The sequence below is a fragment of the Pollachius pollachius genome (assembly GCF_949987615.1).
Source record: "Pollachius pollachius genome assembly, chromosome: 16".
Taxonomy (NCBI): domain Eukaryota; kingdom Metazoa; phylum Chordata; class Actinopteri; order Gadiformes; family Gadidae; genus Pollachius; species Pollachius pollachius.
This window is the reverse complement of record NC_136949.1, coordinates 11731148-11802571: the sequence shown is the minus strand read 5'-3', so window position 1 is coordinate 11802571 and position 71424 is coordinate 11731148. Positions and strand designations below refer to the sequence as shown.

The window sequence follows — 71424 nt, the reverse complement described above, 5'->3', positions numbered from 1 at the left end:
TAATCCATTCTGAAGGCTACCCCACAATCAAACGATAGATGGTGCTCAACAACAGCATGACCAGAGACGGGCTGGTTATCTACTTCCAGGTATACTCCTCTCCAGGCTTCAGTTCCCTACAGACGAGAGAGATGAGTCAGCAAAATTGTATCCAGTTTAGGATAATACAATATTCAGGCAAAATTTAGCTGCTTCTAAAGCATTTACACTTTGATTTGTTACCTAGCTAGGCTTGTCAAATGCAGCCTAGCACCAAGATAGCATCCTAGTAACTGTTTATTTAGGATTGCCAGGCAGTTCAGTAAAGGTGTTATTGGGAGGTGGACTTTCCACTTTATTTTGAACAAAATCTTCAATCCCGAAGAAATGCTTTATGTTCTTTGACGATACAGTAATTTTGTACTACATGCTCAACTTCTGTCCCACACCTTCACCGCACTGCAATCCCTGCCTGCACGTGAGCCATCCCACAATCCCTTGACCAATTCGACATTACGGCTGCCAAAGACGATACCACGCGTTTGGTGGGGCCGGCCCGTCAGTCTTTCAGGGTGTGAGCATTCGCAGTGGCCTATAAATACAGAACCGAAACTTGTGGAATAGTTAATGTTTGGGCACTATTTCAGAAGACTACCTAGCCAGGGCAGTCCATATGCCCTAACTTGTCTTAGACAAGCCAAGATACAACTATGGGAGCTTCTCACACACTCGTTTTGAAAATACATCATCTAAATGTATCACCAAATGCCCAGTTTCGTATGGCACCTACACCGAGAGGACAAAAAACATGGCTGATTTACATCTTGACATAGACAATGTCAACTACTCAAAAACTGGCCAAATCCTTTAACATATTTTTTTACATTAAAATCATGCAATATGCCAATAATCTTAAACAGGTGAATGGGCATAGACCATCAGGAAAAGATTATCATTGGATCTAGTAACATAGATTCCTTGTTTAATTAGCAGGTTATTTTACTGCCTCAAAACAAAATTTAAATATAGGATTGGATTCTAAAGCAAGTCTTCATAAAGAGAAGATTTGGTAGTAAAGTTTCTACCACTGTTTCAGAGGCCAAGCGTGTGATAAACTAGATGGCTTTGCTGATTTGATTACCAATGTCAGGCATTTGCGAAAGTATTACTAATGAGTGAAGCAAGTATCTGGACAGGTGTCGTGGCAGATTTTAGGAGCTGCTAGCTCGATTGTATTTATATGCATTCCATTTATATATTTTGTTCCTTATTGATTGCAGGTAGAAATTGGTTTCCTGGCGTCAGATGATTTATTTCTAGCCTCAAGTGACTAAGAAGCCTCAAGTCCTCAAGCCTCACTAAGACTTTGGTTTCAGCAATGCATGCAGATATAAAGAGGATGACCCAAGCTTTCAGTAGGGATGCAATATTGGAGAGTTAAACGCCAGTAAATGCTATCAGATAAGAGCTATTTTTTCATGAATTGGCCACTACTAGCTCACTTTTGGCTTACCAGCTCAAATCATTTGAGTTTGCATTAAATATGCAAAGGGCATTCGGAGCACTAGTGGTGATGGACCTAGGTTTTCCTTACCTGCCGTACAGAGCACTTCTATTTCTGAAAGCTGTCAGCTTCTGGTCCTGTTGTTTATCCATGTACCATCCAATCACAAAGCCCATGGGCACCAATATGTTCACCCAATGCTCCCTTGCAAGTGATACAAAGTTCACCATGATGTCTGCAAATAAGGCAATGCAACGTCAATCAGAGTATGATGTCTTAAAAAAGCTACCTTAGCAGATATCATTATTGTAGACACATAGGGGTACTATAACGTTAACTTAATCTACCACTTACAAAGGAATCGATCCATACCAATACGTAAACCTTTATCAAGCACTGTTATATATCATTATTGGAAATAATAATACACTTGTTCCCTATGGCGAATGTCAACTGGAGCTACAATCCAATAGTATGAAGAAACTAGCATTAGCTGGCTAACTGCATAGCATAACAAAATGTCATTGAGATATTTTATTTATGCATTTAAAGATAATACTTATGTCCCCAATGACAACTTTCGTACATGTACAATAAATTATATCACAATGTAAGAGAGGCTTTTAGGAATATTGAAGAATATTACCTTGTGTTCTTGTTTTACCGATGCGCTGCCTTTGGCTTCACACTTCCAAGGGAAAGGACATTGGACCATACCAACTATGGCAACCCGGATTAGGTTATTCGACATGCCGACACATATTTGATGATTATTTGACGCTCTAAATACTTAATCATATCAACTTCTAAACAAGCTAAATGTATTAATTTAAAGATATATGGGGTAAACTTATAAACCGAGATGTATGTGCTCCGACAAAAGATTTGTATGCACCAACTCCCACCCTATTATTCTTGTTGAAGGTACGTTCCGTTGACCTCTCACACGTGATGACGCAGCGGCAAAGTGTATCCGCCTGATTGTAAAAAGTGTCTTCACAAATGCTAGTCAACATGTCGTAATATTGTTATTACGGTCTGGAGTTAGTATTTTCCTATATCGGGAAAAACTGTTCATTTGTACTATTTCACAACCAAAGGTAGGTTTTACCAACGTTGGGCAAACAAATGAATCTACCCCCGTTAGTTATAGCTGGCATGCTAACAACCGGCTATTGTGATTGTGAACACATGATGTAAATGTTTACATAGTTAAATAGTTTGTAGTTGGTACATTTATATTTTCACGGTTGATACATTTTCTTAACTCAACTATGCCTAACAAATGTGTATACTACTATGCTATTCCGTCGGCGTTATTGGCGTGTCTATCTGCCCAATGTGAACTCATCTCATTCAGAAGCTAGTAATTACAGATAGATCAGTTGCGCCATGATATTCTTGTTTTACATGTGTAACGTTACATTGAACACAGAATACGCACTATTGCATCTAAGGATTGTTGTTCTCGTTTGCTTACTTCTACCTTTTCCCTCGATAGCTGCCACTTGATAGCTGAGGAAGATGACATCCATTATCAAGTTGACAGCCGTGTCGGGGGTTCAGGAGGAGTCTGCCCTGTGCTACCTGCTTCAGGTGGATGAATTCCGCTTCCTCCTTGACTGCGGCTGGGATGAAAGTTTTTCTATGGAAATCATAGATGCAATGAAACGGTAACCACCAAGTCCGCAGGGTAGACCCCCAATCACTGCTATGTTATTGTTTGGTGTTGCAGTACTGCGTGAGTGTTTGTGACATCAGTGATTTTGTGGTCCATCAGACACGTCCACCAGGTCGACGCCGTGCTCCTCTCCCACCCTGATCCCCTGCATCTAGGTGCCTTGCCCTACGCTGTAGGGAAGCTGGGTTTAAACTGCACCATCTATGCCACGATACCTGTATACAAGATGGGCCAAATGTTCATGTATGATCTATTTCAGGTGAGGAGGAGTTATTGAGTAAAATGTGCTGCATTGCAAGCAGTCTCTCTCGCGTATGGTTTGGTTGCATTTGATCCAGTGTCTCCTTAAATGCTTACTTTTTTCTTACAGTCTCGGAACAACAGCGAAGACTTCAATCTCTTCACACTTGATGACGTGGACAGCGCCTTTGACAAAATCCAGCAGTTAAAATACTCCCAGATTGTAAATTTAAAAGGTCAGTGTATCACCGACGACGCAATCTGATTGGTCAACTTGACCTTTTAGAATGTGATCAAATGAGCATGACTGCACACCTTGCTGTGCTCAAATAAAAAATGCCTCATGCTAAGCGCCCTAGGCTTGAAAATGCATGTGAAACCCTTGCATGTGAAATCCTTAATGTAGTCAGCAAAATCTTGATCTCGAAAGCGTAAGCTAAAGTGGGCGGGATGACTGAACAGGGACTTGAAAGCCTCTCTTTTACTTGGTCCTTGCTAAGATCCATCCGACTTGCTGGAGTAATAAACTACAGTTTTTGTTCCATTGGAGTCTACAGACATGCTTTTTTACTTTGTATCGGTCAGAATACATGTTTCTAGGGTTACTTGTTTCTCAGTTTCCCTGAAGTTATACAATACAAAAACTTGATATTTTGAGAGCGAATTGCAGCACAATTTGACCACATTTTGATAATGTTATATTTTGTCGGTAACCATAGTGTAATCGCAATATTACACCCTCTTAATTACGTCACAGACTCTTATAAAATGTATTTTGAATTATAGTTCAAAATAACATTCTTTAATCGACTATACCTCGACAGGGAAAGGACACGGCCTGTCCATCACTCCCCTTCCAGCTGGACACATGATCGGTGGAACCATCTGGAAGATCGTCAAAGACGGAGAGGAGGAGATTGTCTATGCTGTGGACTTCAACCATAAGAGAGAGATGTAAACACCATCATGTCACAGCCAAGCATGCATTTGTGATGCGTTTCTTTCTTCTGTCAAACTGAACCCTTCCCTAACGACTGCTTCTTGTCATGGCCCTAGCCATCTGAACGGGTGTATACTGGAAAGCGTGAGCCGGCCCTCTCTCCTCATCACGGACTCCTTCAACGCCTTGTACGTGCAGCCGCGTCGCAAACAGAGAGACGAGCAGCTCCTCAGTGAGTCAACGCGCGCGGCCCTCCAGAAACACCCTGTTAAGATACAGTGCAATCAAATCAAATCTTGTCATGTGCACGACAGACCTTTCTGTAGACGTTCTTTAACTTACATAAAACATTACCCTTCTTTGTGCTCCTTAATGTGGGTAAAGTTAAGACGACATCATTCATTCTCATTCCACTGTTTAATTCGACGTCTCTCTCTGCGTGCATCCAGCCAATGTGTTGGACACCCTCCGACAGGACGGCAACGTCCTCATCGCCGCGGACACGGCCGGCCGCGTTCTGGAGCTGGCCCAGCTGCTGGACCAAATCTGGAGGACGAAGGACGCGGGGCTGGGCGTGTATTCCCTAGCCCTGCTCAACAACGTCAGCTACAACGTGGTGGAGTTCTCCAAGTCCCAGGTATCCCAGTTCACATCCCTAATTCACTGCACACTGCAATCAGATGTAAGGAAACAGTCTCTTGCAAAAAAGAGACTGTAAAAAATGGAAACACTATAATGTGCAAACTATTTTCTACAAGGTAGCACAACCGGAGGCCATAATGACCTCCGCAATACTGAATACCTGTTCCAAGTCCATTTTGTTGTGCCTACCCCCTCCCTCCCTGTGCACAGGTGGAGTGGATGAGTGACAAGCTCATGAGGTGCTTCGAGGACAAGCGGAACAACCCCTTCCAGTTCCGCCACCTGTCGCTGTGCCACAGCCTGGCGGACCTGGCCCGCGTCCCCAGCCCCAAGGTGGTGCTCTGCAGCCAGCCCGACCTGGAGTCGGGCTTCTCCCGGGAGCTCTTCATCCAGTGGTGCCGCGACGCCAAGAACTCGGTCATCCTGACCTACCGCACCACGCCCGGCACCCTGGCCCGCTACCTCATCGACAACCCTGAGGAGAGGATGCTGGACCTGGAGGTACAATATATATATTTATGGACTGTTTGCAAACTTTGCTGGCTCCGTTGTAGGATGAGTCAAATGATGTCTCACATCATCTCTTATTTAAATTACAGCTCTGAAACTCTTTTACATTGGATTTTGATTGGAAGAAAAATTTGGATTGATATTCTCAATATTGTGTAGATGTCCATATGGTCATTGTGGAAAAAAACATCCAAATTGAGCTGCCCATTTTTCATTGCTTTCTCATCCGATGTTATCACACAGGTCCGAAAACGAGTAAAACTTGAGGGCAAGGAACTGGAAGATTTCCTTGAAAAGGACAAGGTCAAGAAAGAGGCAGCCAAGAAGCTGGAGCAAGCAAAAGAGTGCGTATCCGCAAATAAACAATGCTTTTCTTATCCAAAGACCGGAGTTTATTCACACATCATGCACGCTGTCCCCATAGGCCTGAACAGGTGTTACCAAAACATGGCGAGGTGCCCTCACTATACCTCACTCATCAGACACCTCAGTTTTACCAACCCATCACAATGAACCACTCAGCGGTTCTATGACCCAGTGTTAACCCTTCCTGTCTGCGCGTTTGGTCCGTCCACGCAGGGTGGACGTGGACTCGAGCGACGAGAGCGACATGGAGGACGACCTGGACCAGCCGGCCGTGGTGAAGACCAAACACCACGACCTGATGATGAAGGGCGAGGGCAGCCGCAAGGGCAGCTTCTTCAAGCAGGCCAAGAAGTCCTACCCCATGTTCCCCACGCACGAGGAGAGGATCAAGTGGGACGAGTACGGCGAGGTCATCAGGTGAGCCGTGGCCATCGTCAAGACATACAGATCAGGGGCATGTATCTTGCTTTTGTCCTGCCAATGTGTATTGGAGTACGTTTCTCTTCCCCCCCCCCACCCCCTTTTGGTAAATGCAGCCGGCGTGAGAATGAAAAATGGTTAAGTGCCATAAGTGCCTTGCTTGCCTGCCAAACGAAATACAATCTGCAATATCAGGGCAGTGTTCTCCCTACATGCTGCAGCTGGATATTTATCTATAATTGTTTTCCCCTGTTGCCAAATACAATGTGATTTATTTAAAAACATAAATAGCATCGGCACCGCTACTGCACATCCCTCCATTGTTAGATAGTTATTAGAGAAACACTGTCAGCAAAATGATGTTCCGCTATCGAAATATTACAAACACTTGATGTTGGTGCAGGTGGCATTATCTCATGAATGGCTTTAGACTAAAGGAAGGCAGCCTAGAGAGAAAAACATGACTTTAAGTTACTTAACAATAGAAAGGACATATTTGATTGTGTAGAACAGAAGCAATAGTATTATGCAGCCCAGACAGGGTAGGCTACAAACTGCAGACTAAAAACTATTTGTGCCAACGTGAATGGCCGAAAAACATGGCTCATGCACATTGTGTGCTCACATGCTATTGGTTGTTAGGTTGTGTTGTATCGCAGTAAAACCTGCAGCGCCTAGCAAGCACACATCAGCACGCATGCGTCAGCTGCTGTGCACGCAAGCACCTCACACACAGCTCAGCACCCCTGGCATGTTTGAATGGATCATTCAGTGGTGTGTTCCTCCAGCTCCGTCCCTGTCCACACACATCTATCAACCCCCACCGACCACAGCCATCCCATGACACATTTCTGTTCTGCCCAAAAGGCCGGAGGACTTCCTGGTGCCTGAGCTGCAGGCCACGGAGGAGGAGAAGAGCAAGCTGGAGGCCGGCCTGTCCAACGGCGACGAGCCCATGGACCAGGACCTCTCCGTGGTGCCCACCAAGTGTACCTCCAGCATCGAGAACATCGAGATCAGGTCAGTGATGTTCGCGGCGGGGGAAGGCCACCTTAGTAAATCTGTCGCAGAATCATAAACCGCCCCCTCCCGCAACCCCCGGGCTGTTTGAAATTCACCAACATAATTCACGAGAAAGTTGGTTGGTTGATGGGAAGGTCAGGTTCTTTTTTCCCCGCCTTGCTTGGGTGATGTGCAGGGAAAGGAAATGAGCCTTCTGCAGTGAGGTACACCTGAGAGCACACATACTTCTCCTGCAGCTGCTGCCCACCAATAATCCTCTGCAGCTGCTTTTTGGCCAGCAGTCAAGTTTCTTTTTGTACAGCCCTCTTTTTGATCAGAAGCCTCCCTCCTTTTGCCAATTTAATGGAAAAAATGAACTCTGTGGAAAGGATCATATTTTATCTTATTGATTAGGAAAGTCTGAGTTGATTATGAGATTTAGATAAAAGTTAGATCCAAAGTTATGGACTAATAATGATGATGAATGTCCTATGCCTTGCAAAAACACTGACCTAGAAGCTTCAGTACCGATATGCAAACCAACCATACGTTTTTGAAATGCTAATTTGAGGTAATTTGCCATGAAAAAGATGCAGGTGCGTTCCTTTTAAGGAAATACAGTTTGGACTATCATCACCAAAGCAAATCATAGTTCTGGTCGGTTATGTAACAGTCAAGACACGGAGCTGCCAGCTCAACCACGGCCTGAGGTCAGATAAGGTGGATCCAGCTTGTTACGCAAGGAACGCTGGTGGGAACACCGCAATAAATAGCCGAAAATAAATGTTTTTTTTCCACGAGATAGCCACCTACATATTTGGACCACATCAACCCGAAACAATTCCCTCAGAGTGCCTCCTCCCACTGAATCCACCCTTCCCCCCTCCCCCCAATCAGGGCCAGGGTGACGTACATCGACTACGAGGGGCGCTCGGACGGCGACTCCATCAAGAAGATCATCAACCAGATGAAGCCCAGGCAGCTGGTGATCGTCCACGGGCCGCCGGACGCCAGCGCCGACCTGGCAGAGTCCTGCCGGGCCTCCAGCAAGGACATCAAGGTGTACACGCCCAAGCTGCAGGAGACCGTGGACGCCACCAGCGAGACGCACATCTACCAGGTCCGCGGCCACGCAGCCTCCCCCTGGCTCGGCGCCTGAGTGCATTACGTCCGGTTTTCGACGTGTCTACATTTTGTCTGTTTGGGTTGTTGTTTGTTTTTCTTTGTGAAACGAGTTGTAGTCGCGCAACACGGATTGAAAACCGTTGCTTTGCATTTTATTGGCTTGTGGGAGTCCCCTGTCGCCTGCTGATGGCTCCACCCCCCGTCCCCCCCCCCCGTCCTCTGTGCCCGTAGGTGCGGCTGAAGGACTCGCTGGTCAGCTCGCTGCAGTTTTGCAAGGCCAAGGACACGGAGCTGGCCTGGATCGACGGCGTGCTGGACATGCGCGTGGCGAAGGTGGACACGGGCGTGCTGCTGGAGGCCGTGAAGGGCGAGGAGGAGGCGGGCGAGACCATGCTGACGGAGGACGGCGCCGGCCAGGACCCCGCCATGGACGTGGGCGTGGCGGGGGAGGCCGTGGGCGAGGGAGAGGGCGAGGAGGGCGGCGTGGCCCTGGCGGCGGTGGCCAAGCGCGCCATGAAGAGCCTGTTCATGGAGGACGAGCGCGAGCCCTCCGACGAGAGCGACGTCATCCCCACGCTGGAGCCGCTGCCCACCCAGGAGGTGAGAGGATAAGGGAGGGCTGAGGGGTGAGGGGTGGTGTGGGAGGAAGAGCGGGAGAATGGGTTACAGAATCAGAAGTAGCTTGTTGCTACCACTGAAGCCGCATTCCTCACAAAGTGGGAGTAGTGTGGATTTACTTTGTGACTTTCTGGTCTTTCTCTGTCGATTCAAGTTGCAGAGAGGTTACTTAGTTTATTTGTGAAAGCCTGTGTCTTGAGCGGGACCTTCTAGCCAGCCTGTCCCCCGTCCCTCTGGGTAGATGAACAACGACAGGGTGTTGATCCCGGGACGGCTGACTTTGGGATTTGCAGCCAGAGGTGGCGCTGCGTCGGGAGAATGACACACAGCTAAATCTGAATGGACGGGAAGGGAGGACTCCGCCCCCTGGCCTTATTGGCGGACAAGGAGAGAGAGGGAGGGAGGGAGGGGTAGGGGGGGAGAGGGGTAGAAAAACGCCAGCTTCCGAGGTCAAAGTTGATATTTTTCTATTTTTTGGACACATGCATGAGTGCAGGGGAGGTTGGGTCCGACCTCTCCAAACACGCGCACGTTTGGAAAACATGGGTTTTCCACCCGAGGTCGCTCACGGGCCATGCCTCCCTCCTCCCAGGTCTCGGGCCACCAGTCGGTGTTCATCAACGAGCCGCGCCTCTCCGACTTCAAGCAGGTGCTGCTGAGGGAGGGAATCCAGGCCGAGTTCGTCGGCGGCGTGCTGGTGTGTAACAACATGGTGGCCGTCCGCAGGGTGAGTAGTGCTGGCCCCCACACTGTACACAAGGGGCGTGCGTGTGTGTGTGTGTGTGTGTGTGTGTGTGTGTGTGTGTGTGTGTGTGTGTGTGTGTGTGTGTGTGTGTGTGTGTGTGTGTGTGTGTGTGTGTGTGTGTGTGTGTGTGTGTGTGGGGGGGGAGTGATTGAGTAAGAGAGGTGTGTGTGTGTGTGAGAGAGAGAGAGAGAGAGAGAGAGAGAGAGTTTGTGTGTTTGTGCACACAGGCATGTGTGATCCGTCAACAAAGGAAGTGAGACAGCTGGAGCTGGGCTAGCCCCGCCAGGCGTTAAGTGCACTTTTTTCAGTTTCCTTTTTTTTTTTGGTATTTTCTTACATAACGTCCTTGCAGTGCTATTTCTACGTTATTTCCCATCTCGCTCCCTTTTCTTATCTTCATCGGAGCTCTTGCCTAGATCAATGCCCAGTACACCTTTTTTTTTATTTATTGTTAAGCGTATTCAAAAGCAGTAGAGGTAATCCTTTAAAGGGGAGAAAAGAGGAGGGAAAATATATCCGCAGTGACAAGGACACACATCCCCTTCAATTTGGTTTCTGCTGACTCAGCGGTCCACATTCAAAGAGAGGTGGACTCTAGAACAGGACTTTATTTCCGACATGCAAATATCAGTGTAGTAAGTAAGGCAGGGTGATATATTAACTGACAGTTCACTCTCTAGTCGTTGGCCCATCTGTCTGTAGAACTGACAGATTGCTAGTCTTCAAGAATAATAAAGGTATTTGTATTTATATATTTTTTTCCTTGTGCTTTTAGCTTGAGGAAAGTCTAAAGTTTGACCCTTCTACCTGGAAGGGTCAAACTGAATGAGGGATTCATTTAACACTTGGGCATTTTACCATAGATGAACTGATAAGGTTGGAAGATGCTAAATATGATATGCCCTTTATTGAACATATGTGGGCAACTCCAATAAATATTCATTTATTTTATTTTTTGAAAAAGAAGATCTAAATAATAAATAAAACAAGTCGCCCATTCATCATCTTCTATAATCCAGACAGCCAGGGCTCGGTCATGTGACCCGCTGACGTGTCATCGATGTGTCAAGTGTTGACGTGCCATCACTAGGGCCCTTTGACCTGCCCCCCTCACTGTCTATATTGCTCTCTCTCCTCTCTCTCGCCCTGTATCTCTGACCCCTCTCTTCGTCACCCCCCCAGACGGAGGCAGGGCGCATCGGCCTTGAAGGCTGCCTGTGTGATGACTACTTCAAGATCCGGGAGCTGCTGTATCAGCAGTACGCCGTGGTATAGAGGAGGAAGAGGAGGAGGAGGAGGAGGAGGAGGCGGGGGCATCACCATCAGCCAGACACATTCCCTCCTTGAGGATTTCCCCCCCCGTGCCCTGGAGGAGTGCAGTGTACCGTACACTCTGCCCCCCCCCTCACTCCCCTGCCCCGCCCCTCCCCCACGGGCGACTCCAGCTGTTTGGACTCATTTTTTTTTCCAAGGATGTTGTACAATAGGTGTCTATTTTGTTTGTTTCTAGTTGTTTTTTGTACAATTCTCGTTGGCTTGCCTCCCTCCTGACTTCCTCTTTGTATGCCCTCCCCAATCCCCTGTTTATACGGCCCGCGATCGCTGGATGGAAGCATGGAGAAAGAGAGCTGTTCTTTTTTCAATTCTATAATTAAAAAAAATCCATTTCTTTTTTTTTACAGATATAGCCTTGTGATGTGGTTTGTTGTTTTGGCTGTAGAGCGATTAATTTATTATTACTGCTTTAACAACCTGAAACTAGAGACTCTTCTTGGCTGCTGGTGTTGGCTCGGGACCAGCATTTGTCATCATGCATTACGTTTGATCGATGATTCCTCTGAGGAGTTATGTAAAGTTCAATCAACAAGGAATGTATTCACTTACGAATTGATTTATATTCTGAAGTTATTCTTTCGTGGTGCTCGCGGTGCGCTCTAACTAGGCCAACTAGTTAGTTAGTAGTACTAACACCAGGTGGAGACATTTCTCAACCCTATATCTGCGTCTCCAGCAGAATGCAACCAGCAAACAAAAAAAAAGGAAACCAACTCATTCCCTCCGAAGCGAGGGCCTGCGTTGAAATTTAGAGTGGAGATGATATTGTCCTGTAAGTGATGATGTGGCCTCAGCATCACACATGCAAAGTGCCGGATTAATGTTCAGCTTATGTATTAGGAGTGCTCGTTTTCTTATCTTCTGAATGCATGTTGCCAGTCAGTGCAGCCGCTGCCTGCCTGAAGCATCAAGGTGTATCTGCTCCATTAGGGGACACGCCGGTGATAACGGGCAGTCTTCTTGTGGGTGAACGATGGAGTGTTGCCATCTGACTCCACCCCTCCCTGACAGCCGTGAGAATCGGAGAAATAGTGGGGTGAAGTAATGCACCACTCGCACACATTGAGTGTGAGTAGGGCAGTGAGTCAGAGCAGCGTCGGAGTGTGTGTATGTAAATGAGGTTGTGTGGGTGGAGAAGCGGGCGATCATGGACACCGTTTGGGAGTTTAGTCTTGAGCACGGATGGCTTAACTGACGTGCACGCCTTCTTTTTCATGTTTTTTCCCATGCAATTGCACACTTCCAGAGTCATTACTATTTAAATACTTTACTTACTCCATGCAAAAGAGAAGAAATGATATGTTCATGTGAGCAACACACCAGCACTTCTGAATTATCGTTATTTGTATTTATGGATTTGTGTGTGTGTTGGAACTTCAGTAACCTGACAATGGTTGAGCCGCGGGGGGCAAGTTAACCTGGGGTTGAAGGGTACAGGGGGAGAGAACGAGCCTCTTGTGTTATGTGCCACACAGAGCATGCCAGCCGTGCCCAGTCCACGCTTTTTCATTTTGATAATTGACCGGGAACGCCAGGCAGCGTCCATCAGCTAATCCTCTTAGCTTTCATAATGCTGAGTCTGTCACAGAAGCCCCTGTTTTAATGTAACGAGCGGCTAAGCCCGGGAACATGGGACAGCGCTCGGGGGGCCCTATGCTGCCCAGACAGGCCTCGCCTATGCCCCCTGGAGGCTAGCGGGGGGACCCGCTGTCCGCTCAACAAGTGGCCCCGGCAAGCTGTCACATCATGTCAAACGTTGAAATCCCATGAACTTCAAGGGAACGAGGGTAGGGGGGGACGGGCCCCCCAGGACGGAGATGTGGTTTCTCACTGGGGCAAGGTCACCAGTGTAGCTGCAGATGCCTCACGGTACTGGGATCTGCTTCTCTGAGCACACCGTGGCCATGATGGGTGTCATAGCGCTTAGAGAGTCTGTGTAATCCGTTGGAAAAAGGACAATGGTTTCTAGGAAAGCGACATGTTTAATCACAGAACATAAGGTATGCCGTTTTTTTTAACTCTCACAAATTCACCAAGAGAATTGTGTTACCCATCACCCCCGGTTCCTATAAAATATACATAGTTTAATTGAATAGCATTGCCTTCAACACCCCAAACTTTGTAATTAAAAACACTGCAAAATGTTGATGCTTGCAGATTCACAGTAAGCACAGAGTCGATTTTCGTTGCGTTTGGGATTTTCCGATGGGAATAGTGATTTAGTAGTCAATTAAGATCAATGGGAATGTTCCTGCACCTCCGGAGAACAAACTTATCAGGGGGTTAGGTTTTTTTTCTCTGCATGCAAATAGCATCCATCCGCTCTTTTTTCACTTATTTCCCTGAATCCACCTGCACATGCCTTCTCCCACCCTCCCTCCCTCCCTCTCCCTCTCCCCCTCCCACACACACACTTGTACTAATTCCTGGTCTCTATAGGTAATCCCCTTGTGTGTCTCTCTGCAGTAATGGGCCTCTGTAAGGGAGCCCACATATACTTAACCCTTATAAGGTGTTTCTAAAAAAAAAAAAAACTGAAAACGGGTCTGTGGGACCCAGTTTTTCAGTTTTTAGCTTAATCAAAGTGATACAAATAATTTTTTTTTTGAACTAAGATTCATTGGCTTTGGCTCATTTTCTGTGAGGAATGTGAATCAGAAAACATTTTCAATGACCCCCCCCTGTATACCCCACCATCACATTTATATTACACATAGGGTGTTCGGGTCCAGTGGACCCGGAGCTAGTTTAAGTGTGGAAATCAAAGGTCCTGTGCACCATAATTTTCCCTTCCTCCTCTCTGTGTGTGTGTCTGTGTGTGTGTGTGTGTGTGTGTGTGTGTGTGTGTGTGTGTGTGTGTGTGTGTGTGTGAGAGAGGAGAGTAAAGCAGGTTCTCGTACCCTTGGTGCGAGAACCCACAGTGGGCGCCCACTGTTCCCGCACAAGGTTGCAACATTGTGTCAAAATTGGAGAACCCAACACTATCTTCACCCATATTCCCAAACATTTCACCCTCTGTCTTGCGGGAACCAAGTTTGGGGACCTGACACTATAAAAAGGCTCTGTCAGCGTCTTATCACGTTGCCATCTTATCACGACTGATCAAGATGGCAAAGCGATTCTCTGTTCAGACTGCCTTACAGATGTTTTTTGAAGAGACAGAGGGATTTGATGGTGATGCAGAGGAAATAGTGTCAGAAAGTGAGGACAACATTTCCGAAAATTCCGAGTCTGACACTGAGTTTGAAGAGGAGGATCAGAATCAGCCAGCTCCCAAACGTAGAAGAGCCTCAGGGCTAGCCCTTCAGCAGCCAGGACAAGCCTGCGAGCAGCCAGCCCCAGGACCCGCCCGCAAGCAGCCAGCCCCAGGACCAACTCGCAAGCAGCTAGCCCCAGGACCAGCCCGCCAGCAGCTAGCCCCAGGACCAGCCCGCCAGCAGCCAGCCCCAGGACCAGCTGATGCGCAGCAAGCCGCAGGACCAGCCGGTGAGCAGCCAGCCATAGAACCAGCCATTGAGCAGCCAGACATTGGACTAGGCTGTCAGCAGCTTGCAAATGACAACATATGGATGTCAAAAAATGGCAGAATTGAATGGTCTACCTGCTCAAGAAATGAACCCCCCCGCATGGCTGCCAATGTGATTCGGATGCTACCAGGACCTACACGCTTGGCAGTCACTCATGCACAAGACATCAAGTCTTCTTTTGACCTTTTCATGCCACCCCCTATCAAAAGAATCATCCTGGATTGCACCAATTTAGAAGGGAGCAAAGTTTTTGGAGAGAGGTGGAAGGTTATGGACGAAACCGGTTTGGATGCTTACTTTGGGGTTCTCATCCTTGCTGGTGTTTTCAGGTCCAATGGGGAGGCCACTGAATCCCTGTGGGATGAAGAAACTGGCAGAGAACTTTTCCGGTCGACGATGTCTCTGGAAACGTTCAAAATAATTTCCAGGACCATCCGTTTTGATGACCGTGATGATAGACCAGCTCAACGGCAAAGAGACAAGCTAGCTGCCATCAGGATGGTGTGGGACAAGTGGGTGGCCCGTCTCCCCCTGTTTTACAATCCTGGGCCAAATGTCACAGTTGATGAGCAGCTGATGCCATTTCGGGGCCGCTGCCCATTTCGGCAGTATATACCATCTAAGCCTGCCAAGTATGGAATTAAGATTTGGGCTGCCTGTGATGCTGCGTCATCTTATGCATGGAACTTGCAGGTCTACACAGGGAAACGCCATGGAGGAGCCCCTGAGAAAAATCAAGGCATGAGAGTGGTCCTCGATTTGGCTCAAGGACTTTCTGGACACAATATCACGTGCAACAATTTCTTCACATCACACGAGCTGGGACAGGAGCTGCTAAAGCGGAAGCTGACTATGTTGGGAACAGTGCGCAAAAACAGGACTGAGCTCCCTCCCCAGCTGCTGAAAAAAGAGGACAGGCCTGTCCAGTCATCGAAGTTTGCGTACACGGCTGACACGACCCTGGCATCGTATGTTCCAAAGAAAGGAAAAAATGTGGTGCTCATGAGTACACTGCACAGGGACGGGAGAATCTGTGGCCAGGAGCATCAAAAGCCCGAAATGATCATGGACTATAATGCCACAAAAGGAGGGGTGGACAACCTCCAGTGTTGTGCCTGAACGCGTTCACTGAACGATAGTTCATGAACTCGTTCATATTTTGGGCGAACGTGAACTGAACGTACTGTATTACTGCCTGATGAACGTTACTGTGAACTCGTTCATTCTGGTGTCAGTGAACGCTCACGTGGTTTAACTTTGTTCAATGGGGGGGTTATTTCTCCTGTTGCCATGGTAATCTCCGTGCGGTTCATTTGCAGTTGCGGTGTTGCCAGCTTACTGTTACATTAAACTATAATCAGAAAACGCGGTTATACGCTATAGACCATATCGTATCTGTCGTATAAAGGCTGGGATGAATTTCAAATTATAAATATGTACACTTTATGTTGAAAGCAGGGGCGTAGGAATGAGTCTAACATTGGGGGGGACACATATCGGAAACCTGACAGATCCGTTAATGGTTTGTACAGAAATATGTCATAAATGAACTACATTGAAAGAATTTTTTTTATTTTATTCTACTAAAAAGATACATTTATAGATGTAAAGGAAAACACATTTTGAATGGCAGTAATGAACTGATAAATATTAAATCAATTCTTTAATTGAACGCTCAATCATCAAGCGGTGACAAGACGCTGTGTTGCGCTTTCAAAATAAAATAAAATATTTTTCTCCCCCCGCTATAATTTTTAGGTGGGACAAATGCGCCTGTCTCCAATATTGGAGGGGACACGTCCCCTCCGTCCCCCCCGGTTCCTACGCCCTTGGTTGAAAGTATAGACCGGCGCGATTCCCATTGAAATGAATGGCACGGTGATTATTCTTCAAAACGAGAGCTGTTAAATTGTGGAAAATGAATTAAACTGTAATCAGACGACGCGGTTATATGCCATAGACCCTAGAGTACCTGTGTATAAGGCTGGGACGAATTTCGAATTATAAATATGTACAATCCATAACGTTAGCTCTCTGGCTCATAGCTCAGCGGACTAGAATACCTCATAGAATCATTGCTTGTTGGCCGGAAACGGAAATGGGGGGGGGGGGGGGGGGGGTGTTCACGTTTGGTTGTAGTCTTTTTGCTAGGGCTAGACCCCTAGCGAAAAGACTACAACCAAACGTGAACACCCCCCCCCCATCCGTTTCCGGTTAACGAGCAATGAGTCTTCCAACAGAAATCAATGGGATTTAAAAAATGCGCTAAATGTGCAATAAAACACGATAGAAACTGTATTAAGCTACGATACTTGATTCAACCACTCTATTTCATCCTACACAAACCACAAAGGGGGCTCAATGTTCAAAATACCGGAAAAAACGAATAGCTCACAGCAACATATTGAAAAAAAGAACTATGAACTAGTTCATTTTTTGGAACTGTGAACTTAGTTCAAAATTTTGAATCATGAACGTTTAACTGAAATAGATCATTTTCTAATTTGTGAACTGAACTTTGAACTAGTTCACGTAGAAAGTGACCTTTCCCAACACTGACAACCTCGATAAGCTGGTGACAGCTTACAGCTGCAAAAGGAAGACCCTACGATGGCCTCTGGTGATATTTTTTGATATGTTGGATATCTCCGCGTACAACGCCTTCGTCATTTGGAGAGCCCAAAGCCCAGAGTGGAATAGGGAAAAGCTGCAGAAGAGGCGTCTCTTTCTCGAGGAATTGGGGAAAACGTTGGTGAGACCTCACATTGCAAGGAGACGAAACCTTCCAAGAACTCCAGTCTCTGCAGCCATTGTGAGGAGGATTCAGGAGGAACATGATGGTGCCCCATCCTGCCAAATTACAGAACCACCATCTGCAGAGCCTGAGGTAAGTGCGTGATGAGGTTGTAGTATAATAATTCATGTTTCTGAGAAGAGGAGTGTTAGTAAATATCCTTACCTTTTCATTATTCTACATTGTGGCTGGCAGCACCAAAAAGAAACGCTGTGAAGCGTGTGGACCCATGATGGACAGAAAAACCCAATATACATGCAAGCAGTGCAAAAAATACATATGCAATGCACATACAGTGAGACTCTGCCCCTCATGTGTGGTATAGTCTGATATAAGTATAATTGCCATGTTCAAATGCCTTAATTTGTTGTTCAGACAGATGTTATTGAGTATGTTTATGTTTATGTTTCCCAGTTATGCCTGTTTATGATGCATTTCCTTATTTTGTTACACTTTAATAAAAAAATAAAGAAAAACGAGTGGCACCTCTATTCATAAATGTGATTTAACAAAGGGAAAGGGAACAAATTTAACATATGTGTTGTTTATATTTCTTGCAATTGGGTTGAAGCAACCATCTGGTGAGTATTTTAAAAAAAAAGTTTGATTATGTTGAATTAAAAGGCAATGGGTCCACCAGACCCAGCAGCACCTCCTGTGTAACAAAAATACGAACACCCTATGAGGGTTAAGATGTGCATAGAAGCGACCGTACGAAGCGGGAAAATCCTGAATTACACCATTATCGAAGTGATCCTCTTATGCAACCTGCTCTTCTCAACCGTCCTCAAAAGCGGGCCCATTCCGCACGAGCATAAATCCACACACACACACACACACACAGACACAAAAAGGCACTTTTACAGCCAGATAATCCACAGCTCACAATAGTACAGCTGCCATATTGCTTTGTCCCAACCAAACAATTGTGTTTTGTTTTGTTGCTGTGTTCAGGGCCACCACGACTCATAAGAAATTGGACTGGCTCCCTGACAACAGGGTTGCTGCCTGTGTTGTTGTGTGTGTGAGTTTCTGTGATTGTGTGTGTGGTGTGCTTATGTGTTTTTGTGTGTGCGTGCGTGCGTGTGTGAAGGGAGTCGTTGGCAGTCAGCAGAATGTGACTGGATGTTTGGTTACAGATCACAGGAGATCGTTGTTCCTTGGCCACTGAAACAAAAACCTATCCCGACATTCTCCAAAAAAACAAACAAGGAAACACGAGATACTTGATCTCATGATGTTGGAAGTGTGTTCTCAAGACTGGGGCAGGAACCCCATCAGGGATTAACACCAACACACGCACATGCACACACACACACACACACACACACACACACACACACACACACACACACACACACACACACACACACACACACACAGCCATCCTCTACCCCGCAGATACTATCACTGTGGTATCATCAACCTCCCCTACCTCCCGCACGCCTGTCCCCCAACCTCCTCCCATTGATGATGATTTTACCCTCAGTGACACATCCATCAGAGTTCTCCAACTGTGTTGTTTAGCCCTCCAGCAGTAAGTCAACAGCTACAGTGTGTGCCATGCAAGCCCTCCGCTAACGCCAGCCAGCAGGGGGGCTAACGCGGCGGGCGCTGTAGGCTAGTCGTCTGATAGGCCATCACCTAAGGATGAGTTGTGTTCTGATGACGATTGGCGCACCACAGCATCGCCCGCCGAAGTCTGTGTCAGCACCAAGGCCTGATGTTTAACTTTGTGAGGTTTGAGCCAGGGCCGGATCATTTTGATTGGGTCAAATGGTCAATGATGATGTTGTACATGGGTCAGGCGAACCCTCCACTGTTTGATAGGGGTAGAAAAGAAAGAAGATGAGAAGAAGAAGGAAAAGCAAAGAAAAAAGATAGACCATAGACTAGAGTTGTTTTGACTAACAAACCCATGTGAGGTTTTTCTTAATATACATTTTGACTCACTGCGAACACTGAGTCCCAATATAACTTGGCCTTACCTTGGTTTTGTGTGCATGCATTTCAAGCAGTCACTTTTCCTTGTGTGTGTTACCGAATCAAGGTGGTTCCAAGGTGACATAATCTAGCTAGCAGGTGCATTGAAATCCCCTGCGAGGGAATCCACACTGTAATACAGCAGCAATACATTTCACCAAAAGTACACTCAGCCCTCAGCCTTTGGGACGCTCCCGGCCAGGAAGTGTACTGTCCAGTCCAGTACAGTACAGTACTGCGGCTCGTAATGAAACCACACTGCAGTGATTTCATTGCCTGTGTGAGGCTCCCACAGAGTGAGCGAGCCACACACTTCTGTGGAACTTGCCCTCGTTTATCCCTTCTGTTTTCCCCCTGTAGAGATATACACTGTATATATATATATATATATATATATATATATATATATATATATATATATATAGATAGAGAGAGAGAGTGTTTATCTATAGTGGACCATATACTTAGACTTACTGTCTCCACGGTTCTGATGCTATCGGGCTGGATGAATGGGTGTGTGCCTTTGTTGTTGCAGCCTCTAGGCTCTGCTAAGAAGGATAGAGATTGCTGTGTTTTTTTCGGTGATTCTCGCCGGGTTTCTTGTCTGCTGGGTGGGCAGGAGAATAATAGGGCTGTTTATGGACTCGCACATAGAAGTGATAGCCTTACACTTTATTTCTTTCTATCTTTCTTTCTTTCTTTATGGACTCAGTACAAATATGTCAAAAGCAGGGACAGACTTTCCTTTCTGTCTTTTTTTCTTTCTAGGGTATACAAGGTCTTTGTATCTTGACGAGGCCCAGTGGACCAACTAAGGGATGATGGAAATCATACCCCTGCACAGTGACAGAATATCTGCTGGATTTTATCATTGGAATTGCACCTGAGCTAGGGTAGGTCGAGGGGAGGGGGGGAGGAGGGGATGTCACGGTTAAAATGAGTTTTGGGGGACAAAGTTGCCATAAAAGCATAATTTGAGGAAGGTATAATTTTAAGTGACACACATTCTAAATCCCACTCATGATACAATGACGATAATAGCCCTGTGGAGTTGAAGGCTGTTACATATGTAATTACATACTCAAGTCGCTCCAAATTTGACAGTACCCTCTCTGCACAATGGCCCCTTTTTGCAGAGACACCGCAAAGCAAAAAACAATTAAATGAGCCACTCAATGGAAAATAGAACAGTGGTGTACAAATCTAACCTATAATCGAGGCAGGCAGCTTGACGCGAGGCATCCATTGTCATCTGTGGGTTTATTGATTTCCAGCGTGTGATACGCCTGCTAAATGTATCTGGGTGGTGGGGGGAGGTAGAGGAGGGGACCTGGCCCTTACAGAGGTATACAACGGCGAGGTGAGTGACTCCAGAGCACACAGATTAGCCCCTCTGGTAGCTCCTCTCTGCCCTGTTTACTCTCTCCACGCCCCAGCAGGCGTACAAACAGGAACCGCGGCCGCCAGCGCCGAGCGACGCTCTGCGTTGAGGATGAATATTTTATTTGCTCTCGTTTCTCTGCAGCCGAGGAGTTCTTGCATGGACTGAAATCAGCGAGTCTCTTGGTCGGTGTGTGCGTGTGCGTGGGCGGGTGGGTGGATGTGTGGACGTCTGCGTGTGGGTGGATGTGTGGAAGTCTGTGTTTGCGCGGAGGCTGGATGTGTTTGTGGGTGGATGTGTGGATGTCTGTGTAGGGGTGTGGGGGGGGGTATAGGGGTGTGGGTGTTTGTGTGTCTGAGTATGTGTTTGTATGTGCATGGAGGGGTTTGAACAATAATTTTCCTGAAAGTGCTGTTAACAACCATATGGAATTTGATATATGAGGAAATTCGAACAATATTAATGATATGTGAATTTCAACGGCGTTAGAACTGTATTTTTTCAGAGAGGCAAAGCCCTTTTGCCTCTATGGAAAAACACGTGTGTGCATGCTTGTGTATAAATGGCATGCTGTTGTGTGTATGGGTGTGAATGTCTTTGTGGCAGTGTGCATGTCAATGCATTTTTACGCTTGTGTGTATGCATGTACATGCTTGTGTGTGCGTGTGTTTGTGTATGTGTGTGTGTGTGTGTTTGTGTATGTGTGTGTGTGTGTGTTTGTGTATGTGTGCATGCTGGGGTTTATGCGTGTGCATGCTTGTGTGTGTGTGTGTGTGTGTGTGTGTGTGTGTGTGTGTGTGTGTGTGTGTGTGTGTGTGTGAGTGTGTCATCCAGGTCGTATCAAAGGACAGCGTGCATGGTGCTATGGACAGAGGGACAGCCCCCATGCCCTCTGCTAGTTGGAACAGTGGCTGGGAGGCCAGCGGTGTGTTAAAACACGGTGTCACACTACTCTCTGTAGCTCAGTGTCACCCTGTCATCTCTCTAGCCACCAGAGCAGAACACACACACACACACACACACACACACACACACACACACACACACACACACACACACACACACACACACACACACACACACACACACACATGCACACACACACACACCCGTACATGCACACTTTCACATATTGATGCATACACAAGCACACACACACACACACACTCACACACACACACACACACACACACACACACACACACACACACACACACACACACACACACCTACATGCACACTCACACATATTGATGCACACACACACACACACACAAGAGAGCGAAAAAGCCCACATAACCTCCAAGATAACCCAAGATGTGTCACCACAGCAGGGACAGAACACAAATTGTGAAATCAGTTTGACATCTTTGACTTTCAACATTTGAATCCATGCACTTTCTGTATTATGTCGTTTCTGATCAGTTCGGACACAGCAAGCATTAGGCTCTTGCGACAGCCGAGCAGCATGTGACTCAACACGTCCCAGAGGCCTGTATCAAATCCTTCCTCGTCTGCAACACCTTCCTGTCACTCAACCAGCGTGTTGTCAATCAAACGTAGCTGGAACAGCACAGCGGGAAGGAAGGCTTCTCTGTTGTGTTGTTAGTGTAGTGTTGTGTGTCTATAGGAGGGAGTGTGCAGAGGCTAACACTAGAATCAAACGTATTCACTGCTTATTATTGGTCACATAATGTTACTTGATTTACAGCGAAATCAGACATTTAACTTAACCTGGCATTTATCTTAATGTAATTTATCTTATCTCAAAACTCACCTGTTCAGAGTTCACCTCGACTCTGCATAGCCACGCAGCCCCTTCCGGCCGCCATTGTGTGTTGTACGTCCTGGCACTTAATGTACTTACTTATTGTACGCACTTATTCATAGTACTTAATTGTGTAGCATCTGCAGTAGCTGCTATCACTGCTGTACACGGGGAATGGGTTAGCCTAGCGATTGTTAGTACTTGCACTTGGTTCTATGAACATCTTTACTGTACTGACAGCGATATATTGTTTCACTTCTTATGACAAATGTACTTATTGTAAGTCGCTTTGGATAAAAGCGTCTGCTAAATGCCCTGAATGTTAATGTAAATGTAATGTGTTGCTATAACAATCAAATTGATTCATGATTGCTTCGCAAATGGCAGTTATGTTGTTTAAGATAAACCAAAACTAATAATCCCCTACTATAGACCCTTTCCGTGCCTTTCCAGGATAGCACATTCAAAATTGTACACAGTCCTCATTAGCGTTGGGATACACTCCAGCTTTTACCAACACGTTTCATAAAGATGCAGCAGTCAACATACCGAGCCACAGTTGGGGGCCCGGCACTTCGATTGGCAAGTCGCCTTGGGAGAGAACAGCATTTTGGCGGAAAGTTATACGGTTGAAAGTGTTCCCTTTGGACTCACATTATTTAAAACAGAGAGAGGTTTTGATCTCTTGAAATGGTGGCGACACTTCCATTGTTGTGCCTGAGTTACCACACTTTCACGACAAAGATGAAATCAATAATTCCCTCCACTCAACACTCACGCTCACGCTCACACTCAGACTCAACAGGGAATGAATGCCGTGATTCATCAGAATAAAGCACTGCCGAAAGCCTGAGTGAGAGGATTGGTTTGTCAAACGCGCCGATTGTTCGAGTGTCCTCCCGGTTCGTTGTTAACCCCCTTGACAACCAGTCATCACGACGTGACGTGACACTAGCTTGGCATTTATGTCAAGCTGAACCGCAGCGCTTTGACTGACTCCTTGGCTGTTGGCATTTGGCCTTTTGAAAAAACCCTTAGGAGAAGGGGGCATCTATCTGTCATCTATGTCATTCTTTATGTTGCCATTTTGTTTTTCCTATCTAATAGATATTATAATATATGCTTTTTCAATCAAAGGTGCTGTACTTAAGATATAAGAGCTATCATTTGAGTGTAATGTGCTGCACCACCATCTCCCATTAGCAGTGAGTGAAATGTGCTGTGAAAAATATATGTCTCTAAGTGTCTGTCTATAAGCACATTTAGATTTGATACCATTCCTGTCTCATTTATGACCAATCAGGGCATCGTTTCCCTGATTGATTCTGGCCGGGGAATCCAGCTTTACAACTCTGGAGTCCTTCATAGTATGAATAATATATGTGATCTAAATGTAAAGCATCTGAATGGCTTTTTTGTTTGAAAGGCGCTATAGGATATGGTTAGAGTGGCTAGGAGGCTGTAATCACAGCCTCAAACGTCCTCAACTGTCTCAACTAGCCATTATTGTACGAGTGCCCTATACCCTATTCTTGACCTGTATCTGTCACTGTGTGTCTGTTTCAATTTGGAAAAAAACGTTCTCAATAACTAAATAGTAAATATAAATGAGCTTTTCTTATTATAATCATGACTATCATTACGATGATGATGAGGCTGCTCCTGCTGCTACTGCTGCTGTTGCTGATGATGATTATTATCATCAATATTATTATTATCTTGGGCTGCAGATCAGACAGAAGGCCAGTGGTCATGCAGTGGCCAGAGAAGGCCATATGTGTGTGTGTGTGTGTGTGTGTGTGTGTGTATGTGTGTGTGTGTGTGTGTGTCAGAGCCAGGGGGTGTAAAGCGATGGATAATTCTCTGTAAGCATCCCCTGGCACCAGCCTCTCTGCGGGACTGGCCCAAACTAATCCCTTTGGCGTGGGCACGGGTCACACATGCTGATGTCACCGTATGTGTGTGTGTGTGTGTGTGTGTGTGTGTGTGTGTGTGTGTGTGTGTGTGTGTGTGTGTGTGTGAGGGGCTGAGTGTGTGTGTGAGGGACGCAGTGTGTGTACGTGTGTGCAGGATGTGCGAAAAGGTCCTTAACACAGAGACGACGCTTCCAGAACCCAAGCAGAGATGAGATGAAGGTCTGGATTTAGAACCGTCCCCCCAACACACACTCACACAGGCACGCACACGCTGACACATGGCCACACACAAATGTAAAATGGCAAACAAACACACACACATACACAGAGGCACACGCAAACACACACAAAGAAACACAGTGTCGCACGCAAACACAAACTCACACACACACACACACAAACACACACACAGACACAGACACGCACGCAACCACAGACATTCACACACACACACACACACACACACAGGCGTGCACGCAACACACACAAACACACACACGCAAACACACACAAACACACACCGAGACACACACAGACACCACCCCCATGACTTATCGCACAAGGCCATTCCGTGACGCTGCGCTGACGGGTCCCCGTCAGGTCAGATGCTTCCGGTGGGCTGATGGAGCGCGGCCTCCCTCTGCACCCACAGAGACTCTCTTCTTCACTCGCAGGAGACGGTGGTCAGACCGTGACAGACTGACGTTACGACGACGACGTGCTGACATGGCGACGACTCCCGTCTCGCAGTGCGGTTGTGGTTCTCCCGTGTCTGTGGGCTTTTCCCTCCGCTCCCCCCGCTTGGTGTAAGCGGTGGAGCCCAGAGTTCTGGCGTTTGGGAGTGCTTTCTGTGTGCTGTGGTCACCCTACTGCTCTGCATTGGGGCGTGGCTGCTGTCGATGATACTGCCCGCCTGCCCTCCCTTATCCTGAAGGTTGAGGTGAGCGTTCTGGTGGGGCGGGGGAGGGGACAACACACCTATCCCCTCAGTTTTTAGTATCCCTGTGCCGCTTTCAGAGCTGAGCGTATAGGTCAAACACACAGGGCTGTTTGTCACACAGGTCGGCCCTCATTATGTTCCTGCGCCCTTTGATTTTCATGTCATCAGCACATATCGCTAATGCTCATCCAATGTGTTCTGGCAAAATCAATGAAAATGAGATTGGCTCTTTTCACAGCTAAGCGTGCAGTGTGGAGCATATACCGTCAAAAGGTTATTTTAAATGATATGTGGGCTAGAATAAGTACAAAAAAAAACAGTGCTAAAAATGTACTGCTCTGTGAGATAATATGAAATACAAAGCTATGATACTTGCATTTCCTTCACTTAAATTTACTGTTTTAACATATTAATGATAGAGGTAGAAAAGTATGTTTAAGTTATTAGTGTCAAATTATTTGGATTTCTCAGTTGTCATCTTCACTCGTCAGTTATTCAGCGAAGTTCCCATCGGTTAGATGAAGAGCGTGGACAATGGGTTAGCATAAGAAAGTGACAAATGATAAATACATAATTTCAATTCACTGTGTCATTTGACCTTTCCCATCACCAAGCAAACAGAAGACTCACACATTTCACCTATAGGAGTTATTGACTTATTTTCATTTTGCCCCACCAGATATCCATGAAGTTTTGTCCATCTTAGTCTTAGGGATAAAAAGTAATTTTCTCCAAAGGTGTTGGATCAAGGAGCGATGGCCTAGCCAATAATGGCTCAGAGAATTCGTGGTCAGAAGATAGTGGTTTTGGTGCCTGAGAGCTGCCAGCTATCGGCGTTTGACCTAAATTATTCACAGTTATAAAGATTGAGGTTAACAGGTGAATGAAAGATCTCGTGAACCTGGAGATATATTGCTATCTGCTTTCATAACATGAGTGGTAGGCTATTGGGTGTTATTGTTGGACTGGCTGAAGAGTGCATATAGGTGCAAGACATGGCTTCTGTTCTTTCTTTGCACAAACCAAGCCTATCGACTGTCATTTCAGGCCTTCGCAAGTCATGAGAACGATTGATTAAAGACGACAGCTTAGATTTAGATGGCAGCATTCGTTAGTTGGTATTATTAGCATCGCTCTGGCTGTGCCTGCTTACTTAAAAAAAAAAAGGAATCAGCCTACAGCGCAAAAATGCGACAATCTGGATTGACAAAAGGAAAAGTTGTAGCAGAGGGTAGTAGGTAGGCCTACCCGGCGATGCGTTTAATCGTATGAAGTGCACGCTGCAGGACAGCAGCTGGAACGAGAGAGCGAGAGAGAAAGAGCGCAAGAGAGGGGGAGTGTGTGTGTGTGTGTGTGTGTGTGTGTGTGTGTGTGTGTGTGTGTGTGTGTGTGTGTGTGTGTGTGTGTGTGTGTGTGTGTGTGTGTGTGTGTGTGTTGAGGGTCCTCTCGTGAGCACGCAGCATCTCCGCGAGGAATTCGGTTCAGGGGGGGAGGCGCCAACCACGGCGCGTGGCATGACTTTGTCTGAATTGAACAATTAACCTTGATGAGCAGCGAGCGTTCCGGCCCTAATAGGCTCCTGAGTGGTGGCGCAGGTGCTTGGCATGTGTGGCGACCGTGTCCCAATCCAACCCATTAGTGTTCAGTACGGAAGTCAACGCGTCGCACGCCGTATCGAATCCAAGTCAAGCCTAGGATAGGAGAAGACGCATTTTTTCCCCTCGCTTCATGCGTTTAGAGCATTTATTTTATTTTTTTCGTCCCCGCATAACGACACGAGTAGGCTACAGCAGTCCGTTCATGTTTAACGGACATATCGTGGGAATCGGAGCAAAGCTGCATTGATTGGAGACCATTTTTTTTTTTGCCCGCCCTGTGAATTGCCAGCGGTGGCACGGAGTCGTCCACGCGCTCTGCTCCTCTGTCGGACCAGCAGCAGCTGAAGCAGCGGTGTAGTCAGTCTTGGCGCCCGGCGAAGACCCTGCCGTCCGCTCCACGCCTCACCTCCTCCGGCAGCACCAACAATACCACCACACCACAACACCATCAGCCAGCCCGGACACTTGAGATGAGGACCGCGTCCCGAGCCTGTTCCGCGTGAAGAGGCTGAACAAGGGGAGGAGGAGGAGGGGGGTGGGGGCAGTTTTCTTCGGCGTCTTGCGGTCCCGCATTGAGGAGGCTAAGGACGAGGAGGGGTGGGGGGGACGGAGACGGAAAGTAGCCGCTGGTGCCGAGGAGCTGCGATCATGGAGCAGGAGCAGGACCAGGACCCGGGAGAGCGGGAGAACATGAACGCCTCGAAGAAGAAGACGGTGTTTGCCAAGATGTTCAAAGTTCGCAAGAGGAGGGAGATGCTTTTTGTGCAAGTGTCGTTCGTGTGCAGCATCCTGTTCGTGGCGTGGAGCATGTCCACCCTGCTGACAAAGACAGGTGAGTGGGCTGGCAGAGGTGGAAGAGACGCTGAGGCGCGCGGGGCATGAAGGACGGCAGAAGATTCTGCAGTGTAATAATCCTTCAGCCTCGCAATGAGGATGACAACTGTTCATTCAAATGTCTGACACAAAGTAGGCTCTCACCCACCGCTGTTGGGCATTCATTATGGAGGGTTGGGAGGGGGATGTTCGGCAGTGTCGTTTGCAGTGTGCAGACCATGTGTATTGGGCATTGGATGTGGGCCCGTTTGGACAGTGCGGGTCTGTTACTATCCAACATGCGTATGCCGGGTGTCTTCAAGGTGCGAAGGGTCTGCAAGTGCAGGGGTATGCGGTGTTGTATACAGATCTCATGCAGGCATGCGTCCATCCCACTTCGTTCAAAAGTGAGATGTAGCGGTGATATTGCATGCCTGTATCGGCGATATAGGTCACAGGATGGTTTCTCTCTTTCCCCGCATGTCGGGGTCTGCGCCTGTTGGTCCGTCTGCCGCAGTGTGCGCGCTGCTGTCAGACGGCACGTTTTTGTAAGAAACTGCAAAGCGAGACCGTGGTGTCCCGTTATCGCGCCTGTTGTGCACTCCATCAGACCGCACAAACTGAACCGATGTCGGGATTTATTAGATGTTTTTACGGCGTGTCATTCTGTCAAACCTCCTTGTTCGTGCCAGACGCGGCAGAACGGGCAGGCGCGCGGTGCATAGCGCTCGTCGCTAACGTTGGCGTCGCCGCGTTTCGCCCGCGGCGCCGCGTTACACACACACACACACACACACACACACACACACACACACACACACACACACACACACACACACACACACACACACACACACACACACACACACACACACACACACACACACCGGATCACCTCCATCACGCTCCGGCATCACACGCGTTAAGGCGCCACACGCGGCTCGGGAGGGATGCGATTACGCAGAGGCCACGCATAAACATTTGAGGGGAAATAAGCATGGGGTGGGGGTGGGGGGCTCCAGCTGAACGTTGGCCCAATGTGTTGTTCACCGAACCGAGCGATACACCGTGTAACAAACCTCCCGCGGTTCAGATGGCTGATAATCACGCATGATTGTGTGCAGCGTTTTGTGCATTGAGCGTTTCCCGCTATAAGCGCACCGCGATCGCGTTGGCAAGCGCGCGCACAACACTCGCCATCCGTGGCGGTGGTGGTGGAGGTGCGGTTGGATCCACTCAAACCGCATGCACTTGCTAAACGCTCTCTCGCCGTGGGGGGACGGCGTCCCGCGCATGTTATGTAATCAACGGAGGCAATTAACCTTGACGTGTCGCCGCCAGGGGAGAGCGATCTGACCGCTCATCGAGAGGCGACACCTCTCTCCAGCTAGCCTCGTCTCCCCGCCGAATAGTGTGGTGGTCCGGAACTTAAACATGTATGCGTTATTACAGATGTTATCGCTTTAGCTTCAGTTCATTTGGCCATGGGAGATGTTTAACCACCGCGTGACAAGTGCGGTGGTCGTGCAGGGATGCTGGAGTGTTCCCTCACTTGATCCATTCCGTCCTCAAAGTGCTTTTAACCCCTGACCCCACAACTCCCGGACCCCGATGGTTGACCAGCCCGGTCCATCTGCGACCGCTGCTGCTGCTCACTCGAGGCTTGGACGCACGCGAAAACGATACGAAGCCCACTATGGCGGATTTGTATAGGCCTGTATCAGACTTGGTTGTAACCGAGATGTTTTATTAATTACATTAAGTCCAACAAGAGGCTTAACAGATTATTACGTGATGATATCCTGCATAACAGGCCACACACTAACAAATCTCTCATCTCCTAACTGCTCACTATGGGAGCCAAAAAAAGCCAACACCCCCCCCCCCCCCCCCCCCCCCCCCCCCCCCCCCCAGACAGCCAATGGGGTGGAAACCTGCCTCTTCTGGGCCCATACATGTCTGTGCCCTTCTACAGAGTGACGGCACTCCCTTTGCTCTCTGACAAATTTCTTACCCCGACACTTTACATAAATGTTAGTGACATCTGAACTCACTGTATGTCCTGTCCTAACCCCCCCTTCCCCCAGCCTCCTCCTGATTGAAGTGCTGTCATGTTCTGAAACATTAGAGCAAGACATCCAGCGTGTCTGTCGAGAGGCCGGCGTCCTGTCTGACACCTATCTGATGGTGGTGTGCGCGTGCGCAGCCAGCAGACTGGCCAGATGGATGGACTCTGACGCGTGGCTCTTGCCCGACCACGGCCGTCGGAAAGGGGCCAGGCTGTGACACTTTGTGTCACACTGACTTCAGGGTGGTTAGCGATGTCTGCGCAACGGCCGGCCGGAAACTGTGGTACTCGGAGCAGGCAAGGGCAATATATATCGTTCGTATGGCTCTCTGCAGTGGCATGCACTGCACTTGGAAGTGACAGGAAGTGATTGTCGCCCTTGCTTCCTTCGCCGCCTGACCCGGTCGGAGGATGACATTACCAAAGCCTTCTTCCTGTCTCCCCTCTCTCCCGCCGTAGATCCCACTCCAATCTCTCACCTCTCTGCGGTTGATTTGTTTTCCCATTTCTTTTTTTTTTTCCTTCCGTCTCCGAAGCGGTCAAATCACTTTTTAGTCTTCCTCTGGTCGATGCTCAGTCACCCGCCGAAGCATTGTGGTTGTAATGAGTTCCCCCCCCCAACTCCCAACCGCATCTGTATGCAGCCGCAGAGCCGTCTGACTCCCATGTGTTGACCATGAACACTCGGCGTCACTATGGCTGCGCTGTGGACAACAGTTCACAATAACTTCTCAATTGCACCATTTATTTTCTGATTAATCTTGATGTTTCTTGAGAAGGGTTGATTTGCTTTACAGTGATTAACCGTGGAGGTGTATAGCATATTTTCTTTGTTTTAGTTGGATGAATGGTTTCTTTATAACGGCCTCCATGCCACTTCACTGTAATACAGCTGCTTTAAAGAAAGTAGCATTGGGGATGTAGCTCAAAAAGATTCTCAGATTGTATCTCATTTCTGATGGGCTGCTGAGATCTGCCCACTAATGCAGTCCTGAAGAGAGCAAACGCATTTAAAATAAAAAAGCGAGATGGACCAAGTGTTACCATTTGGAGGAGTTACTTCAGTGCTGTGACATTAATGGCCAGTTTTAACTGCTTTTTATTTTGGGTGATCATTTCCCCAAAACTAAACATGATGGGAATTCCCAAAGCTTGGGCCCAACACCCGCGTTTAGAACGCTGGCCATTACCGATTCAGCATGTTGGCCAAAAGGAAACCTGATCCCACATCAGCCAACCACCACCACTGGGTATGGGTCACTGGGCCCATGTTGGTGTTTTGTTGGCACCTTATTTTGATACGCATTTTGTATTACTAAGGTATCAAAACTTTGCCTTTTTTTTTGGGGGGGGAGATACATATTTATTTGGTGTGCGCTACATTGGACAGTGCATGGCTGCAATGAGGTCAATTTTAAACTGGGTTGTTTGAAATGAAAACTACAACTTTTAACACTACTATGAAATTAAACTCCAAACTGCAACATTAAAGACTACTGTGACAGTGCAGGCCAGCTGATTACTAGCAGAGAGGCAGAGGAACTACAAATGGTAGGGGAGCCCCAGAGGGATTCCTGCTCTGAATCGTTGCGTCTTGAAGTAGGCCCTAGTCCAAATGATAATGTTGGCCCCATGGACGTTGTGCTAGGAGAACAGAAGCCCCCCTTGGAGTCATGATTGAAGTGTGAGTGAGGGCCACATACAGTATATATCAACATGATTGGGCTTTAGAAGTTGTAGGCTTGCTATTCCAGAGCTCGGAATGGTCAAATCGCATGGTGTAACATGTATCCTTGATTTCAATCATACGCCATCATGCAGAGGAAAACTCATTGACATTGTGGATGTTCTTTGGACACAAGTGGTGTAACATAAGAACCAACTTGATCATTAATGCCACTGGATCCCCACTAGCCCTTTTGGTTGATAATACTGTCATATGTTGATGGGGTGCCTTTTCTCTTTTCCATCATTTTTCTCAAAATGGATGAACAATGATGGATTGGTCGGTGTGACCGCTGGCAGATATGAGTGATGGTGCATTTCTGTAAGGTTTGTGTGAGGTGAACTCCTCTGTGTAGTGTAACGTGACTCTCGCAGGCCTGGTTCTGGTTTTTAACTGAATTTGGCAGGTGGAGCGGTTCGTTTGAGGGCAGTAGTGAGTGAGTGAATAAAGCAAGCGTCGTGCTCTCAAAATCAGTCATCAGAGAAATGTTTTTGATTTGAGGATGGTTCAAGTTTAGACAGTGCTTGAATATGGGGGAACGGTGTCTTTTTTGTTTTACTTCTTTAATTTAAGTTTCAGTGTAGAAGGTGCCGTGCGCAGAATTAAGTAGTGGAACGGACTTGGCAGAAATGGAATGTGATATTCATGCGTTTTTTAATTGGTGTATAATCCCATGAAGTATGAATCATTGTGTTTTCTTTGTTACATTTTTGAATAAGCCTTTTATATCTACATAGGGAGCTGTTCCTCTACCACGAAGCCCGCCATGTTTCACCGCAGCACAGTCTCCCGGAACAGAGAGAGGCCGCGCTTTTAATTAAAAGGCGTCGCTATCTTACTTCTAGTTTTAAAGACTAAATAACTAGCATACAATTTACATATCCATCAAGGAATTTCATAACTTGACGCTTTGACTTCTCTGCTCGATGCCGTCATAGACGAGTCATTTTGGAAGTGCCTACTGGGAGCTTACAGGACGGCCCGCCGCATGTTGTCCTACGTTGTGAGCAAGGGAGGGCTAAACATTTGGTTAAAATCTGCAACCTCGCCACTAGAGGCCGCTAAATCCTACCCGATTCACCTTTAACTTTTGCCAGATACCCCCAAAAAGGCAACATTATAAAGAAGCAATCTAAGCTTCTATCTTTAAATCTAACAATCTGTTATAGATATAGTTGAATAATCATGTATCTTTTATTCTTCTCTCTACGTCCATTCTATGGAGCGGAAACAGTCGCTCACAAATGACAAAACAACTTGTATACATTCATGATGAGGCTTGCAGACGTTGACTCATGGACTCTCTCTCTCTTACCTCCCCCCCCCCCTCCCTTCCCCTACAGGTCATGGCATGCAGGTGCATGGCCACGTGGACCACGAGCACTGGGGCCGGCGCCTCATGTCCTCGCCTACCGACGGCAACCAGACTGAGTCCAAGAACTGCACGGAACCCTGTAAGCATATCGCCAGAGACCACTTCCTCCTCCTCTTGCATGCCATCTCAGATATCTGAGCCAACCAAGGAAACATTGTTTCATCAAAGTCTGATCCCAGCGGTAACCAGGAGCGTTTCCATGATTGCACGCTACAACTTCAGATCTGTACGTAGTAACGAGGTACTTCAAGGGGAAAACGCAGCCTGCGCGCCATGTCGAGACACAACAACAAAGGGAATTAAACATTCCTTAAAATGAGCTGAGGAGGAGTGGGAAGCGGCGTGTTGCAGAGCTACGTTTAGCGTGGGAGAGCTAATGTAGACCTGGAGCAAGGCTGTTAAAGTTTAGAGTAGTTTGTATTTATATTGGATTTTTACTTTTTGTTTGCAATATCCAATTCTTTTTTTCTTGTTTCGAAAGGGAGATTGCTATTTTCGTTAATGTAGTATTTTCTGAAAAAACTTGGGTTTAGTTTCGATGTAGTTTTGATCCTTGGTGTTAACATGGGAAATTTCACAGGGTGCGATTCAAAAATGCATTTATTATACTTGGACCAAACCTGTCACAGCTAAAAAATTGCAAGATGGATGGGGAAAACGTGATACATTTTCTTTGATTTAAGAGAAAATGGATCAAATTAGTATTTACAAATTATTCACCACACCCAGTTTTCGTTCACGATTTCAACCGTGACCTGGAGTCTTTAAATTATGTGAATGATAATAAGCACTGGCAGGTCTTAAGGGAGGCAAAGAGGCAAAATCAAGGATGTTGTCTCTGTCCCTGGCTACAATAAGGAGTATTAGTTTGTCGCCTTTTTACTTACAGGCATGTGATTTAAATTGTTAGTGTGGACTCTGTCGGTCATTGTCTTGTTCTCTCCAGTCTAGTCCTTCGTATCATGCTAACAGCAGTCGGCACCATGCACATAGACGCCACCTGCAGTTCTAAGATCATTACGGAGAAAGCCTCCATCCTCTATGCTATTCTTGCACAGATTATAATTATCCAATGTTTGTATCCCATTATGGGATCCTTCTGTGCTTGCAGAAGTGAAGATGGCGAAGCTGCTGGAGCTGCACAGATTGATAATTTGTGTCTTGTATTTATTCAAATATTTCTCACTTATTTTATTCATTTATTTCCGCAGTAGTCTCGTTGCAAATTCTCCTCGCAATACAAGAGGCATCAATCAGCATACACAGCAGCCGTATCTGGCAGTTATCTGATTTGAATACGCGCATAGCGTGAGCCCGACTCAAAGGAACGCTGCTCACCCGCCCGCTGGCCTCTGTAGTGGAGATAAGCCCCACTGTAGGCTTTCTAAGAATTGATTATGCTTATTTCTATGGCGTTGTGGGGTTTGCATGTGGTTGGAGAGCATCGTATGATGCGAATCCGCTTCAATGGGGCTAGAATGCACTTCATGCGAGGGAAGTACATGAGATGGCAAGATGCCATGCAGGCACTAGCCCTGTGCTCTTAGCACACATACACACACGCAAAATAAGTGTGCACACACAAACACGCACAACTGAAGTCTGCACTTCGACTTATAAATGCTGGTCAGGATGTTTGGGCTATATCATTATATCACTATAGTGCATGCTCAGAGATGGTTCCGTCGTGGAGTGCTTGCGGTGTGTTCAGCAGTCATCCAAAGGTTTCGATTAAGGCAAACGTGCTGATGGATCAGCCCCCCTGCCGGCACAGTCATTAGTCACAGTTTCTAATGGATGGAAACGTGAAAATGAATGGTTTCACCAAGAAATCCCTTCAACGTACGTGGTTTTGCGTTTTAACATTTAAGTTCAGCGTGAAGGAGCAAATGGGTCGTCTTTTTTAAAACGAGATGACTTTGCTCGTACAAGATGCAATGTTCCGTTTTATTTTCCTTTCAGCGTCGGCGGGGCTTTCCGTAGATTTCACTTTCAGCTCCGGAAGGAGCCTGGAAAATAACAACCCTGCATAATAACAAATCTTTTGATCACATGAAAGTCCTCCGGCCCAGCCACGCCTATGACAAATGACGACGCATTTAGATTTCTGCCGTCGTGACGCTAGCGGTCACCCTGTGAACTATGGCTCTGAAATTCCTTAATCGTGCGAGAAAGGGATTAGGCCCTATTGCCCTTTTTTTTTTCAATTTTAATGGGTCGGCCAGATTATGTTGTTGCAAAAACCGCAAGTGCTTGTAATTTATTTTGCCTTTAATCTACATTAAAGTCATACAGACTGAGAAAGGGCACAGAGTGAGCCGGACCGAACACGCACTCTGACTCTACCACGTAACAGGGGGATGCAAGGTGTTGTTGCTCTGCATTAGGAAGGTTGCACTGAAATACAACATAGTCAGCGCATTCGCGCTCGCCGGGGAACCCACTGGGTGACGACGAGGGGAACAAATTGTTTGGAAGGCAATCTCATGTGCTATATTTAGGTGTTTTTTGTGGCCAAGCGGCGAAGAGCTAGCCTTCTTTCATTACTGCTCACAGCAGGGTGAGATCCCCTTGTGTTAATATATATATTTATTTTATACGCCCAGTTGAAACAGATGCCATGGTCTGAACAATCAAACGCAGATAGACTATTATTATTATTTTTCCGTGTTAACTTAATGAGCAGGATTCCTGTTTATCTCGCCCCCCCTTTGCCAGCACCATCATTAGTTTAATGTCTTGCTGCGCTCCGGTCATGTGATCGCCCGCTATTGGACTGTTCTTCTGCGGAACGTCTTGGGAAGTTCAGACATGCATGTGCTTCCTCCACCCCCCCAGTGATCTACGACTGTCATCTAAAAAGTGTAGATGACAGTCGTAGGTCTGAATAAATAGGCAAAAATGTTGACTTCTAATCCCCACCGAGTTATACTTGGGTAAAAGATGTATTTTAGATGGCTTTTCCCTCAGCGGTGCAGCATCACCTTCTCTGCCTCTATCCAGTTCCCAGCCACATAAGTTTTCCCATTCAGTTTTATAGTCTGCTTCTTCGGCACTGGGGACATGTCTGACTGGAGGTCTATGTATATTTGGACTGCAGTGGTTTCTTTGAACTGTGGCGAAGCCCAAAAAATATCAAAAAGGTTTTAAAATATTCAGAAAATGGGTCATGTGTAGGTGGTGTACATACGTGTATCTGCATTTGCCTGGAATTGTGCAAGGCAGACCAAACATGACGACGGTTGACGAGAACCACGTAACGACTGTCGCTTTCAATACAGACTCCCTCAATCTTGTCATAATATTGCAAGAATATCGCATGTGTGCAACCCCATTGGTGCATCGGTGAGTTGCACATGCAAGGTTCAAAACAACCTGCAGTGGAGTTCACCACTCTCCCCGTAAATGAACCGCAGTGCTCAGACATCTGGAGATGCAGGGACCCTGAAGAGCTTGAGGACTTGTGTTTATTGCGTATTTGGTCATTCTGACGTTTCTTTTTTAAAAAGGGGACAAGAAGAAACATGAGCGAGGACTCGGCCGCGGCGTCCTTATTAGTATTTTCAAAGCTATGATTCACACTTTCCGTGCCTTCAGGTGCCAGCCCCCCCCAAAAACAATTTCCTTAACTCCTAAATCACTCCCTAAAGATTGAGGAAGCGAGGGCCGAGCGGAACCGCTGTAGGACCACTAATGGAATGTGGCCCCTTGCCTTCTGTGCGGTCAAAGCATGGACATGTGAGGCTTCTGGAGGTGGCAACTGGGAGTGGAGCTGCAGAAAGGAACTCTCTCTGACCCTGCACTTTTCTTCCTTCTGAGAAATTGAGTTGGGAGTACAGCTTTCCCTCTTCATCTCCCCCCCCCCCCCCCCCAAGCACTGCTTCTACCTAGGGACATCTTGTAATTTGTGGTAATTGGCCATTTGTGAGTGATTTTTAGTCCTATGCAAATCTGCCCCGACTGTAATTTATAAAGTGAGTATTCCCTCACACAGGGGTGCTGTGCTAAATCTCGGGTAATTCTGAGCTGTCATTTAATCCCCCCCCCCCCCCCCCCGCTCACGCCCTTCGCCAGGCCTTCATTTATAACTGCATTATTTATTAACCGTAGAGTCCTAGGTCGTACAGACGTGATCATTAATCACAGAAAAGCATGTGTGCGATACATTCATTATTTGCGCTCACATTAACAACCTTACGCATACATCACGCAAACGCTTTGATCGGGGTTCTTCTCCGTGGCTCTGAGGAGGCAGATCGCGTCCTCCCTCGCGTGACCGCACCGCCGCGCCCAGAGCCGTGTTCCAACATGACCGCAGGACCATACGGCGGAGGTGCCCCCACGGGAGGAGGCGCTCGGCTATTAATAGGAAACGACGTGGAGCATCAGCCTCCCGCCGCGACGGATGTGTTCCTGTTCCTGCCCGCACCCTCCGGAGTCGTCGTCCCCCCCCGCGCTGATTCGGTAACGTTTCTTCCTCGTTGTCGTCGGTCGGGTCCCCCCCCCCCCCCCCCCCACTCTGGCGTTGGCGTTGGGCCCGCATGTTGGGGGCGAAGTCGGAGCTCGCCGTCACAAGCTGGTGTTATTATAAGTGTTTTCTTTTTACATTTTTGGTTTGTGCTGAGTACCGCATCTAAGGCGGTGCTTAATCAGGCTGCAGTCCTGTGGGATGCATAGATTAATCTGAGCTCACTCCCTTTTTAAAAATCATAGTCGTTTTTTAATTTTTTTTATTCCCTCCTTATCCTCGTCTCATTTGCTTGATCCCAGCGAGGGAGTGTTCTGTTTTTCTCTCTGGTGGTGCCACGGCTAATGTTGTTTGTGCCCGCCTTGGGATTCACTAGAGAGCTATTAGGCTTTTTTTTTTTTTTTTTGCTTTATTTTATATTTGTCTTCTTTCGGGCTCTTTGTCAAAAGAGACGCGGCGCAGTGTCCAAGAAGGCCGTATTCGCACTGCTGCTTCATTACCGGGACTTGTTCAATAAATGTGTGGAGATCATGTTGTGTGGCTCTACAGTAAGCTAATGCTGGTGCTGCATGGCTGTTAAAGGAGAAAAGCCTGCCGCCAACCCCCTGTGACTTTAAACGTCATGGATAGAATGCACATGGGACTGATGTATCACTTAAGATGTCAGATTATTTCCCCACCTCCCCACATTAGCGGACGCCACTTCCTTCTTCAGTGAACCACATTAAGCCAATTGCCCCCTTTTTTTCTTTTTTTTTTTGTAGCGACAAGCTTTTGAGTCATCAAGGAGTCTCAGAAGCAACGGTTCCCCACTGCGCCGTGCCAGCGTCTTTAACAGTTACCGGCACTGCTCGGAGGAAGAGCAATCCCGACTTGGATCCAAAAACTGATGAGTTTACACAGGGACACAGAATATTAAACAACGCACGCTTCAGTGTTATTCCGGCGCCACAATTGTTCTCCTCTTGGGTTGATGTGACGAATTCAACCGTGTGTGTGCGTGCACATGTGTGTGTGTTTGTGTCCCCCGCCTAAACCCCAGGCAAGTGAGCTAATATGGCGTGGGGCAGTGGGGGCTGGCTTCCTGGCGGGCAATCTGAGAAGAACAGGACAGTGGAGCAGAACAACAAGGCAAAGGGGGGTTTACAGTGTGGCTGGGTTTGTACTATGGTATAATCCGTTTGGATTTGATTATTGTGGTTTCAGATACGCTATCAAACTAATCTGCTCATGGGGCAGAGGGGCTTGCAGGTTTAAAAAAGAAAGAAAAAAGCAATGTTATATTTGTTTTAGCATTGGAAGCACAAATGGTGTGAAAGGTAGGTGTGTGTGTGTGTGTGTGTGTGTGTGTGTGTGTGTGTGTGTGTGTGTGTGTGTGTGTGTGTGTGTGTGTGTGTGTGTGTGTGTGTGTGTGTGTGTGTGTGTGTGTGTGTGTGTTGAACCGTGGCCAGAATCTGCTGTTACCGCTGTGCCAGGTATGACCGGTATGATCTTGAAGTTTGTTTACGATGTTCTTTCCGACGGCACTGCCAAAATATGTTATCTTTAGTCCCTTCATCGCAGGTGGTTTCATAGTTTCAGAATGAACATATCCGTGGTCTGGTCACGTTTGAGGAAATCGCTGCATCGGCAGCACCATCCGATTCATGAGATGAATTTCTTACCCCCAACCCCCATATCACAGGCTTGATGACTTGCGTATTATTAATGCCCAGTGTAAACTCTCCCAGGGGCCACAGTATGTTGACCTTGCTGTCACTACATGTCACTTTTGATGGCACAGGGTGATAGTGGTCCAGCAAGGACTGCTGTGCGTTCTGGCGTTATATTTTATCTTATTTTTCTACTTGATATGTGAATCGATTTGTCCCCGGCCTGCATGGCAACCAGGCTGGAACCTTCAATCTTGGGGGCGCAGGCCCACTGCACCAAAAATATAAATCGGGTCTTCCGTAAAGTCTGTCGGCTGTTCTACACCGTACTGCTGTGATTTTTGGGAGCACACTTTCCTCTTTGAATATGGTCTGTTGACCCAAGTGGTCTGCAAGACCGCTTAACTAGAAAGGGTCCCTAACTGAACACATCGGACACCCACATACTCCTCTGTGGGTACCTGACCATAGTCACTGAGTTCTGTAGTCACATTGGTTTAAATAGTTTTATTTGAATTCTTCAATTATAATGTTTTACTAAACTTTAATGGCGAGTTATGGAGTCATGCAGCAAGTAAAGGATGCCTACTGCAGACCCACATAGACTTGTGACCTCCCTTACATGGTGCAACAAGGAGGTTTACACAATTCATGAAAGAAAATGTAACGGCACATTTAGAAACAGAAAATCCATGTGCTGTTGGCAAATTGTGAAGGTCTTTCAAAGGATAATTGAACTTAATCTCCATGGAGGCTTGGATGAGGTGTGAAATGGGCTCAGTCTACACGGGCAAGGGTGCTATATATCGTGAGATTGTTCAGCCCACCACCACCAGGGACTAATGGTGACCAGCTACACGTTCAGCTCTGCAGGCCGGTCGCTTGATCGAGCCCTTGCTTCTTACCAGGTCTGAGTTGGATCATAATGTACACCCCAATTTTAATGTGCGTTATTTTGTTTTCCCGAAAAAAAGTCAATAGAAAATCCCAACTACAGGGTTCAACGTTGCTAAGCAGCGCACGCCGTCCGTTTTTGAACAACCTGCCACTTTCTCTTTACGTTCTCACATCCCGTTCACTGGCTGTTGCCAAAACACGACCATCCAGTCAGTGTCACTCCTGTTCCTCTAGCACGGCAAGCTGTAAATGGCGTCTGTCGGGTGCGACTCGGCACTCATTGTTGTGGAGCCCCACGCGCGCTAACCGCGGCTAAATGTTCACACTCGTCGCTCCTTTCCATCACAGCCGACCGCATGCGCTCTGCAGCAGTGTCCCCTTTAGGTTACTCAGCCAGCAGCCTGCTGGTCCAGCGAGCAAGTCTGCCTCATTCAGCATTTCTCTCCGCCCACTGATGCCGTGCGTGCGTACGTGCGTGTGTGTTTGTCTTTTTGCGGTGGCATTTTTTCGTTTTGTTCACCTGAACTAAGCGGCGGTCATGCTTGTGGGCGACCCGCTTGTTAACGCGTCCCGCATGCCCAGGCAGGTGGACAGTGACGCCCCGCCCCTCTGTCCTTGCTTTGTTATGTGTGGGTGCTGGAGCACATCCTGCTCCTTCCCTCGGCGGTACCTGGTCCTGCCAGAGGCTCCCTCCTGAGCTAATTGGCTACTTATAGCAAAGATCTGCCTTCCAACAATACACTTGTGTCATGGGTCCAGCGCTGGGAAGCTGAGGCTCAATTTGTTGCACATCATGACGGTATCGTGGTTATCCATCATGCGTCAACCGTACACGCCCTCTGGTGAATCGACAACTTCAGTAAACAAAGACTCGGCTCAACTTGGGTTTGCTGGCACAGGCCAGATGTAGAGGATTAACATATATAATATTCAATATGTAAATGTTTTCTTAGACCCTGTAACTTTTTAGCTGCATCCATCATTTTGACTCCAAACATTTCTTCAAGCGAGGAAATTTATTCACTTTCTTCGCTTGATTGAGTTGTGGGTGGATGGCTTTTATATTCTGTATAAATAATAAACAAAAGGTATGACTGAGGGGGAAAAAGTTGTGAGGGTTCATAGAAGTTAATATACTGATGTTTATGCTAGGTTTTGATTCGCTCGGATTCCTCCTCAAGCCAAAACCTTACCTGCTCTTTGAGAACTGGTAGGCTCCACCTGCCTAAACTGACGACCACATGTGCTCTCTAGCTTTGGCCGTTTACTACTCACTGCACATCACTGGAGAAATAATGGCCTACTTTATTGACTTGGCAACAACATCATAGGTAGTCAGGCTGCTGCCTGTTCTCTGGCCATTACCAAGCTCATCCACATATACCCCCTTTCCACCAACGCAAACCAGGTGCTGGTGCTTGTTCAGTGTTTGTTCCGCACGCCAACTCCCAAAGAACCAGCTTGATTTTCCACAGACTATAGGGCTAGAGCAGAGCCACGTCAATGTGTCAGAGCATTCAACCCCCTAGTCCTAGCAACGCTTCAGGACGTTTTTAAATAAACGCAAAAATGAACCGTTAAAAATACGCTAACCCAGTACTAGTAGTGACTGGTTCTTGTTTCTGGACCGGCGTAGTGTTGGTGCTGAGTTGGAACCTGTTTGTCTGGCCCAAACCAACACTGGAACCGCGTTGGTGGAAAAGGGGTAATAGACCAGTGATCCTCACCCAGTGTGGTGCGACTCACTGGGCATTTTGAGAGGGTGGCAGAGCATATGCCAATCCTTAATCTATAGAAAGAATCCCAGGGATTAAATATTAATGAATGTTTCTATTTCATTGAGTTTTGCCCTAATTATTAGATTTTTGTCTGCTAAATGTTTGACATTACATGCAGGAATTGTTGCTAACTGCGATAATTGTCAATTTCCTAACCATTTTTGGTGTGGGGTGCAGGGTTGTGACTTGAAGACTAATGACGCATGTGAGTGCTGAGGCTAGACGAGTTTTGAACCACTGCCAAATACAGTCCTGTTGCGCAACAGCGGATGACGGTGATGCATCTTAAAGAGGAACAGATTAAGAATTAATGGTGTGAACTGACCAAATGGCTTGCCTTGATGGCATTTGATTCACCGTAGTCCAAACATATTTGGCTTTAGTTTTCAAAAGTGATCGACAACAGAATTACGTCACTTACTTATTATGTTGAGGGTTATCAATGTGTGCATGAAGCCAATTATGTTAAATAAATTCCACTGCAAACTTGAGGGTTTTCAGTCAATCGATTTCTTACTATTCTTTGAGGCCCATTTGATTCGAGTCTATTTTCCCTCCTGGCTACGTAGCCAAACCATTGACCAATTAACATGCATTCACATTGCCAAGGAGGTGACCGAACACATACAAACACAGTGCAGTGTCCAGTGGATACGTCCCTCTGTGATCCTAGTTGCTTTACGCTTTTAGATCCTGTTCATGACTTTAACTATCCTTTTTTAATCTGAACTGATGCCTGCTGGCTGAGAGAATCCATGACAACATGGCCATACCCCCCCAGAACCACAATACGTTTTCTTTCTCTTTTTTTTTAAGAAAAATAATAGAGCAGAGATTTCAATCCCGGCTCCATTACTACGATCTGATCACTTGGCAATACATAGTGGCATCTTTACTGACCGTCAACTGTCGAGCTCAATACATTCCAACCCACAACGATTTACCTTCAGCGATCGCTGCATGTGTCTCTCGCACACACAAGCTTTTTTTTATTTTTTTGTTCTCCCTCTCTCAGATGAGGCTATTCTTGGTGCCTGCTTTGGACTCATCATTTATTCAGGGGCTACTTGATGTTTCTGCTGTTCGCCGGTCTGTATTCACCGAGCGCCGTCCGCGCACAGCAGATACCGGCCGTCGAAGCTGGTTCATATCCGGACCGACCTCTGGGGGAGCTCAGTCCAGAGCGAGGGGGAGTGAGACATGCTTCACTCCACCCATCAGTCATCCAACACCCTGCGAGCAGCCTGTGTGATTGGCTATTTTTAACAGCTGTGGTCGTCCGGGGGTCCGGCAGGGCAGCACCGCTGGGACGCCGTGGTGGTGGCGGCGGCGGTAGCATTAAATTATTGATTTGGCGCCACCGACTTCCCACGCGGGCGACCTTGAGCACAGAGCTCAGCGCTGAGGTGAACGGGCTCTCGGCGTCGCAGCGGGCAGGCATGCGGGGTATATGCCGCCCAGTGGGGTCCGTCACTCCCCGTCAAGACCACTGACTGCGCAAAATAGTTTTGCCTGTATTCATGTCCATAAGAAACGTTCTATTGTAGCAGTTGCTCTTAACCCACCCCCTTACTTCATCCCACCCACCTTCCCACACACACACAGCAGAATCTGCCTTGAACACACGCTCGCACACAGACACAGACAGCACCTGCCATGATCCTGTCAATATCTCCTCACAGCAGCAGCACCCCATCACTTAAGGGGGGGCTCTGACTACACCCTGGAAGGTTTTGCACCTGTGGCAATGCCTCGCTTGCAGGGGGCATTGATTTTGCAGATGATATGTGCTGTTCAATTATTGCCACATACCACTGTCGGCATTGAGCTAAATCAATGGAAGGGTGTGCGTGGGTTTTGTTTAGCAAAATGGTGCAACCTTTTTTGTATCATGGGCCTATTTTCCTTTTAAACTTTCAATAATTTCAGACATCAACTGCAAGTTTGACAGTTTAGACGGGCTAATCAATCAAGTGACCTTGTGACCTTGTGAGAAGCAAACTGCTTATGGCTATGTTTTATCGTATTTTTCTTCCATAGCTTGATATTTAACTTTTTAAAGTCTGAGGGAATGTGAAAGTGACATCGCAGCAGAAGGGAAAGCAGTCAGAACACATCAAATGGCTTCAGAATGGCAAACGCTGGAGGCGGCTTTGAAACCATTTTGGATCCAAATCAAGGCCAGGGTGTGAAAGATCCATTCCATAGCCCTGGCCACTGGCCTGTTTTTCATTTTTTTTGCATAATGGCCATTTCTTCCACAGCTGCAATGCCATAACGCTAGAAACTCATGTGTCTGCTTTTCGAGCGGTTGGGTCCAGGGCCCGAGCCTGGGTAATGGCTATTCGAAATCGGCGTGCCTGTGTGTGCAAAGGTGTGCCAAATCAGTCATGCATGCATCCCCCGCCACTAGGGCTGAGCTTGGGACAGGTGCAATCACCAGTCTCAGGTGAGAGCTGTTCCAATTCCCCCCCCACATCCATATGGGCCCAGACTTAGAGTCTGTGTGTGTGTGTGTGTGTGTGTGTGTTCTCTCTCATTGTCACGGGTTGTCTTCTTCTTTTTACATTATAAATGTGTTACCCTTCAAAGTAGGGCGGTGTGCGTGCGAGAGCGCTCTCATTTGAATACCGCCCCCCGCCCGGCCCTCAGACTCGCGGCGCGCGGCGGTGCTCGTTAATCAGCGGCGTGACGCGGCTCCGCGGTGGCGTCCGCCCGCGGCCGTGCACACGGTGATCCGTTAGCGCCGCGGCGCGCCGTCACCGTGACCTTGGTCATGTGTTTTCCCAGGAGGCGGTAAGATGCTAGGGGGGAAGAGGGGGGGGGGGGAAGAGGGGGCGGAGGGAACAGGGGTAGAGGGAGGGTTGACTCATCCTCCTCCCTGGCGGTGGGAAGACGGAGGCGGGCGGGGCTGTCGCGGCGGGGGCTAGCCAGGTTCAACCCCCCCCCCCCCCCCCCCCCCCCCCCCCCACACACACACACACACACACACCATGGCGGTAAAGGCGGACCCAGAGATCTGAGGCGTCTGCTGGGATCGCTCTCCCACTGTGTAACCTGGGGGGGGGGGCAACTGCAGTAGCCAACTGTGCGCCTACTCTGCCCACCCACTCACACGCTTGGACACAGTGGATCTCAACATAGCTAGTCTTTTTTTGTATATATAGATATTCTTTGGGGGGGGGGGGGGGTCCTTTTTGATTCAGTTCAGTTCCTCCCCATCCTGGCATGTGAAGCTGTATCCAGGCACTGGGTATCCCTGGGCGCAGGGGATTGCGGTGACGCAGGCAACCGTCTTGCATTTTTAAAATAATTTTGTGTGTGTGTGTGTGTGTGTGTGTGTGTGTGTCCGTCCAATGGGAGAGCTCTGTCTAGACGGGAGTACTTCTCCCAGACAGAACCATCCCAGCTTCCCAAGCCAGCAGTGGCGTGCACACACACACGCAGCCTTGTGCGCACACACAAGCAGTCGTGTGTGTGTGCACGCGCGCGCGCACACACACACACACACACACACACACACACACACAGTGCTGCACACACACATGTCTTGTGCACTGAGGGCCCATAGGTGCAGCTGGCGTGTGTTCTGACGGTGACATGTTCTCTCCTCCTCAGCGGTCCACGAGTTTCCGGAGGACCTCTTCTCCTTTGAGGAGCTGAGGAGCGGCGCCATTGTGCTCCATATCATCGCGGTAAGCTGTGTACTCTACCCTCGTGTTTTTTATTTTTGGCTAAGTTTTCCCTGTTTCTTGGCTGCACCCGCAGCAACTGTCAAAACACTCCCCGAGGAGCGGTTAAACTGTAACCTAATGCTTTTTGTACCCTTTTATATTTACTTTTTTCCTTTTTTTTTTACAGCGCTCAAAATCTTGTTTTACAATGTACCGTTTAGCGCGTTCGTAATGCCGCGGTGGCTTTTCAAAGTAATCTATTTTTCCAATGGTGTGCATCGGGGTCTGGGGAAGGGAACACGCCGCAGGCTAGGCGTTGGGAGTGCAGAACAGGGCAGATTAAGCCCAGATTAACTTCCACCGCCGTCTACTGAGGTGTTCGCCGCCACGGATCAATCGGCTTTGGGTCGAGGTTTCATCGAGACGTATAAACCATGTAAATATATGTACATGATGATGTGCTTTTCATTATACTTTGCACTTGCACAGAAAGGGAATGTACACATTGAACAACAACATAAAATGTTGCATTATCTTCTACCTTAGGGGTGAAACATTTAATTTGCAATGGGCCGGCTAATCAAAAATACATTGTCTAAAATGTTGTTATTCTAAACAGACAAATCTGGTGATTTGCTCCTTGGCAACATGGTTAGTTATTCTCTCTAACCATCCCCCCACCACCCCCTCACCCCTGGGTCTGCTGATGTAACTCAAAGCCTGGAGCCACCTGCGGATTTCATCAGTGAACCACAGTGAAAGCAGAGAGATATTTTATACCTCCAATCACAACCCTTGTGTCCGTGCCCTGGCTGTTACGGCCCTGTGTGGTGAGAGGCTGGGGGGGTAGGCAGGCGGTGTACCACTATTTGCAGCCATCTGATTGATGGTGCGGGGCGCAGCGTCGTAAATTTCCTCCCGAGATAGGGGTCGAGAGGTAACAACCCGTCGATACTCCGAACAGCGGCCGCAACAATGGGAGAACGCAGACACTCGCGCCTAGTCTTAACCAAAGGCGGCGGAATGACCTCCTCTACCCTCTGCGGGCCCCAGTGGATAATAATTCACACACACACACAGACACGCACACATACACATTAATGTTACATCGTTCAGGGAAAGTGGTGTAATCATAGCGCTGGCTGGCAGCGTGCAAACACAATGCGATGTCTACATGCAGCCCTGGCAGCGGCTAATGCACGAGAAGCCCTCCGCGAAAGATAAACCATGATGGAGGACATGCAGATTTGCCCTGCGAGGCGATGATCAGCGTGAACGGCTCCCATCCATCCGGGGCGGGTTCCTGTCTCTCAAACTCTGAGCTCCGTCAGCGAACGCAAAAACGAAATCCCTTTTGACTGATCCGTCAATGACACCACAAAGCAGAGTTTGTGCATTCTCCACACACGCTCACTATGGTGCTTGCTAGGCACCCGGTGGCGATTTAGCCACGACTTTTTAATAGACTGATCTGGCTGCAATATCAGAACAGAAACGCCTGCAGGGTTCTGCTGGTGACTGCAGTCCTGCACTGCCCCCTGTGGACAGCATAGGGAACGGCAAGCATGCGCTGAGACGTTAATGATGTCGCAACCAATCTATAATTAATATAACTCACAAAGTGGAAGAATTAAACTTTTTGTCTGTTATGCAATTCCCACACCCATCACCCGACTTAATTGTCGATACATTTTTCGGCATCTTTTTTGCACACAGGCACATGCACACCCCCCCCCCCCTCAAATGTTGCTCATGTGCTTGTGTCTCCCCAGGCTCTCTACATGTTCTTGGCCCTGGCTATAATATGCGACGACTACTTTGTGACGTCGCTGGAGAAGATCTGCGAGGTACCGATGCGTCTTGTTATTTATTAATTTATTGTATCCTTCACTCTTTCAGTGTTGCGTTTGGTCTGCATGAGCAACTGTGAGAAGCCTGCCTCCCAAAAAAAACATTTTGACACATTCACACACTCCAGAAGGACTACGCACTAGAACTGGCGGCCTTTATAGTCTGTGAGAAGAGCAACTGAATTCTACTGGATTTTTGTTTAGTGAACTGAACATGCAGGTTCCCAGAATATATATATACTATGATGTGCAAGGGCGGTATACCCTCGAGTTTGCCTTTAAAGTTTATTATTTGCTTCACTGGAGAAAATGCTTTGTGGTCAACAGTTTCTAAAAGAATCCCCAAAGATTTTCTCCAGCAACGCAAATAAACCATTAAAGTTCTGGGGTCTTCAACTTGAATGGCTCACTGGAGAGCATTTCCTCCTTCTTTATTTTGGTGCTTTTTGATTCTTCTTCAAGAAACTGGACCTGAGCGAGGACGTGGCCGGGGCAACCTTCATGGCAGCTGGCAGCTCCGCACCAGAGCTATTTGCCTCCGTCATCGGTAGGAAACACACAAACACACACACACACACACACACACACACACACACACACACACACACACACACACACACACACACAGAGGGAGGGATACAGATGTTCCTGTGTGGTTCACGTTTGCTCTTTCTGATTGGCCGCCCTTCCACCTTGCCGCCATTCGCAGGTGTCTTCATCACCCACGGAGATGTGGGGGTGGGGACCATCGTGGGCTCAGCTGTCTTCAACATCCTGTGCATCATTGGCGTCTGTGGGATTTTCGCTGGACAGGTGTGTGTGTGGGACGGGGGGGGGTGGAGTATTGTTTGACTGCATTGCTCATTAATATACAGAATAGAGAGCTGGCTCATTTGCAGCAGGTTTTTGGGGGATATTTGTTTTGTGTAGTTTCACAGATTTTGTTTTGGCTGGAGGGGAAGCCATCTGCTTGGGTTGGTTTTACTCAGACGCTCCAACCTCTTCTGCAGTTTCCTTTTGCTCCATTCGTCTGAGCGGGACGCAGTGCCTGCATTTGAATGAGCAAATATCTCAAGAGTGTGCATGTCTCGCTCTCCGCCAGAAGTTTACTTTAAATCATTACAATCTTTGCCCTCTGGATGAGGCTCTTATCTGGTCCCCAAAATGCACTTTTACAGTCCTTCATTATTTTGGTTATGCAATCAACACAATTGGTTCATGGTTCGTTTGGGGACTTAAATTAGCTGCAGGGCGAAAGCAACAGAAGTCGAGTCGCGAAACCTTACAAAAAGGGATAGAAATGCAAGAAAACCTGTAAAACAAATATAATCCATACAATGACCCTGTCCTTTGAAAGCGACATATCCCTAAAGCACACCATTTTTTCTAGAATGTTTGAAAGGGAAGTACAGTAAATGGCATCAAAAATGTAACCGCAATTTAAAATGTATTTTTTTTATTTCAACAAATAATAACATGAGATATGTTGTTATTGACATAAATCAAATGGCAGTGGCGTAGCTGGCAAAACGGATATAATAACACCCTTCAGAGTATCTGAAAAGACAAAAGTAAACCAAGCCTCCAAACAGACATCATGCCCCCACCGCCAGGAACACGGGGCCGGTGGCAGGGAGGGGGGGGGTGGGCGGATGGTCGCTGAGGATTGGGGGAGCAAAGTGTCACTTGGCTGAAATGTTCCCTGTCCCCCCCCCCACACACACCCGGGTAATGATCAGGTGGTGATGCTGACCCGCTGGTCCGTCTTCAGGGATTCCTTCTACTACACCCTGTCCGTGGTGGCGCTGATCGCAGTGAGTGGGGAAACCCTCGATGGGGCTTTAGTGTTGTCCGACGCAAACAATGCACATTTGTAATCCTGTTTCTTCGCTCTTCTTTTCCCCCGTGCAGTTCATCTACGATGAGAAGATTGTGTGGTGAGTGGGCCAAACGCTTCACTTTTCTCCGGGTTGTTGCTGTTTGATGTTGGAAACACAAGTGCAATGCCATTGATTTGGCGATGCATTGGATCGACTGCCAACTCCTCCCGGAGAAACGTTCAAAAGCAACAGCCTTTTTTTAATTTCTTTTTTTCTACATGAAAGCTTTTTCTACACAAAAATAATATTTAACAGTCCTCCCTTACAATTCATTTTTCAGTCTTTTGTTGTCCCTTAGGTGTCCCTTAAATGATTGAGGAGAGGCAGGGCATGGAAATAAATTCATACTTTATTTAGTTAGCAATGAAAACTAAATTTAATGGAATTAAAAGTGCTGATTTTAAGGAATGTACTTTTTTTGCCAAGAAGGTTCAACCAAAGTCGCTATTAATATTGTCAAAATATACGGGCTTGAACGAAGGTCATAACGACATTAGCATACATATGAAGATTGGGTGTTTATTGGAAGAAATTGCTGGAGTGCACAGTCTCTAGAGAGTAATGGAGATGCAACGTGATTTGCTCTCTCTCTGTCTCTCTCTGTCTCTCTCCCTCAGGTGGGAGAGTCTGGTGCTGGTGCTTATGTACGTCGGCTACATTGTCGTCATGAAGTGAGTTATTTATGTAAATGCCTTCTCCTCCATAAATGTGACCTCATTTAAAAACGCAGGCAGGCTGACTAAGAATGATGTGCTGCATGTGCAACGCATACCAAGACACACACACACACACACGCACACGCACACGCACACGCGCACGCACGCACGCACGCACGCACGCACGCACGCACACACACGGCCCTCCACAGGAACCTCCCCATGTTGCAGGTTCAGCCGGTTACACTGAGACCACTGGGGGGGGGGGAGATGGTGGGGTCAGTTGACCCGGCCGGTAATCTGGTGCACACTGCGGCAGCCTGCTCTCTCCTCACGCCAAGAGTTTTAATCTCTCTCGCTCACTCGCTCTCTTTCTCTCTCTCGCTCTGCCGCCCAGTCCGTAGTGGCAAAGAGCACACTTCCCCTTCGTAACATTTGGAGAGGAGGAAGTAATTCCAGTAAAGACAATAGGTCTTCCTCCGCCATTACAAAACAATATAACACTAAGACGGCTCCAGGAGTGATATTTCAGCTGTAAATCTCCACTCCCCTATGGTGGAATCCTGTCTCGTGTTTTTCCCAGAGCCTGTACTGTGGGGTCTGCTGTGAGAATGTGTTAAATGTCCGTTGTTAATGTGAGCTTGCACATTATGACAATGAATATGCATGATATGCCTGCGTTGCGTGTTCCTGCTGCACCACTGGAGCACACAATGTGTGATCGGAGGATTGCCCAAAGATGTCGACGGGAGCTCATGTCCCCTGAGCAGCGGGGCAGCAGGGCATTTAAAGAACGCCGCCGCAGAGTCTGCACATGTGCAGTTCATTCAGTATTTCGTCATGCAGAGAACCTCTTGTAGTTGTGTGGTCTTTGGTCCGTTGGTACTGGTTGGGTTGGTCCCCTAAATTTGGTCTGAATACAAATGTGTTCATGTGTCAATCGATGATTGACAACGGTTAAACTCGGGTTTGACCATTTGACTCTGATAGACCAGTGATTCTCAAAGGAGGGGGGTGTTTTGGACGGGGGCTTCGCAAGCTAAAAAGATTGAGAAACAGTCATATGACACACGTAGCAGTCAGGTGGTCTGAGCTGGGTGGAAAGAAACCTAGCTCGCAGACCTACACTCACAGCCTCAACCAGCCTTTTGTCCAGAGATCAAAATGTCTTCTTGTCCTACCAGTTCTTTATTGGTTTAATCCCAGGTTCAACTCGAGCATGCAGAAGTTCTTCACCGGCAAGCCCGGGAAGACCGTGGCCAACGGTAACGCGGCGGCCAGCAGCGAGATGGAGGACGGTAATGCTAGTTACTATGTTTGTAGTGACGACCCATCATGGCCATTGCTGTCCGCAGGTAAGGTTAACCAGACAGGCGGGGAATCCCCAAGCCCCCCCCCTTCTCTCTCGCGCCCCCACCTCCTCACCCCTGATTAACCGGCCATGCTGGAACGCCAACTAGGAAATGAAAATATGGCTTGAGTGGAAAACTACGCTTGGTAAGGTTTAGTCACCATGGCTTTGTTATTAGCAGCTCACAATAAATATTGTTATAAGCAACATGGTTAAAAAAGAAAACAACAAGAAAAGTAAACTTCAGGAAGTTCGATGACTGTTATCTTAGGCCAGCTGGAGATTTTCCTATCAGCCATATTTATTTTGACCTTACAAATTTTCCTAGCTCTCTAACCTATGGGCAGAAGGGTTTTCTGCAAAGCTTTATTAAAAATCTTCTGTGGCCATTGGTCGCTTCTAGCGTTTTCCCCTTCTTTATACTGTCGGTGCGCCTGTCTGCTTAGCCTTACTAAACCTGCTTGCATGCCTTTTCTTCCATGTGTCGAAGTGTTTTAACGTGTCACTGCTACCCCTCCTCAGCTCGGACCCGCCGAGGACCTGGGCAGTGTTTTTTATTATATTCATCAGTAGAAAGTTTGCTTATGGGGGATATTTATGGTACAAGGTTTAATTGTGTAATTTGCATGCGTAATGAGTCCAATAATCAGTTTTAAGGACTTTGCTGCATTTTATTGCTGCACGTAAGCCTGTTTGGACCTTAATGGGCAGCTAATGTTTAGACGGTCAACATTTGCAAATCAGCAATCATTCTAAAATTCTACTCCTCCAGAGTATTAAAATATTCAGTTGTTGTAGGCATTGACTGGCACTAATATCTTTATTTCTCAATAATCCTTCATTTTGGGGTATGTAATGTCTATTAAAATGTCTAAAGCTTGCCTAGTAGTAGTTACACATTTTTATTCAGTGCTTTTAGGTTCCAAGATACCAATTAAATACTTAAACAGGCACTCTGTAAATTTTCAATTGCAGCTATTTACTCAAGCATAAAATGTTGTAGTCCAGCAAATTCTTTAATTCCCCTGTGAAGCTTCCTCACTTACGTTTCAAAATTTGTGGTTGAGGCCACCCATTGGTCCATTGAGCTGTGCGTTCCACCCTTCAACCAGTGTCAAGACCTTATCACGATGGAGATCACCGTAACTGTAGCTACAACTTCAGCCACTAGAGGCTGCTCATGTGAAAACTTGCATAGTGCAGATTTAATGGTGTAACTAGTAAAAGGGCAACTGACATGCTCTTCAAACATGCTGCAAGCTCATCTTGTTTGCCCTTTGCTTCTCTAGTCAAACCTAGCCAAGCCTCGCAATTCAGTCGTGGTTCAGTGGTCATGGTGGACGAGATCATCAACGCCAGCCCACCCAAGTACCGTTTCCCAGAGGCCGGCCTCCGCATCATGGTCACCAGCCATTTTGGACCCAAGACCCGGCTACGCATGGCCAGTCGCCTGATAATCACAGAGGTACAAATGGGCTTTCTTTAGTTACCGGTGAACTGTTAATATTATCTCCCTTTTTGAAGTGAGTACTTACTTGTAATGCTTCATCCCTTACACTAAAAAGTCATATAAAAGTTGAATCATGATGATGTGCATTGAAATCTAGCATGTGTATTGTTGCGTCATCCTTTTGTTACCTTATTGCGTCATGCTAAAGCTGGCTTTGCAGTTAGGCTAGCAGTTGGCTTGAGTTTGTTTGACTGAGTTTATGCTTTTATGCTTGTAAGCGCCAGAAGTTGGTCCAAGCTGCCAACGGCGTTGAGACGCAGGTCATTGACGGAAAGGTCAACGACATTGAGAACGGAAACGTCCCCGAGGACAAGCCAAGCGAGGAGAAGGAAAACGACACCATCTCCCCCTTCCATATTCCAGGTAGTATTTATTTATTGATCTGATCCATGCTCTTTTTGGTTACGGAAATTGAGAAAAAGGTGTGGCATGAGGGAGAAAGGTGAAGTTAGCATGCCCATTCACTGATTAATTAGTCTACAGAATGTGTTCTGATCAAAACGCACCATTTCATCGGCCTCAAGTGTGGACTTCAACTTCAATTCTCTGGAGGGCCTTCTGGAAATGAGTGGATGGCCTCGTATCGTGACTCTAGTGATCATTCTTCTTGGCTGCTCGCAACATGGCCACCTTTTGTGTCTGTCAATAATTATGGATGTGGAAAATTAAATGAGTCATGTTAAATGACATACCAGCCGATCCATTCAAATGAAGAGCTGGGCTCTTCCAGTCTGAAGGAGTGGGAAAAGTAACCTTTTAATCAACCAGGAGCCCTGGTTGCATGTAGCCTGTTGTGTTAACGTTGTTGTCAGGTGTGCTGCAAGCAATATTTTTTTTGTCCAATCATGTGTATGTGGGGGTGAGGGTGAAAAAAATACTCAAACAGACCTTGAACTGTGTGTCCGTTGCAGCCGGCATTGGCAGCAAGGTTAAATGGCTGATTTCCTGGCCACTGCTTCTCATCCTCTTCTTCACCATCCCAAACTGCGCCAAACCTCGTTGGGAGAAGTTCTTCATGCTCTCCTTCATCCTCTCCACCGTCTGGATCGCTATCTTCTCCTACCTGATGGTCTGGATGGTGAGTGTATATAAGTAGTTGGGGAAATGCTGAATCACTTGAATTGGCCATTTGCCTAATTGGGACGTCTAAACCGCATCACTTCCTGTGTGAGAGCGTCACTTCCTGCCAATGGACAATCTAGCTAATCAAATTATACATTTTTTTCTTGCATCCTAATCTTTGTTTTTCGATTGGATTTATATTTTGATTGGGTATAGACAAGTCTACTACAAATTTCAATTGTAACTACGTTTGACAACGCTGACTGCTCCATCCCATAATGTGTAGGTCACCATCATCGGCTTCACCCTGGGCATCCCCGATGTCATCATGGGCATCACCTTCCTGGCCGCCGGCACCAGCGTTCCCGACTGCATTGCCAGTCTCATCGTGGCGCGCCAAGGTTGGCAGTAGTAGTATAATACTTGTGTATTAAAGTGTGCTGTATGATCATCAGTGAAGCGCTCAACACATGAGGATATAGCCAGCCAACAGACAGGTGTTCAGCGTGTTTTACTCTTAACTCTTTTATTAAGAGAGCTGTTGAGTTTCAATTCTGTGCGTTTTACGTCGGAAAAGCTAGCATCTGATTGGCCGCACTTCAAGAGGTCAGCATCAACCTGGGTCAAAGCTGAAATAGTCTGACCTCGGAGCACAGCTTCACATCGGAAATCGGAGCGTTATGCTGCACCTAGGAAAGGGTCAGTGCTAGATTTGTCTTCCAACACTCCATAGGAATGTTGACTCCATAGGAACACATTGGCAACGCTGCCAGCGTGGTGACCACTTGATCCACAGCAGTATTATTAGGGTTGTGTATACAAGCTTGGAACGGTGGTCTCATCCGTCTGTTTCAGGGCTGGGTGACATGGCGGTGTCCAACACCATTGGCAGCAACGTGTTTGACATCCTGGTGGGTCTCGGAGTGCCCTGGGCCCTCCAGACCATGTGCGTGGACTATGGCTCCGAGGTAAGCGGGTGGGGGTCTGACGTCACCTCCCAAACAGTGACGCAGAAACAGTGAAAAATGGGACTTCCAAGCATGCCGCTAATCTTAGAATATCTATCACCGTGATCTCGGTGCTCTTTAGTTTGTTAGTTATTTCTGTAAACAATTTGGACATTGGCAAACATTGTGGGATACAACAGTAGAAACAAAGAAAATTGTGCGTCTTCCCCTGCTTGCTGATTTGGTGCGCGTCTTCCTGTGTGCTAGGTGATGATCAACAGCCGGGGGCTGGTGTACTCTGTGGTGCTCCTGCTGGGCTCCGTAGCTCTCACAGTGAGTGGAATTGACAAACTTGCATAAAAACCCCATATTTTATTAATGGCCAAAAGGTTTAAGACTGGCAACAATGAACAAAGTGAATCCCTCGTATCGAGGTGAACCACAATACATTCGCCAGGTTTGTCGCCAGAGACACTGCGCTGTACTGAGCTGTCTTAGATCGGAGCGTTACTGATGTGAGCTCCTCACCCAGGTGCTGGGCATCCACGTGAACAACTGGAGGCTGACCCCCAAGCTGGGCTGCACCGTGCTGGTGCTGTACGCCATCTTCCTCTGCTTCTCCATCATGATCGAGTACAACGTCTTCACCTTCGTCAACCTGCCCATGTGCTTGGAGTAGAAGAGCAGAGGAGGGGGAAGGGCGTGGGAGACGTCCTCAACCCTTTCTTGATATCCGAGACACCCCCCCGCGCCCCCTCTCAAAACCAACACACCCAAACATACAGACACACACATACACTCGTCCTGTTACATCTTACACACACGGCGCACTTCTGCGCCGAAACCCAAAGTGATACTGGATCTCATTCTGTCTGCAGACTTCTAGATGTGTCCCCTCCCCTCTCTATCTCACCCTCACCCCGACCCGACCACACCACTCCTTGCCCTAAACGCATAACCTTGCCTGCGAAAAAAAAATCTAACGTTTTGTCTCTTCTATGACCTACAACTTGTTTACCCCAAGTTTGTTTGCAAAAAAAAAAAAGAAACAAAAAAGAAGTGGCCCCCCTTCGTCTGATTGGCCGCTCCTTCGACTCAGCGCTGGCCCTTTTTACGCCCTTGTTCGGGCATTCCCCCTCCCCCCTCCCCCCTTCCCCTCCGCCCTGTTAAGTCTGTGTGCTTGCTGCACCCCCCCCCCCCCCCCCCCCCCCCCCCTCCCCCCGTCGTCAAGCATGGCTTTATATAGATGTCAGGGCACCTGCTGTCTCAGGGGCCCTTCTTTCTGACTTGTAGGTGTTTCACCCACTGTCTCCCACTGTAGATTTACACACACATATACATACATACACATATACACACCCCCACAAATATCATGAGACTCTGGGGCTAGGGGCCTGAATCCCGCTTTAATACGGACCCCCCCTTCCCCCACCTCCGGGAGAGACCCACACTCTGTCCTCGTTCTGACATCTCTATAGGTTGACCCTTGTCATCCCTAGACCCACCCCTCCAACGGACGCTATACACGGACCACACACATGAACGAGCACACACACACACATGTCTCTGTGGCAGCTCGCCTCTCAAGGTGTGGCTCTGGAAGACATCAAGGACCCGGGGGGAGGGGAGAGGGGGTGTGTGTGTGTTGTCACACCTCAGCCCCCCCAACCAACCCCACGCCTCATCCTCTACCTTCCCCCTAATCTAGATTAGATCGCCGTTTTGTGTTGTCCAATCTCTCTCTCACACTCCATATTTCCAGAGGGCATTCCTTTGAAGTGTGCTAGGTGTCTGGTCCCCGGCCGAAGGAGACTGCAGGGACCGTCTGTACGAGCAGCACTCTGCACAACCATGTAACATTATTTTGTCTGTTTTATCTTCAAAACCAAGTTTTGAAATTGGTGTGAAACACGAGATGCTGGGGCAGTCTGAAAGGACAAGTTATTTATTTTGTTTGTCACTAATTGCACATGGAAATGTTCTTTTGCCCTTGTGCGGCAAGGATGAATTCGTTTTTTCTCCTCACCATTTAGGTGGGGATGGTCGGCTGGTGGTGGTTTACTCCATAGCTCAGATATATATATATATATATATATTTATTTTTCATTCTAGAGTGTTGGTTCAAATCCCCCCTGTCCCTGCCTCATGGACACTAAACGGTTGGAGGACTGACGGTATGGGAAACGTTAAATTCCCGCTCTCGGATGGCTTACTAGTGCGTCAGTCGTGCGTGGGTTTCTACCAGGTTGATTTAAGCCCACATTTTGAGGCAGCTCGATGACGAGTGCTGTATAAAGTATATATTAAATAACGTGACTGTCTGCTATAACACCGTCTCGCCACCAGAGGGCAGAGTACCTCAATACTCCCGACAACACCACCACCACAACCGTGCATGGCAGGGGTTTCAACCACACCAATGTGGGTTATCAGGGAAAACTGAGCTGGACAGCACCTGGAGGTGGCGCCGGGGATGGCGTTCTCTTGATTTATTTATTTTTCTGGACTACATGTAGATATTGCACTTTAAAAAAACATCTAACATAAACAAGTCGTCCTCTCATTCTGAATCAACTAGTGCTTCCTTCTGTGAGTGCATATTTTCGGTGTACGTTTTCAGTGTCGGTGCGCGGGACTGCATGTATGGGCAAAATTAGCAATCTGAGTGTGTGTGAGCGAGCGCGTGTGAGTGTATGTATGTGTTGTGTACAAGCACGCTCAAAACTGGCCCCACAGTGTTTCTTTCTCACACTGGCCCACCCTACCCTTCTCCCCATCCCCCCCCATCCTACACACAGACCTTCGCCTCCCCACAGATCACTGGGACGTCCTGACACACTGAGCACACCCTCCTCTGTCTGCAGTGCATGCTGGGACGCCAAACGCAGCTTATGTGGGACATGGCCCAGGCCACGTTGCACACATGGGTGGGAGGTGGTGAAACAGACAAAAGAAAAAAAACACAAAACATTGGCAGCTATGAGGCTACACTGCAATCAAGACAAAATGCAAAATTGCCTGTTGTGGAGTCCAGTCCGGTCTGGGGTGTGTGTGGGGGGTGTTGAGGGCAAACGATGAACATTGTCTTTTCCTCTGCCACTGCGTTGGCGGCAGGTTCTTGTATATGCAAACTCAATGTAAAGATTCTATATGATGGTGTGCAGATGGTGTCCACCACCGAGAACACCCGTCCTCCCTCTCCTCCCCTCTCCCCCCCTCCCCTTTTGTGAGGCTGCCATATTCTGAGGGGATTCTGTGGAGGCGTGACGTCTAGTATTTATTTATTTGTGAGCTCACAGGTGCATACACAGGGGTGGGGTGGATGGCCAAGAACAGCAGCGCCAGGGGAAGTTTATTTATTGATTATTTTTTTTTTGGGGGGGGCCGCTGAAATGTTGCTTATGTGGGGTGAGGTCAAAACTCCCTCCCTCCCCACCAACTTTAGGCTATTGTTAGCTGGGGGGGGGGGGTAGGGGAGGTGATTTGGGATCTGCTTTCATTCTGCTGCCCCCTGTGGCAGGGGAGGCCCAGTGCATACCGAATCACGACAATGGTGGCAGCCATTTCCTTTTCTGACAGGCTGTGAGGCGAGACCTTCAGCGGTGGTGTGTGTGGAGTTCTCTCGCTTGTGTCTGTGGCACACTGAGTTGCTACACTTTCTGGGATTTTTCAAATTGCTCAGATTTATGCTCTTTGTAAGGATACAATCACGCGGGATTCCCGCCTACACGCACACACACAGAAACAGGCGCAGACGCACACACACAGGCGCACACACAGACGCAGACACGCATACACACACACAGATGGACACACACACGCACAAAGATGGAAACACAGACACACAGATGGACACAGACAGATGGACACACACAGATACAGACGCACACACTTTCATAGACGGACACACATTGACACAGACTTTCACAGACACTTGCATAGACTGACGTAGACAGACAGATACACACATTCCGAGTGCCATTCTTTATCGTTTAGTAACTGCTCCAAGGGCAGTATATTCAGCACCGCGTTCTGTGTACATCCATTATATATTTGATATGCAATGGAACTTTTGTTTATTCTCTTGGCAGGGTACCCTTCCCCCAAGATGGTGATACGGTATGTTGAGTTAACTTGGGGGGAAGAAGAAACTAACTTCTTTACTTTATTTATTTGTCTTGGGTTTTTTAGCGAGTCAGGTGTCGATGCAGGGTTCTGAGCCGGCAATGAGGGTGGCATGAGATCTGTGTTCCCCTGTGCGGTCATGACCCCTAGCCATCCCCACCCCTCCCTCTTGTGGCGTTAGACGTGTGTGGTCACATGACTGCAGGTAACGTGGCTCCTCATTGGACCTCCCAACTCGTCCCACCCCCCTCCCCAAATCTCCCGTGTACCATCGTGACGGCGAACTATGGGTGGGTTAGGGACCTTTTACTACTTCTACTGCTACTACTACTAAAGTCACTTTTTTTTGTTTTTGTTTTTCTTAAAAACAAACATGCAAAACAAGACAAAAAAATAGAACGACAACCGTAGAATTCAGATGCCATAAGTTGTAACTGTACATAAAATGCGAGATTTGTACGGTGAACCGTGTGTGTACACGCACACGAAAAGAACAAAAGCGCACACGTTAAATGGCACACGCGTACACGTTATGACTACTGAACACTGAGAGGAACGGTATGTATTTTCTCGAATGAATGCGACCTGTTGCACTGTGAGCTCAATGTGACGTGAGAGTTGTTTGTCAAGATTATTAAATGATGAAAAAAGATATATATATATAATATTTAATGTAAAGTTAGTTACTATGAAACATTACTGAGAACATCTGTATAACTTATATGAATGTATTGTCTTGCTATACTGGACATATCCAAATGATGCATTTTATTGTAAAGCAATAATATGGGGGAAAAAATAAAATGGCAAAAAATAATTCCTGTACATCCGTCTCATAAGTTCTTGGACCATCACATGTGAAACGCCTAAATTAAAGAAGCCATTTGTACATGTAACTCTTGGACTTGCAGTGCTTTATTTAATTAAACAATCCACATTGTACCCGTAGTGGCCCCAAAAAGACATTTCAACGTGTGTAAAGTTTGCAAACATTGACGCTCCATTAAGCAGGACTTTCATTCTCAGACATGTCTGAAATGCCTCTGGGGGACAGGGTCAAAGATGTGAGAGATGGGCTAAGATGTGTGAGCATGGCTGGTGTGTTTGTGTGAATGCAGGGCTATGGTAAGGTGTGTGTGTGTGTGTGTGGGGGGGGGTTAAGCAGGACAGGTGTGTGTCTGTATAAGCAGGGCTTGGGTTAGGGGTGTGTGTGTGTGTGTGTGTGCGTGTATATGTGGGCAGGGCTGGGGTAAGCTGTGTGTGCGTGTGTTTGATCAGAGCTAGGGAGAGGTGTGTTTGGGTGTGTGAGAACGGGCTGGGGTAAGGTGTAAGCAAGGCTTGGGTAAAGTAGGTGTGTGTGTGTGTGTGTGTGCAGTTTTCATTGGATACCAAAAGCACCACAGAAATCGATGTGTAATTGATGTGAAATATTGATTTTACATTGCGTAAAGTTGCATTTATAATCGACTTTTGCACAATGTCTCACATATATTCAGTTGTTTATCTTAATCTTCTACAGCATCCTTGGAATTCAAATGAAATAAAATGTTTTTTTTTGCATGAGTATTTTTTTGCATGACTTTCGTTGTTACTTTAACTTCAACGATGCTTGTTGCGTCTGCCTATCCATCCACATAAATCGTTATTAAACAGTATCTCTACACTACCACTAGGGGGCACTGTTGTAGTAGAGTTTTTACAAGCGCTTCCTACTAGCCAACCCTTGAAGCCCAGTACTACAGACTCCAGAGTACGAGGCTGGGAACGTCCATGGTAGGTACTCCAGGATTACAAATCGTTGGTGAGCTTTGGTGCCACGCTTGCACGGTCGTGCAAATTGGCATACGACTGCGCATTCCAACAATATCTAACCAGCTTGCAAAATACGTGCATGTGCAAGTCCTAAACTGGAAGTAGGCTATAATGCAAAGTAATATACGCTGTGATTATCACGTTTGGTAAACCCCCGCAACCTCGTGTTTTATTCACCGCAACTATATCTCCTAGTGATGAGTCTCTCAGTTTTACCGTGACTATGCTGGCAGGCTTGGCAGCCATCTGGATTTAACCAGCATGGCCCAACAGTAGCTGATGGGTGTTTTTCCTTAACGAGCCGCCCTCGCGGCGACCCATGGCCGTTAACAAGCATTTGTGGCAGACGCGATCTCGTGCACTGATGAGTTCCCCTCCCTAACAAGCACGACTAAAATGATGTTAGCATAGCCAGGATAGCAACCCGTAGCTTTTCCGAAGACACTTTAGAGGAGATTGGCCTACACTCTGATGTTAAAAAGGTACTGCGTTGGTATGTTATTGTTGAGAAGTCACTCCTCTGTTTACTAGGGGTGTAGCGGTACACTGAAGTCAGGGTTCGGTTCAGACATCATGGTTCGGTACGAGTTCGGTATAGTGAAGGGAAAAGAAAAAACTAAAATTCAGAAGGCAATTCTTTTTTCTTCTCAGGTTGTACCACCTAGTGTCATACAGTCTCTCCCCTGAGCTAGTGGCAACAGCCTGAACTGTGTTATCTAAGGTGTAAACAGTAAACAATAAGTACCCCACATCACCTCCAGACTCCATCTGTAACTTGTAAACAAAATAAGACAATCAGTTATTATTTATGAAACTGCAAAGTACACAGAATTTGCAAATTTCCACTGGAGGGTGTGGGTCGGTTCGGTGCGGCTTGGTGGAGTAGTGAAGGTGCCGTTCAGTTATGGCTCGCGTTTCCACCCCCGACAGTACCCTTATGGTGGTGGGGGGGGGTAAAACCGGAGGGGTATTCCACAAAGCCGGTTTTATTACATAACCGGTTAAGTTAACCCAGGGTTTGCGGTAACCCTAGGTTTTCCGTTCCAAAATGAACACGGTATTTTAGTTACTATAGAAACATATGGTCTGAATCAAACCTGGTTGGAGCAGGTTTTGCGCAGGTTAAGTTTGGAACATAACCCGGTTTTGGGTATTTAAACCCGCGTTCACTGCAGATTTCATGTGTTCACAATGGCATGCCCTTTTGATGAGAGGCCTGTTGAAATCGGAGCGCAAATTATTCTTTATTCTCTTGCTGGAGAGATATAGATTCTTGTGCAAATCTTTATTATATTAAAATAGCCTTCTCCAGCCTTACATAGCCAACACTACCAATCGAGGACCTAGCCTCAGTTCACTCCAGACTATTTGTGTAGCCCTCCGTTTTTTGCAAATGGTAGTTTTATCTATAATGTTGGAGATGCTGAGCACCAAGGGCATAGGAACCGGGGGGGATGGAGGGGACGTGTCCCCTCCAATATCGGAGACAGGCGCATTTGTCCCACCTAAAAATTATACCGGATCTGTCAGGTTTCCGATATGTGTCCCCCCCAATGTTAAACTCATTCCTACGCCCCTGCTGAGCACATCTCAGTCCTTTCAGATGACCCATCCACGTCCGGACCAAGATTTTCATCGGCCTCCTATCATACAAAGAGCAATATTGGCTGAGTACTATGCCAAGAGGCGCTTACAACAGAAAGTATAAAATAGTACATCCACTGGAGCATGTTCGATTGTAGCCAGCGGCTCCATTACAAGCACTAATCCATCTTGATCTGTGAAGTTGATGAATTGTCGCTTTTAGGTTTTCTACCCAGTTACCAAAAAAAAACCATTTGGAACATTTGCGCTGTGGCACGCACACGGTTTGCATGTGTTACTTCGAAGACAAACAACAACAATCTAAAATACAAGAAAAACAGAAAAACCTACATTCAACCAGTGGGGTACCCTCACATGGCCCCTGACTCTCTCAGGGGGGTACCTCCAAGTACCCCCTCCGTGCCAGGGCGCCCTGAATTTATGTCTATTGCCAGCTCCTCCACCGGGGTCAAGACAATTTGAGGGCCAGATCCAGTCTGCCGACTGTCGGCCTTTACACGATTGGCTTAAAAAAAAGGGCTTATTTAAATGCAGGAGTGACAAATATGGTATGACAATTTAAATGCTGGACTGACAAAATATACCAATACGATGGTGGGAGAAGCTTACCAGTTTGTATGTTTTTATACTTCATTTTTACTTGATCCGCTGACCGCTTGGGAGCCATCGGAGTACATATTTTTTAGAAGAAAAGGGTTATGTGGTAGGAACGTTAAGAATGCTTAACTGGGATATTAATAGATTCATGGCTCAAACAGTAAGGATCATGCTTTTGACATGTAACTAACGCATTTATGCAGTCAGCGATCTGCTGCCAGGCTTTGGTTCTCCGGCTCTCCGTCATAGCTCTCCAGGAGAACCTCGAGTTCCATTTCATTGAAATAAGCGGCCCGTTTCGCCATTTCGATCAGGGTTTCCATGATCCATACAGCACGTCTTTATAGGTTTGGCGTGGGCGCACACAACCCTGTGTTAACTAACCCTGTGTTGATTGAACTAATGCATAACCCGTGCGGTGGAACCGACAGCTCTGGTTTAGTTGGCACAGGGTCAATCAACCTAGAGTTCAGCGTTAACTCTGTGTTTGTTAAACCTCCGTTCGTGGAATACTCCTCGGATCACGATGGCCGCGGCAGCTACGTTAGCATTGTGACCTCATAGCAGCCCTTCACAGTGTAGCCTCCTAATAAATCCAAGGAAAAAGAAGATCGCGCACAATGAGCAAAGATCAACCATGTATGAATTCCAAGAAGGACGGCAAACTTTTGTGCGACATTTTCTTCAATAAACAAAGCTTTCGCCGTTGTCCAGAAATACCTTGCGGATAATGTGTTTGTTTATTATCCCCCCCACCCCCGTCTCACGGAAGTGCGATTCTGACCAATCAACGGACTGCGTGTGTAGCTCGAACTTACCGGCACCCTTTCAGGCGTCTCAGTTGTCCCTGAAGATCGCGGATCTAACATTAGTTCGGCATTACATTAATTAATTTGCACGCTAGTTTTATTTAATTTTATACCGTGTGTTCTCCGTGTAAATCCATGCACCGAACCGTGACGTCCGTACCGATTCGGTTCAATACGAATACATGTATCGTTACACCCCTACTGTTTACCCTGCCACCCATGGAGAGAACAGTTTGAGGACATTGTGTTCTGTGTTGCTTCCTTGTCACAGTGTGTTTTTGGACATGGTTGATGGTTGTTTTGCTCTGTTGCTGATCCGTGTTAGGCTTGTACTCCAGGGGATACCTGTTCTGAATGTAGACCTCCTTCCAAAGGATGGATTGACCCAGTGCTCATAAATATTGGTTTGACCTTGCTTGAAGACAGGATGTCGTGGAAAAAAAGCAATTTCTCTTGTGCTGTCAGTCCAATTGCTCTGTATAGGATTTACACCAAAGCACATTTTGACCCATCGGACATTTAAGCAGCGATTACCATTTGACATTTTCCCTGGTATTTAAACTTTGTCTATAAACTTTATAATTGAAGAGAACAAAGATATTCTAATGAATAAATTTTGGGTCAGAGAGCTTTCAACTATTTCTTCGTTGGTCATTCAAACATTACCATCACCTCTGAAAAACATTTGCACTACTATTCAGAACTTCAAATTAACTTTTTAAGAAATATATTGGGTGACCGCTTACGTATCAGACATGTGAAAGACACATGGTCAGGCAAGGTTGAAAGACTCATGGCAATTGTGTGTGGTTTACACATTTAACCAAAGTTAAATTAACATAACTAACAATGTAGCCTACTTTGTGATACCCTATATTCATCGGATGCAAAACGTCTTTGGTTAATTAAAGCTGCACAAACAACCCAGAACTAACTTTGGTAAACTAACTAGACACTTGGGATACACTGATCAAGTTTTTTAGGCCGATACCCATCACCGATCTTTTTAATGTGTGACCGGACGATCCGATACCGGTCACCGTCTTTTTAAATAGTGAAATATATGTTAATTGGATGTTTCTTATGAAAATCATTGTGTGCCAATTATAAGTGTTCTTAGTTAGTTAACGTAATATGAGAGTTATTGTTAGTTAGTCTTTTTGCCCCCACACCAGATCACACCGGGGTTGCAGCTACAGCGGACAGCGCTGTTATGTCTAGGCCTTTGCCGCACATTGTCTGAACTATGTTGAAATGAAAGTACTATGGCTGCAATCGATTTGGCTACGTGTGACGCTTCGGGTACACCGTTTAGAGACATTGGAAGTCCCTCTCAGCTTCCTTTAAAGTGGTGCAACTTCAAGTTAAAGTAGAGGGAATTAGCAGGGAGCGACCTTGTCGTACCAGGTTATAAATACTAAAGTAGTTTCTACTAAAATGTGGATGCTACATAAATAAACAAAACAAAAAACACGGGGAGACTGGTGCTGGCTGGTTAATGCATCCTATAACCGGGTTCAACCTAAAGCTATTTCTATGGTTAATTGAAGCAGTAATTGTGAGTCTACCTTCCTTATGAATTATGTTAAACCAAAATAGCAAATGTATTAGTGAATTAACTAATGACGGCCGTCCTTGTGCCCAACAACTTTTGAGTGAGTGATCAGCTCCTGCAATTGGCAAATTTCAAGGTGATCGGCCATGCACCGATCACGTGCTTATGGCGCACATCGGCCGATAACGATCGGTGGCCGAACAATCGGTGCATCACTACTAGAAACCAACCGTTACCACCGTTTTGAAGACTTGTCTTATTTAGTGACCAAGTCTCCTGTTGTCACTGAAGGTGTAACATTTCTATGATTGAAGCATGGAGAGCCATTTCCATATAGACGACCGGTGCACAGTGGGTGGTGCGTCCTAGGGGAAGGGTACGGATCATGAGGGTGTGAGCGTGGACCCTTTAATAGGTCTGTGGTCTGCGGCGCCACCGCCGAAACAATCAAACGGCCATATATCATAAGAGAGCGTGTCCACGCCCCCTGCAGTCTGCATTCAACATGCAAGGGACTCCTCGGCCCAGTTAGTTTCGGGATTCATTTGACTGATATTAAATGTTCCCGGAAGTTATGGTTGTCAGATAAATCACAAGCACTGTGGACAAGATCAGCACTTTCGTGGCCTTATTACATATGGCGAGGAGCGCAATTAAATCCCCGATGCAGACGCCGGCTGATTTATGAACGCGTCTCTCGCTGAGAGGGTCTTAGAAAGGTGATCGGTTGAAGGCGTGCCCTCAGGTAATTTATTAGATTCCCAAGTTGGCCATTTTCCTTTGTCCCCCTTAGAACCACTTGTGCTGACAAGATTTATTCAAACAATCCCGACATTACGCTGTGGGCCTAGCAATGAGGCTCAAACCACACTGAGCCAAAGCACGACTCATCTCAGTGGTGCAATGTGAGTCAAAAGAAAGCATTCTTATTGGTACTAATCGGTGTTACTGTGTACCTTGTTATTACGTTTAGGTATTTTTTTTATGTTCTATCTAGTCTATGTTCAACTTTGAATCTTTCTGTATCTAAAAAACTACAACTTAACCAAGTGAGATACATCCTCACTTGAGCAAGCAATCTACACAGAACGCTCTATAATTCAACTGAAAGTGCGAGCACATGGTCGAAACTTTGTGTCCAGATTTCACAAGCATATGGTACGGCGGCATCTCTAAAGCTGCACAATTTCAAACTAACTTGAATAGCTAGAAGGGTGCTGCGCCTGCCAGCAAAGTAGGTCTCCAGCCGACACAGGGGCATCACAAGCGGATGGCTTTATGGCTGCGCTTTAGCCACGCTCGGGTGGAGAATCGGGGCGTTCTTATGCACCATATCACTAGGGTACACATCATCTGAGTGCCACTTGAAGGTTCTGCATGACAACCTGGCAACTCTTATTTATTCCTGAAGCCATGATAGCCTGTTATGTGTAATAACCACGACGGGGTGTTCCTTTAATGGAAAATATGCTCACCACCACGGTACGAAGTTCTGTTTAATAACAGGACGCCCCAGAGTGGTTTATTTTGCTTATACCACAGTTACCAACAGTGGTTGCATTTTAGTTACTCTCATACATAATATTGTTGGGTTCCATCGACTTAATCCGCTGAAAGAAAGGTGGCCTTCTGCTGCGCTTAAACCGTGTTGTTTGTGCGTTGTCAAGGAAACGCACGGTCGGTGTTCTATTTTATATATCTATTTCATGGATAAGTTAATGTTGTTAATGGTGGATGGATTTGCAATTGATAAAAGGCAGAGGTGATTGAAAGATAATGCACACCCCTGAAAAATCACCCAACCAGGTGCAAGTATTCAATACTTCTGTTGTATAATACATAACAACATAACATAATATTGAAGATATGGGAAATTAAATTGTATTTTTCTTTTTTGATTTTTCTTTTACCATTATTTTTTTATTCTTTCTATTGTATTTAGCTGCCTCTTGTTATTGATATTTAATTTTATAACGTGTGATGTTTCCTTCTGGGGTTAATTAAGAACCCCTCACCGCTATCAAAAGAGAATGCAATTTTATTTTTGTGGAGGAGGTGGGGTAAAGTCCCTTGTGACCAAATATCAGCTGAATACTGTTCTCCAACAAACTAAGGGGGGTCTCATAAATTAATCTCTTAATTCATCAGCTGTTTCTTCAAGCACTTTTGGAAAACTTTGCACACACTGCTGTAATTCGACTGTCTGGAACATGATGATAAATATATGTAATATTATTGTGTGGAGTGACGAAAGGAAATTGCAATTTTTATTATTTTCACTTTGATTCCAATACATTGCTTTCTTTGAACTATGTATATTAATATATATAATATTTTCAGGGTCATTTTTCCCCAAATAGTTCAAAGCAAGCAATGTATATTGGAGTAATTTTTATAATAATGCTAATTCTTTTTCATATTCTAATAACAATGCTAAATCTGTTGAATATATATATATATGTGTGTGAGTCTGTGTGTGCTTGTTATATTCTATGTTACATGACAGGGCTGCAATCCGCCAAATTTCCGACCACATTTATGTGAATTAAATGCTATAATTTGTTCCAACCCTCTTCCAGCCTCTTGTAACAAGCAGTATTTTACATTCATGCCTTTTTAAATATTCAGAAGATCTAATGAAATGGCAGCCATTTGAAGAAATCCTTAAATGAGCGTACTTCCTCCAAAAGTCCTGCATTTGCCCATTCTCTTTGAAGGGAACTCCATGGTGAGTATCCCTTAATGCTCTGTCACTTCCCCCTTTTAGAGTTGCAGTTAATACAATAACACTTACTGCCACCTGTATTAGTGCCAGCGGTTAGCCTTTAATGTTTTAGATAAAAAAGGAAAAGTGACTTCCATCTTGAGGCTGACCTTTCTTGCTCAACATAAAAATGGGGTTAGACGTCTCCATGGAAACGCGAGACATGGCTTCGGCTTTCAGACGTTAACCGTGTGATAGACGAAGCAAGGTCGGGGTCGTTCTCAACTTCTGTTAATAGAACAAGAAGGGCAGCTGCCGCGATTATGAGTACCTGCGAAAATGGGAGGACAATTTGCAGGAGCTTTATATATTTTATCTCATTGCAGAGATAAAGCCGTTGCCAGCGATCATAAAAGCGCTCGCCTGCGGCTAGGATGGGAACTAAAGTCTTTGGCAGAAGCACATCCGCAAGTCCAAGCTGTCGCACACACACTAAATATTAATGCACTCTCACGCTCTTTCTCCTTTCATCTGAACGCAGAAGGGCAATGAAGTTGATTTGTATTATTATTTAGAAGAGCTGTATGGGACTGACACTCCAAAATCAGGGACCCCATTCTGCTTGGGGGGGGTGGGGGGACTCTTCAGATCTCTCCTCTCGCTGTCTTTCTGATAGCAAGATGAAACAAAAAACGTTTGATCTTTTCACTTTTTATTTTCTTGATGCTTTTAATTCACATCACGGTCCTCAAACAAGTAAATAACGACATAATAGTAATAATAATAACAACAATCATAATAATATTCAACAGAATCACACCCGACCAAAAAACTATTCCCCCTCCATAGGTTATTGTGTTTATTTAGTTTAGTTTTTTTTGTCATAATTTGTAGCAATCTCTCTACTTTTGAACTCCCGCATTCTTCAAACGTCAAGGTTCATGATACAGAGGTACAGTAAATGGTGAACAGAAAATAAGACCACAGTAGTACCCTTTCTGAATACGTTGTGTCGTTCCTCACTTCAGTTTCATGTTTTGTTTCATTTGCAATTTTACCACACACATCTGTCATACATCTGGTCAAAAAAATAACTTGACATGACCACTTTTTTTTAATGTATTTTTTGACACAGAGACACACGCACGCCCACACTCAAGGTCACAAAGAGCAGAAAGGGGAGATGTTATAGTGCTGACCTACCCTGCTTTTAGGAGACATTTGGTCGTAAAGTGCCACACTGACACAGGCAGCCTGCTCCAGATATTTCCTATCTGAGCAGCACTAAATTCAGGATGAACTACATTCTTCTGCTCCCCAGTTTCAACTTACTGATAGCCAGTCAGCATCCAACCACACACACACACACACACACACACACACACACACACACACACACACACACACACACACACACAAGGACACAGGCTCACACGTACACACCCACACATACAGAGACACATACACACGCACGCACACACGAGCACACCCACGCACACAGACACAAACACACCCATGCACACACTCACACACCCACACACAGAGACACAAACACAGCCACCCACACACACACTTTTCAGATCCCTCTTATCGCTCCTTTTACATCCTCCTCCCGCTTCCTCTCCACCTCTAGTGCTACATGCCAAGTGGGATGTCCGTACAGGAGGGACTTCAGAGAAAATGCCACAGCCACACATCCAATGTCAAAAAGGTGACCTTTTAAAAAATACATCATATTCTACAGGGGCAATTGAATGTCCGGTTCACACAACAAAAATGTCACCCAGCTGCACTATATCGAGATTGTCTCTTAATATATATATCGTTTTTTTTGTGTAATATTTAAAACAGTTGAAACATTTAAAAACACAGTACCACAATAAAAAAAAAAGGTTTTTCTTTTATTTTTTCCCTTTTTTTTCTCAAATGTCCCATCCTCTGTGTCAGATCGGAGGTTAGGCTCGCGGTCGAACAGGCAGGGGCTGAAAATCTCCCGGACACTTTAACAACATCAGTTCACATGGCTCTGACAAGAGTCGGCTATCATCCTGTCACGCGGCTGATTTCTTTGTTCGCCCTCTGGTGGCCTTCCCTCACCTGCTCCAAACACAAGCCGTCCGCCCCCGTGAAACCTAATAAACGGCATGTCTTTTGGAGCCGCCTCCAAAGGGCCAATTGGGTGGCGGTGCCCGGTCATGTGTCGATGACCTCCTGTGCCGGTGGCGAGGGCTCGTGTGGCAGGCTGGTGGCGTTGGGCAGTGGCTGCGGGTGGCCCACCGAGTTCTGCTGCAGCTCCAGCGCCATGGCGTTCTGCGGGTGCGGGAACTCCTTCACCTGCTTGCGGTACTCCAGGAAGGTGGAGGCCTTGGTGGCGATGGCCACCACGTTCTTGCCCACGAAGATGGTGGACACGCGGCTGTCCTGGAAGAGCACCATGTTGACGCCGCGGATGAGGATGGTCACCACGTTGATGGTGACCAGGCTCAGCACGGGGTACAGCATCATCTTCTGGGGCGACACGTGCTCCCCCTGCATGCTGATCTCGCTGAGCGACACGCACGGCAGGATGAGCAGCAGGATGTAGCAGTAGAAGAACATCAGGCCCTCGGCCCAGATGGGCAGGCCCGTCCGCTGGGGCTCCCACAGGTTGGCCTGGATGTCCAGCAGGTCCAGCAGGTCCAGCGCCACCCAGAACAGGCGGCCGCGCATGTCCTCCTTCTTGCGGAAAGTTCTGACGTATTCCATGCTGTCCAGCGCCACCAGCACCAGGTAGAGCCCCGGCACGCACACCGACAGCAGCAACGTCAGAGCCTTGCGGGCCACCGTCTCCAGACTTTTGCGGTCGGCCTTGCAATTCTGGAAGACAAAGTAGAGCTTGATCTCCAGCACGAAGATGTAGAGGAACCAGAGGATCATGGCGTAGCCGCGGCGGGCCGTGCGCACCTCGGCGCCCACCCACACGGCCACGTAGCGCAGCACGATGAGGAAGCACACGTCCCCCACCAGCACGATGATGCACACGCCGATCTTGCGCGGGCCCTGGTTCTGCTCCACCAGGTAGGCGTCCATGAAGGCCATGCTGGTCATGATGACGATGGTGGTCAGGCACACGTGGCGTTTGTCCGGGGGCGGCAACACCATGGCGCCCGCTTGCCTCCTGCTCTCAGTTTGCGGCTTTTCTGAATAAAAAACCCAAAGAAACCGAGGAAAAAACAGTTGGAGCCCGGACCTTTTTTTTAAGGCTGGGGGACGGCGGGGGAGGGGGGGGGGGGCTACGTCTCCTAGCGACGCTCCGTTGTTAGCACTACTGCATCACCGGGTGTGTGTGTGTGCAGCACTAATATAACCACAACCTTTCGTTTTTTTTGCACAAAGCAGCTTTGCACCGTGGCAGACAAGTCTGCAGAGCAGGGTATTTAAAGCCAAGAAGAAGGGCAGAACTGGGGTGTGTTTGCGTCTGTGTGTGTGTGTGTGTGTGTGTGTATGTGTGTGTGTG

At 47.0% G+C, this 71424-nt stretch overlaps 4 protein-coding genes across 4 annotated transcripts in view; 2 read left to right on the top strand and 2 right to left on the bottom strand.

The window, feature by feature from the left end:
* Positions 1-2195, bottom strand: part of ndufb1 (NADH:ubiquinone oxidoreductase subunit B1) — a 2267-nt gene extending 72 nt beyond the window's left edge. The window contains exons 1-3 of the mRNA XM_079754125.1: positions 2130-2195; positions 1574-1718; positions 1-116 (exon numbers count right to left, since the gene is read on the bottom strand). The exon at positions 1-116 is cut by the window's left edge and continues 72 nt beyond it. Coding sequence (XP_079610251.1) covers positions 80-116; positions 1574-1713 — 177 coding nt within the window. The 5' untranslated portion in view covers positions 1714-1718; positions 2130-2195 and the 3' untranslated portion in view covers positions 1-79. The remainder of the gene's footprint in view (positions 117-1573; positions 1719-2129) is intronic.
* Positions 2196-2449: 254 nt separating this feature from the next.
* Positions 2450-11191, top strand: cpsf2 (cleavage and polyadenylation specific factor 2). Its single transcript, XM_079753887.1, has 15 exons — positions 2450-2583; positions 2985-3156; positions 3264-3423; positions 3535-3640; positions 4229-4358; positions 4461-4576; positions 4794-4981; positions 5197-5487; positions 5740-5840; positions 6076-6279; positions 7150-7302; positions 8182-8404; positions 8641-9009; positions 9620-9754; positions 10955-11191. The coding sequence occupies exons 2-15, from the start codon at positions 3008-3010 to the stop codon at positions 11045-11047; spliced, it is 2418 nt and encodes an 805-aa protein (XP_079610013.1). The 5' UTR covers positions 2450-2583; positions 2985-3007; the 3' UTR covers positions 11048-11191.
* A 16471-nt stretch (positions 11192-27662) lies between these two features.
* Positions 27663-55400, top strand: slc24a4b (solute carrier family 24 member 4b; the record flags this gene model as incomplete). The annotated part of the gene is made up of 17 exons (XM_079753256.1): positions 27663-27846; positions 32965-33075; positions 45410-45486; positions 47238-47312; positions 47778-47862; positions 48025-48128; positions 49055-49129; positions 49227-49252; positions 49813-49866; positions 51058-51149; positions 52492-52667; positions 52931-53075; positions 53624-53790; positions 54061-54175; positions 54630-54742; positions 54989-55054; positions 55254-55400. The coding sequence occupies 17 exons, from the start codon at positions 27663-27665 to the stop codon at positions 55398-55400; spliced, it is 1812 nt and encodes a 603-aa protein (XP_079609382.1).
* Positions 55401-70121: 14721 nt separating this feature from the next.
* On the bottom strand, positions 70122-71069 carry tmem121ab (transmembrane protein 121Ab; the record flags this gene model as incomplete). Its single annotated transcript, XM_079753280.1, has 1 exon — positions 70122-71069. The coding sequence occupies one exon, from the start codon at positions 71067-71069 to the stop codon at positions 70122-70124; it is 948 nt and encodes a 315-aa protein (XP_079609406.1).
* Positions 71070-71424: the final 355 nt, after the last annotated feature.

What these genes read in the sequence shown, in the direction of transcription:
- cpsf2 (XM_079753887.1), top strand. Translation starts at nt 3,008, where the DNA reads ATGACATCCATTATCAAGTTGACAGCCGTGTCGGGGGTTCAGGAGGAG. An exon ending in GAGAGACGAGCAGCTCCTCA is followed by an intron (nt 4,577 to 4,793) that starts GTGAGTCAACGC and finishes GCGTGCATCCAG; the next exon opens with CCAATGTGTTGGACACCCTC. An exon ending in ATCGAGAACATCGAGATCAG is followed by an intron (nt 7,303 to 8,181) that starts GTCAGTGATGTT and finishes CCCCCCAATCAG; the next exon opens with GGCCAGGGTGACGTACATCG.